General features: G+C 39.1%; 1 protein-coding gene across 2 annotated transcripts; it reads right to left on the bottom strand.

Annotated features, from left to right (window-relative positions):
• Positions 1–38,046: 38,046 nt before the first annotated feature.
• Positions 38,047–70,111, bottom strand: LOC149274870 (E3 ubiquitin-protein ligase listerin-like). Of its 2 annotated transcripts, XM_089505174.1 has the most exons (30): positions 70,070–70,111; positions 66,673–66,876; positions 66,465–66,563; positions 66,141–66,371; positions 64,774–64,826; positions 63,857–64,037; positions 63,271–63,444; positions 61,567–61,757; positions 60,648–60,795; positions 59,002–59,814; positions 57,968–58,009; positions 57,222–57,414; positions 56,658–56,897; positions 56,124–56,277; positions 55,565–55,715; positions 55,063–55,261; positions 54,010–54,172; positions 53,678–53,782; positions 51,477–51,619; positions 50,476–50,611; positions 50,080–50,224; positions 48,640–48,853; positions 47,764–47,998; positions 46,020–46,094; positions 43,102–43,288; positions 42,294–42,465; positions 41,773–41,993; positions 41,125–41,319; positions 40,463–40,630; positions 38,047–38,109 (listed from the first exon to the last, which is right to left on the bottom strand). In XM_089505174.1, the coding sequence occupies exons 1-30, from the start codon at positions 70,109–70,111 to the stop codon at positions 38,047–38,049; spliced, it is 5,337 nt and encodes a 1,778-aa protein (XP_089361300.1). The 2 variants fall into 2 exon arrangements, with proteins under 2 accessions (XP_089361300.1, XP_089361301.1); XM_089505175.1 differs by lacking the exon at positions 57,968–58,009.
• Between the last annotated feature and the right edge of the window lie 1,978 nt (positions 70,112–72,089).

Raw genomic sequence — 72,089 nt, 5'->3', positions numbered from 1 at the left:
AATTATAATTTTAGTGCCTGATCTGGTGAAAGAGCCATTAAAAGTTTAAAATAGCATTATTTATTTTTACCATATCAGCTGAGACTGGATGCCGAGTGCATGATCTTCTCACGTCTTCTGCTATGAAAAATGCTTGTTTTTTACTCAAAATCAGCAGAGGCAAAATGTCCTTCTGTCTACGCAAAACATTGTATTTCTCACTGCAAATAGACAGTGCCAGTCGTTCAGAAAAGACAGCCTGTAACTTTTCAAGTACAAAACTGCTTTCTCCAAATTATAAGTGCCTTTTAAAAATAACTCTGACTTCTTCAAATGTTTAGTGGCACTTTAAGGTTCATATAAAACTGTTAATGACTTATTATGACGCTGCCATATTGTTATCCATCCATGTGGTTAGAGAACAAAGAGACAGATGATTTACACAGATACACGATGTCTCTATGTACTATTGCTACTATTATGTTATTAAAAAAATCAAGTAAGAACTTATTTATTAGTGAATTTCTTTGTTTCTGTGCTGTTTTCCCCTGTCAACCCTCTCAAGCCACTTCACAGATTGGAAATAGTTTGGAAAGCAGTGGTTGACATAGTTTGGAACATTTTATTTGTGCACTGCCAATATATTGTTCTTGCTGAATATTTTGTGGTTAAAGGGTGCATGGCAGATCTATTCATTAACACACAAGCTGATTGTGATGAGGTAGGAGGTAGTTACTTGGGGTAGAGTAAGGAGTGATTGAATAAAAAATTTGGATTCCACCTATTCCATTACCTTCATCTCCAATCCTGTGTTCAGTGGGATGTAATTTGAAATTCCATGGGCAGCACAGAGTCCATCTATGCCCTCCACATGGGCTTAAGGGGTTAAAGTGAAATTAAGCCTTTGAAGAGGAACTTAGTCTTGAATCGGTGCCACTGGTCCCCTGCCCTACATGATGGCGGGGGGGGGGAGTAAGTGCTCCTAAAAAACCCAAAAAACACCTCGAAATAATTTAAACATTAACCCTCGCCTTCTAAAGTTTAGTTTGTCCAATGCAAAGAGAAAAAAAGCTTTAAAAACAGTCTGTGGTTGAAAAATGGCTCCCGGTTGCACTTGAGTGTGTTTTTACTCCATGCATCAGTTGGCCATGTTGTTAGAGGATTCTTTCTGGGCATGGGGTTGCGTTTGATGGGGGTATAGCAATTAACACGCATGACCTCAGTAAAGCTCGTGAGTTAGTTAACCATTAACTCAACCTGCCACTCAACTCCTAAGTGTATCGTGTAGACCAAAATGTATTGCGTTTGCATTTGCTACTTGAAAGTATGGCCGGTGGTGTACGATCTGGACTGTGATTTCACTTTTATTGTATTAGTTACAATTAAACAGTGTGTCCGTGACCAATCCATTACGTAAAGTCTTGAAACCCTGATGGCTCTTAGAATGTAGCTTGACCTTGAAGGTATGATAAAAAAAAGATAAGGGAACAATCACTCCATTTACTGTGTGTGTTCCTGTCTGTTTTAAAGGAGGTGAGGTATCCTGTATTTCAGTTAACCTGTCACCCAAGAGCCATTAGATCAGGCGTAAGGTTCTCTTTCTTTTGCTTTTGTTGTTTCCTTTTGGCTCCCTTTTTATGTTAAGTCTCTTCTCTCTTTTGCCCCTTGAGTGCACTTGGTATATTACATGTTAATATATAGTAATATGTGAATATTTGCCAAAATATATTCAGTAAAGTCTGGAATAGCCTCCTTTCATTAGCGGTAGAGGCTGATACAGTAGAGGAATTTAAACATGCATGACATTGGCATATGGCTCCCGAATCTAAGGTAAGACCAAGGAGCTGAGTAAGGTCTGAGTCCTTACATCAGGTAAAGTGGTCAGGCTAAATGGGCTGAATGGTTCCTATCTGCTGCCAAATCCTGGCTGGCAGTGAAGTAGAATTTACCAAGTTAACTTGTGTGACTTAGACCAAAATTTCTAGCTTGCAAATAAACTGGGCTAATGGTACATGGAATACTTCATAGCAACTCAAATCCATTTAGTAACTTTTTTTTTTCATTAGAGAGTCAGACAGCCTAATGATTGAAATTGGTCTAGAAGAAATTATTATTATTAATGATTATATTATTATTATTATTATTCATTAAACAGTGATGTTTACAGTCTCTTCTGTGTTTCTCTAGATTCCAAAGTGGATCAATCAGAAGTGTCCTGGTAAAATATTGTTTAAAAAATAATGTAATAATATTTCATGTTTTTACCGTAGCAAAATATCAATATCAGCGGGTTTCAACAGTTTCACCAGGAGTCCAATGATCACTGTCAATTAGACGATCAGGAGGATCTATCCGTAAGGGCCGGTGAGTGTAAAGCTATGAGAAGAGTAAGTTAGAAATAAATCTCTTACTACGGGATTAGAATATTGTAAGTAGGTCTTTGTTGGTGAACGCTTAGAACAGAGCAGGGGCGTAACTAGACGCCTCAGGGCCCGGGTGCGAGAATCTGTTAAGGGCCCCCCCACCCCCCCCAAAAAAACATGATTTTTACCCAACAATTTTTTTTCAACTAATTCAACAAATTCTATTTACATATTGAATCATAATCAAAGAAAAAGGGGCGCATGTACAAAGGGTATAATCCAGGGGTGTCCAAGTTTTTTCTGCAGTGGGCCACTTCATCAGAATTGTATACGTGCGCGGGCCGCACTCATTTTTCACTGTGACAAAAAATATGGCCTTTAATAAAATATGCAGATTAAAATAAAGTAAAATGACACAAAACCTTTACTCTTCCTCTCACTGATTTCTGGGCCTTGAAAGTTTTGCGACTACAAATTCAGGATTCCCTAGATTTATTCTAGGAATGAACTAAAATGAAAATTCTGGACCAAAACATTCAGGGTTCACTTAGCCAAAACCGAAAATGACCCCCACCTTTAAAAATAATAATAAAAACTCACATGTTTAATAAAAGTAGGTAACACGCAATTGGACAAAATTAGCAATATGACTTGGCATGATAGGAGTGTGATTGCTGTTAGCCTAGGCAACCAGTAAATGCTGGTACCTAGGCATGATGGGACTGTGCTCGCTGTGATTGCTGTTAGCAATCACACTCCTATCATGCCAAGTCAGCCAGTACATGCTGGTACAGGGTGGCTGTAAGTGATGTGCAGACCCCATACTGCTGGCAGCATCACTACACAAGGGGGGCAGCTAGCTAGGTTTCAGCATGTACTGGCTGACTTGGCATGATAGGAGTGTGATTGCTAACAGTAGTCACAGTCCCATCATGCCTAGGTTCCAGCACTTACACATCCATCCAGTAAATGCTGGAACCTAGGCATGATGGGACTCTGCTGTTAGCAATCACACTCCTATCATGCCAAGTCAGCCAATACACGCTGGTACAGGATGGCTGTAAGTGATGTGCAGACCCCATACTGCTGGCAGCATCAATACACAAGGGGGGCAGCTAGCCAGGTTTCAGCATGTACTGGCTGATTTGGCATGATAGGAGTGTGATTGCTAACAGCAATCACAGTCCCATCATGCCTAGGTTCCAGCACTTACACATCCATGCTATCACACACACACACACACACACACACACACTCATTTATTCATATAATCATTAATTCACAGATTCATTCCCTCAATCACACACACTCATTCAAACACACTCCCCACCCCCTTACCTGTACTGCAGCTCCCTCGATGCCGCTCACAGACTTCAGCAGGCGGCTAAAGCACAGAGGAAGTAGGATGTCACGTGAACTCCGCTTCCTCTGTGCAGTCCAGAAGACCCTCCCACAAGTAAGTAGCAGGGCTTGAGGTGCGGCTTGTGTAAGATCGGTTGCCCTGGCTGCCGATCTTACGCGGGCCGCACCTCGAGGCCGCATGTTGGACGCCCCTGCCTCATTTAAAAAAAAAACGTAAAAAAAAAAGATTTCGGGCGGCCCCTTGGCTTGGGCCCCCCTGCCGCCAGGGCCCGGTCGCAGTCGCGACCCCTGCGACCCCGGTAGATCCGCCACTGGAACAGAGCTTGCGCTTTAATCAGACTGGGACAGAAGGGTCCACAAGCTCTAGGTTTAGCGATTTAGGGAGGCTAAATGAAAAATTATACATAAGCGTGATTGTTAATGAACAAGATACATTACAGTCATATTAATTTAAGAGATTTCAGTGCCTTACCCTTCTCCTCTAATCTAAAGAGGCCCTTTAGATCAATGGAGACCATAAACAGCTGCTTAATCTTCCTAAATGGTAACACCACCCCCGTTATTTGTACCAAATGAACAATTTACATTACATTACTTTTTATTTATAGAGCTTCAGCTGATTCTGTAGCGTATATTGAAAAGGCTTAATTATTGTCGTACATATTCTGGGTATTAAACCATATCAGTAACGATCTTAATAGAACCAATCCATCTAAGAGGTGACATAATAAAAGTGGAGTGTGTCAAAACTTTAAAACACTGAAACTCCAAAGAGCTTTTTTACATCGATGACACGTTTAATTAATGACCATTTCCTAAGTAACCAGGTAAATATTTAGGTCTAAGAAGAAGATAACTAATGGTGGCAGCATGTTATCAGAGACTAGACCCAGCCATTCCCATGGTAATGGTGTTTAGAGGGTTAATGTTTTGTCTTTTAGATGACAAATAGACCGCCTGGACTGTCCAGCTATTATCCGTTGTCAAATGTTATGTTTCTATGTTCGCCAGTAGAACTCCCTTCAGTTTCAGCTTATTTCATTCTCTAAAAAATATACCGGGCAGTGAACCCAGTAATGATGTATTATCTCTGAATTGTTAAGTGACTCATTAATTGTACAGTAAAAGTCTCAAAAAAAACAGTCTAGTACAATTGTGATGTATTCCAGGCCAGTCAACCATCCAATTTATCCTGTAAATGTATCACATACAGTGTATTTGCTTAATACTTGGCAAAAAAAAAACCTAACTAGGTGTCTTTATCGGTCAAAAGGCAACTTTTGTTATTTTTGTTTTTCTTATCTTTTAATGGTATGGTTATAATACCCAATGTTATGGTACTAGCTTTATTTTTCTTTATACGTTGTTATCTTCAAATTCTTATACGTTTTAATTCTTATAATACTTTTAATGTAGTTTATTAATTAAGTTATCAGTGTATTTGCTGTGTGTAGCTCTGTATTGTATTGCCAGTTATGTGTGGCAGCCGGGAATCCGACACCGTAAATACATAGTGTCCTATCGACGGTGTCCTATATCCTGGATGCTGTCCGTGGTACCGCAACAGGGTGAATGACTGTCCAAAGTCAACAGATCCTTGTGAAAAAATAATTAATGCATGTTGTGATAGCCAATGGCTTGATCTTCAGCTGCTACAAAACCAAAAGTCTCATGATGTCCGTCTTTCTTTGGCCAGGTCGAATATCATGGCAACATGGGAGTTATGGTCAGATGAAGGCTGTAAAAGGGAGGCAGAGGCTTGGGGCACCATGTGAAGCTGTTTTAGTGTGTTTTACATGCAATTCCTGATGCGGCCACCAGGATGTTTAGAGTTATAATGACCTTTGACAGCTCTTTGTGTTTCTCTTCTGAGTTTCCATGGATTGCTGGAAATGTTTCTGCACCCATGCGGTACATGAGCAGAAAGTGCTCTCATTGCACTCCAACACTCTTGACCACCCTATTCTACTGCAGTCCCTTCATTCTTATGACATACTGTATGTGACACAGCACTCTCTCTTGGCTCAATTCCAGTACCATCTCTATCATGATGACATGCTAATTTGCCTCTCCTGACCTCCTGTCTTCTACTAATTGTTTCCTTGAAATCTTATCGTCGGTTGCATCCCATTATCTGAAGCTCAGAATCTCCAAGACTGAGCTTCTGGTTATTCCTGCATCTCCTTTATCCATAATTCCGGATATTTCCATCACTGTTGAGAATTACTCAATCTACACTGCCTTGGAGTCCCACTGGACTCCACTCTATCCTCGAATCCACCCCTTGTATCCATTCACTCACTAGATCATGTTGCCTATAAAAAATATCTCTTTAATTCATTTCCTTGTGATATTACATCTACTTATTAACTGGCCTCCCCTCTCCTGCGTTTCAACACCCCAATCCATTCTGAGAACTCCACACTAATTTTAATGCTACCCGCATCCTGAAAGAAACCATACATTCTCCCCATCTTCAAGATCTCCAGGCCATCACTACAATCAACCCACCTTCACCCAAGCAGTCCCTCTTTTTCTGTCTTATTCCCCCTCAAATTGTAAGCTTGCAAAAGCTGAACCTTATTCTCCTTCTGTACCAGTTTTTTTCTTATTGTGTTAGTATCATTGTCAGTTTTGTAAATTGTCCATTTTTTTTATGTTATCGTTAATTTGTACTCCTCCACCTATTATAATAGCTCTACTGGCGATCTATAGTTAAATGTAATATAAGTGGCTCCTATAGGTTTTTCAATAGTGTGAGCTAAAGATATAAAATAATAAGATGTAAAATAATAACAATGTAATATTTAAACGTCCTATAGAAATCAAATTACTAAAAAGCTGTATATTTCTATTCCAAGACCATAGATGAAAATTGGAAGTATTTTTTTGTTATAAAAAAAATATTGTGTACCTGCTTTTTCCCCATAAATATTATTACTTAATTAAACTTAATAAAAACAATAATAAAACATTAGGACGTCTTCAACCAAATGAAAATCCTTCACTTAGCTGCAATCATCTTCAGCTAAGTACCCAAGTAGTTTAATAAGGTTGTTTTGCTTGAAATACAAGAGCAACCAGCTAATAAATATTGATTATACTATGCAAATGGAAATTTCGCTGGAACACAAACAAACTCAATTGTACTTTTTTTTAATATTATGTGCCCTGTCGACGAAAGAATGAAAACAGAGTGAATGGTAGCCTGGGGTTTTCATTTTTCAAAGTTATTGTTTTCTTTCTGCCCACAATCTAGCTTGGCAGCAGGTATTCCAAAAATGTGCATAATGCCAATATAAGCATTTTCTCATAAGTGAAGGAACATGTGCTGTATGAAGATTGAAACCCCCCGAAGCATATTTCACATTCCAGATGATTTGCAGTTGACAACCAGAGGTAGTTCCAGGGTCGTGGCTACAACTCCTACTTAAGAAAAGTAGATACCTTGATAACAAAGCTATGAATTCTCACTTAGCGATTATTAGTCAGCTACAGAAGAATTGATTTCGCACTTTAATCTTCGAAGATTGCAAGCATTGCTCGGATACTTCGGATTCCGCTCTCATTCGAATGGTGTGTAATCTGCAGTAACGTAGGAACTTTCGGAGTTTTCTCCAACAGTTTGCCCGGGTTGAATGTTAAAGGGCAGCATGGGCTTTCTCTACGAAGCTGCTATGATCTACTGGGTTAATATTATTTCTCGGGACTCTTAAAGAGGTCAATAGAAACATTCAAGTGATGAATTGGTGCAGAGGTTACTACACCATGTCACGTGTCGGGAGCACCGTCACCAATGTCATAATACATTACTTTGTAACTTAATATTATTTTGTGACGGAAGAGAACCAAATGAAGTGGTTGACTTGAAGTGGTTGAACATGGAGTGTGACGTGGTGCATGTTCATATTTAAGAAAGTACCAAGAATTCCCCATCCACCAATTAACAACAGCTTCTATTACTTCAAATGGAAACTCAACTCAGAAGTGTTACATGAAGGAAAGTTTCACACTTTGCAGAAAAGTCCATAACTTTTCTATGGGATTTGCCAGGGTCGGAACTGTTGAGGGACCTCAGTGACCTTTCGCTTTAAGAAGGGTCAGTGAAAATAATAATCCGCAGGTTTCTGTCACGGCATTTGTGAACGGAAATGATTCAGATCTCCATCAAGCAAAAAACCAAAGCTCCACTGCTTAACAGTATTAGTGGCCCAAGAGCAGAGCATTCTATGGCGGGCTCCATCATTTTATTACAAGTTATGACATTGGGGGACATATTTTAGCTTTAATGTGTAACACAAATCAATTATGCTGAAACAATGAGCTCGTGTGATCCATAGAAACACAGTTAGTGTAAATTCAGTAAGGAATACCAGAATCCATCAAATTAAACAGAGGCCTTACAACCCTTTTTAAAAGAATGTAAAAACATGTGCACTAGCATTGAATGTTTGGGTCACTTAGGAATTTCCTTGTTTTTTGTTTTTTATTTTAGAAAAGCACATTTTGTCTATTTAAATGACATGAAATGGATCATGGATCCGCTAGATATTTCCTTGTTTACCCATGAAAACACCTAAGTGACCCCAAACTTTTGAATTTTAGTATATATTAAATAAAGTCTTGCCACAAAAGTATTCTGTTATGCTACTGAATATAATGTCACACATACAGTCGCTGCCACAGCTTTTAGCGTAATTACAAGTATTCATTAAAAATTCCGAGCTTGTTTTTTTTGAAGATGCTTATGTCATGAAAGTTGAGATCGCTGGCAGCCTGTGGCAGAGCCAGCATAATCTAATCAGTTTCCTGCCTTGAAGGCAGTTGTGAGGATGGGTTAAATCCCGTTGTTCTAGAGAAATTATATTTTGGTAGAAACTACACATTTTTAGTGTGAAAAACCTTTTACATCTCTGGTGCACCTGCTTTTGAGGGCTAGAACATTTTGGCTCTATGTGCAGTCAACAAGTAGTCATTGTTTTATTTAAAAGAAAGTTAAAATAAATGAATTTATATCATTAAATATATATATATATATATATATATATATATATATTTCTGTATGCTTGCCAGCTGACCAAATATTATACGGAGTGCAGTTTCAGTTATAGTATAAAGTGTAAGCAGGATTTTTTTCTAATTTACATGTTTATTCACATGACCTGTTAGGGGCAAATATCTATAGATAAAGTTATACATATTTTCTATCAAAATGTAATTTCAATGACTCCCTAACAGACACCCCACCGACATTTTCTTCATTCCATTAATGTTTTTATTGTAGGTAGACATGGAAACAAAATCGAGGAGTCTGCTTGGGGGAAAAAAAACACTCTTTTATAGGGAGTACAACCACCAATTAATCACGGGACGCATTTCACTGAGCAATCAAACAGGCAAAGAGCATGACATGTTTCTGTGTTTTTAATTGAAGTGTTCTTCTTTGATTTGGAGATCACTTACAAAGGAACCTGCCAAATCACGGAATCACAGGACAATGGAAAGAATGTTAATTGTTTTTTCCTGATGTGTTGCTGCGAGCTGGCCGAGATATCATTAAAATCTAATATTATTTCATAGAAGATGTTTTTGGGCTGTTACGCTAAGCCTTTGAAGTTGAATCTGTGATATGATGAGTTGCAGACAATACGCTGAAATTAAATCTCTGGAATTGAATTCAAAGACTAACAACTTTTATAAGCATGGTTATTTTTCACATATGTGCATTTAATGCAATTCAACATATCACATTGAAATTAACATATATTAAAATTAACATTTTTCTAATCAATTATGCTGAAACACTGAGCTCTTATAATCCATAAAAAACACTAAATTCAGTAAGGAATAGCAGAATCTATCAAATTACACAAAAGCCTTACAACCCTTTTCCAAAGAATGTGTAAATATGTAGTGTTTGAAAGTTTGGGCCACTTGGACATGTTCTTGTTTTTGAAAGAAAAGCACATTTTGTCCATTGAGATAACATGAAATGGATCAGAGATCCAGCGCAGACGGTGTTAATGATGTAAATGACTATTGTAGCTGGAAACGGCTGATTAAACATATCATCTTTAAACTAAGGGTGACTTTTTTATAATTTTTTTCTCATCCGATTTACGTTGTTGATACAGATACCCTTTTTTCGTTAGCTCAATGAACGCTCTACCTTTCAAGCTTTAAAACTGAAAGGAGGTAGGGAAAGAGTGGATTTGTCGAGGAAGATAAAAAAAGGAAACTCTTAGAGGAACTTTATGAACTTAAAGGGAGGATGGAAATTATGAGTTGGAAGAATAGTGTGGGAGAGAGGATGAATTGGTGGAATAAAAGACTAAGCGAAAGGGACAAAAGAAAAATGGAATAGGGATATAGAAAAAGAAGAGTTTGGATAGAGCAACCATGAAGAGAAAAAAAAAGAGAAAAGGAAAAGAGAAAAGAGAGAGTTAGGGAACAGAGAGGGTAGGGGAAAAGAAAATGAGAGTTAAAAAAAAAAAAAAAAAAAAAAAAAACAATTAAATTAAATTAAATAAATAAATAAAATATATCAATGGGGTCACATTCTAAAAAAATCCTCAGAATAGTTTTCCCCTAGGAATTAATTCAAATCTGGAGACCAAAATGTTCTCAATATACCATATTATATTTTATTCAGGATAAAGTTGATATTGTTTTGCAATGATTTCAATATACACAATTACATTTTTAGATAAATATAATCAAATTACAAAATCTGGCAAAATTCTGCAAGGCAGGGATTTTTCATAATGTTGCAAAACAATCCGTAACCATGCAATAGCAAACGTCTGGTTTGTATTTGCGGACTAATTGATTATACATCTTACGGGTGATGTGCCAAGTACTAAGGGAAGTAACGTTTACAGATACAGTAATTTAAATCGAAAAAGACAAACTGGTGTCGTTTTCCTACAACCAAGTATTCAGCACAGTAGAGGATGTTGATACATTATGATAAATTCAATCTCAAATTCTCAAATTGTCGTTGGCGTCATTGTTAATTCAAGCATGGACATGCGATCTATGATGAGAGCTCATTAGAATGAGTGGTGTTTACTTGGTTCTTTAAACAGTGGCTACAATGGAAGATGATCCAGAACGGGGTGGGGAAAAGAACCTTATAGTTGTGGTTATTTGTCAGGTGCAAAGTGAAACAAAATGTTTTTTCTGTCTTTAAGAACAAAAACATTTAGATTTTCAGTGACTTTTACTCTACCACAAAAACAACGTTTTGAGTTTTGACTTTGCTAGATCTTTCTCAAGCTTGGGTCAAAATGTTGCCATTTTTGTGCAGCTACAAGTGTGATGGTTCATGTGTGTTCCTGGTACTCAAGTTTCAGGACCTCACATTTGTGTCTGCGGAATCTGTCCCCCCCCCCCCCCGTGCACCATTTACCATTTTCTGTCTCGGGTGGACCCACCATGCATCTGTTCATGGATCCAACATATCTTTCTTGAATTGTGGGGATTAACAGAATTTATTTGCTTGGCCCTTAACCCCATACACTCTGTTTTTGGTTATGAGACAGAAATTCCGATACTAGAACTGCCGCGTGTATCATACATCTCCACTTTATTCTCCCCCCACATTTTTTCTCTAAAATGTTTGCTGTTATTGATTGAACTCTCGGTGCTAAAGTATCCAGAAACTGGTGCAGGAGCCAACACACCGCCAAGATCTTAAATCCCAGCATTTTTGTGGCCACCTGGCCTCAGATACGTAACCAACATGAAGGTTAACAAAAGGGCAAAAGCTACATAAAGTCAAGGGTTGGGACAGGTAAAGCCATGGAAGACTGGAACACACTAAAGATGTCTTTCCAGTTGCAAGGAAGCTTCTGAATTGTACATTTTACTCCTTAAAAGGTGCAAAATACCACCTGACCCCTACTCATACATTGTAAATCACACATCTCAGAACAATGATTCCCTGAGTGATAAACCGCCAGATCAGAGAGTTCAACCAGAAACGCCAGCAGAGACATAACGGATGTGAGGACAGCAACAACGTGTTGGAGATGCAACGGTGGAACTACAGCAGTGAACGTTTGATATTTATTTGTTCTTCATATGAATTTTCATTACTCTTTCTCTGTATTCTTTCTGCCTTTAATTATCCACATTTTGCCTTCCATCTCCCTGTTTGTTCCACACACTTCTCTCTCCTTACTTATATACACGGGTCCAGCTCCTTTTCTGATTATTCACCCTCGATGAGCACGCATTACCCATACTTTCCCTACTTAACATCAACCATGCTGACTATTTGTAGCACGGCTCTTGTCTGCTGAGGTTATGGGTTTTCAGGTTCTACATCACACTTTGATCCTAGAGACCACACTGGACAGCGGGACAGTGACCAAAAACCAGGACCGTCTTGGGAAAAACAGGACATGCAGGAGATATGCTTCAGATATATACAGAATTCTAGATAAGAACATTATGGCTGGTCCCCGTTCTATCTTAACCCCAAGAGGTTTTCCAAATTGGCTTGTATGGTGGGGCTACCCATGACATTTTTTTTATGGACTCCAGCATATGTTCACAAATCATCTCCTTTTCTTGGGTTTGGAAATCTTTTTCTAATCAAATTTTAAAGCCATTTTAAATCATGTTTATCTGTTTCAATGGCGAGAAACGCAAATAAATTGTGTTGCTCGTAAAAATGAGGTAATGACCCATGGAGTAACGCAAGCCTGCCAAATAAACATGAAATGATAGACCCAAAAAATATAAGAACGCTGTACTTTATGCTTAAAAACAATTTTGTTATGATGGGAGTAGTCAGATACCTAAAATATTTTGTAGCACTGGAAAATTGATAAGATCAACAATATAAAAAATACACATAAAAAAAAAAATTTGAAAAACATCATATTCTGGACATTAGCTAATCCCACCATGGTCCCGATATGTTGTCAACATGTTGATGAGAAATAGATCATTTTGGAATAAAGGTATGCAATTTTTAATGTAAACGTCATTACCCAGACACGGTGAGGAAATATTGAGTTAATTAGAGGTTCAAATTTAGTGTTGATGTTAGGTGGTTTTTATCCCACATGTCCTTGGCCCAGTTTTTCTGGCATTCTGTGGTTAATAAGATTGTAATCAATATTTGCAATCTTGTACAAATCTGCATGCGCAGTCTAGAACATTTCAACATTGGCATGATGTGTGAAAAGCTGCAATAGCATATCTATATGTCATATGCATGTATATATATATATCTATATATATATATATATAAATATATATATATATATATACACATGTCTTATGTATCAATGACATATAGACAGATATAGTAGCAAAAGTGGTTACTTCTTAAAAAAAGAAGGTCACTTGATGATGTCACTGAGGTGAAGAGAAAAGTGAATTAGCTGTACTGTAGAAGAAGCTGATTAACAGTAAACCTCGTAGGTGCGTGAGGTCATCATCGAGAGTCATACATCATCATGCCATATGGGAAGGACCTGTATGATAGTTGTCTTTCCCTCTCCTTCTACTTTATTTTGGAGGTCCTCTGTTGCTATCTTGCAATGAACTGTGGAATGCTTAGACATATAGAAGTTCACGTCTCTGCATAATCACAGCACAGCAAGTATTATTTGTTGTATTTTACTTAGTGAACCAGGTGAAGCTGTGATGGAGTCATTTTTGAGAACCTCTATGGAAGCACATAGAGAGGACCTCATCAAGCCATCGAGACATATTTATTCAGATTCCCTCTGCATTGTCAATAATGTGTTCAAAAGATATTTCTCTTTACCGTTCTATTTAAGGTTTATGCCAGGATTGGGGAACTTTTGAGTTTCCCCACTATTTCTGGATATTCTGTAAATAATTAAACTATTAATAATATAAATAGATTCTATATGGGAGCTGATGTTTGGTGCAAGTTTGGGGAGGCTAATCATTCTAAAATGAGATCTAAAAATCTGTGAAATATATTATTTTTAATGTTTTTATGATGTTTTTCTTTCGTGATATTCTAGAAACACGTAAAATAATTTCAAAAGTTGTAAATAGTCTGTTCACGGGGAATATCCCTTGAGTTCAAATATTGCATATGATCTATCCTCTGGATTCTTTATAAACGGTATTTAAAATATAAAAAAATAAGCAAAACTAAATCGAGGTCTAGGTCTCCTATGGACTCCTTCAACGTTTGTTGCCAGCTGACATTCCGACCCTTCCAGCCTTCACTTCAACAGCATAACACTTGTGTCTTGAAACGTTTTAGAGCATAGGGCAAAGGACAATGGCCTCATGTCTGGAAGCAGGCGCTATTAAATTAATAATACAACATGACATGGATTTTTCAAGCAGGGATCCTTGCGGAATAATTTGAGAGCCACAAGAAAGACAACAAAATCTTTTACCACTGTTTCGCAGATGCTTCTATGCCATCTTTTTGCCCACGTTGCCTCTGTAACCTGACCCCTTAAGTGCCTACCGTGGTATTTTATAAAGTCCTACTTGCGTTTTAAAATGGGAAAAAGTGGCAAAATATTGTAAAAATCTGCTAATGCTAAAGAGTTATTTTGCACATTTGTTTTTTTTTTTTAATAATCTGGCAATTAAAGTGCAGAGACCTAAAATAACATGATCCCCATTCCCCTTTGATTTCAGCTCAACTCATGAGATCTCAAAGAACACGGTCACATAATTAGATAATGCAGAAAAATATAATCTTGACAAAGGACCTTGAAAGGGAAAAAAATTCTAAAATGCATGGTTGTCATGTTGCATGTAGAAGTTAATATTTCAAAATCAAATTAAAATCTAATTTGGCTTTAAATACGTCTTAAAGCGGTATCATTTTTCCACTGGGCTATTGCTTTTTCTGTTCTAGTTTCTACAAGCAAATTACCAATTTTGCGCCTGTTAACCAACATGTTAATAAAACTTGGATACTACGCTTTATGTTCTTGTCTACATAAAATCTGTCCAAGGACTGATTAGGGTCTGAGTCTTTGCAGCAAGAAAAATTGGGGAACTAGTCAGGCCAAATGGTTCTTATCTGGCGTCAGGTTCTCTGTTTCTATCCTATTCACAAAAAAAAAAAAAACAGACGGTTTTTGGAATGCGATTTCTTTGTTGCGCAATTCCTGAGTTACACAAGAAATAGGATAGCAATAGCTAGGATAAGATAGCAAGCGATCTGATAGAATATTTCAAAATATATCACACTGTTCTTTGCGTCTGAAAAATAACCAATAAATATATATATATATTTTTATTTATTTATTTATTTACTTTTTTATTTTTTTTTTATATTTCCTTTGAATCGTTACACTTCCGAAGACTTGTTTTTCTGAACCTGAAACACCAGACCGGAGCTGCATGTACTATCCAAGATGTCTTACATAAACCGGCACCTCAGCTGGTGTTGTTTAAAAAAAAAACTAAAAAAAAAACCCTGAATTTTTAATAGCCAAAATTCTTTTTGATAATTAGCATATGTCAGAATTAATTGCCATTTTCTTGGAAGTCGAGAAGCTTTTTCCAATATAATGTACCATGGCACAGAAACGAATACAGCCCTTTTCGTATTGTTCTAAGCTCCATCGTGTTCTTGCAAATTATATTTAATATCACCAAACGTCTAAAGGCTAAGGAACTCAAAACAAACCTGATGTCCCGTAGTTCTGATAAGGTCGTATCCTATGTTTTTCAAATAAATGCCTGCAGCAAAATTCCACCTCTTGCCATCTGCACTCACATGAAAAAAACAAAAAAAAAACATCAGTTTCCGAACAAACAAAATTCTTTGTTGTTCATTACCAAAATGAAGCCGCATGACGAGCCAATTGGTGTTCCAAAGCGTTGTGTAGTTTCCCCAAGCTATCAGTACAAATAATTATAATGTATTCTGGCAAATGTCAAGAACTGACTGGACTGCATATGTGTGTAATAATTGTATAGTTTCTCCTAACAGCTGCAAGAAATTCTTTTCCCCTAAAATATTTTCCTTATGTAAAAACATGTTTTTCTTGGACTTCGAACATATACACGTTTTCTTGTTTTGTTTTTGTTTTGTTTTTTTATTTAGTGTAGATGGTAAAATAAAAAAAAGTCAAGAATCAGAGTGTCTAAAAGTGTCTTACAGGCAACTTATTTCTCTGTCTTCCATAACTCTATGAAACTTGGCATTTGCTCCAAAACAATAAGGCTAAACGTCTTATGGAATGGGCAGAACATGGGCAAAAAAATTTGGGATTATGTGAAGATCAAGAACAATGTCAACATGCCTCCTAAAAACTCATCATTCTAGGAAGGTGCTTGGTCTGTCTTATGTGAACTCTACCCCTTCTTTAAAATTAAACTGTAGATCTACATAACGTGGGTGACAGTTCCGAAGAATGTTGTTGAGTAAATTTGCAGAATTCCAGGTTGCTCTTACTGAACATTGGGTTTCTCTGCCTTCAAGATCTCAGAACCCAGCAATTTCCTTTTTTTCTTTCAATGGAAAGTAGACAGACTTAAGAACACGGTACTGAGCAAAGAGAGAGGAGCCATTTAACAGAAAGAAATGACTTTACTAAGCTACACAAATAAACACGAACTCGGCTTTGTGAAAATTGTTGCTATACACAAACATATATTTTGCCATTCATTGGTATTTATGATCTACAGTGAAATCTGTTACAGTCAGTGATTGATGTATCTTTACATTTTGAAATCACATTTGAGATAGTAAGAAAGAACAAATGGTTTTATTGACGGCTAAATGACATAAATGTATCAGGTGTTTTGCAGCAAAGGCTATTTTTATCGTTATAAATGGTTCTCCCTACTATCTTTGGGGGGGGGTTCACATTATACAGTATTTTGACATTAAATTGACTATTTATGCAACTTTCTCCCATAAGAAGGTATTAACCCTGCCTGGAAAACCAGTTACTAAACAGTTAGCATATATAGATAATAAAATGTATGTCAGAAGGATTACATATAGAACACACATACTGTACATACATACCAAAAAAACCAGCCAATCAGTCATTAAAGTCAAAGGAATCTCTCCATATGCATAAGGGGGGGTCTTGTTAGGCTGAAGGGGGTAAATGCATATGGGGTATTCTGAAGAATTAAAGGGACCACTCAGCTATTATATGCATTAAAGTACATATGACAGCTGAACTGCCTCTATAAGATACGGAATCTGATGTAATGAGGAAGAGTAGAAAGTTAAAGGTTGGCGGAGAGTGCTGATGGCTACAGATAAAATCTATGCGCTTTGATCCTCTTACGTATGCATGGATGGTGGGAGAAGTCTTGGAGTCATGGATTCCTCAATCAAAACAGTAATGTATCCCTCCTTAACCGACCTTCCTCTATCTTATAGCTCAGTTTAAATCTGTTGATGTTGCTGAGCATCTATGGTAACACGTGTATGTGTACGCATTAAGATGGGCTTGATGAAGTGGTTTTAACCTTCACAGGTCATCAAAGGTTGTAACAATAACCGACGGATTGTTTAGGCTTCTATAGAAATAAACACATTTAGAAACGTTATCACATCACGTAAAGTAGGCTGATGAATGAGGACAGAAATAGCGCACAAGGATAGTTTTACGGATATGATTAGGATTATCTCACCGGATAATAGAAGCTGTTCCCATTAACCCCACGAATCATTGATCTGTATATTTTAGAAGAATACATCGCATTGCTTTTATCTTTACTTAAACAAGGAGCACCACTGGACGTCATATAAAAACACTGTCAATAATCTTTGGACTTCAGTCATAAGGAAGTGACTAAGATGTATATTGTTCTACTTCCAGATGAGTAATTAGTATTAGTATACTGCTCCCTATATAATATTACTGGTATAATTATATGGGGTACAGCATGGACTTTGAAGAGTGGGCCCACTAGAAGTTCTCTCAATGACCCTTGACCTTACTCTCAGTGTGTCGCAGGAGGGAGCCTCCGCTGATACAAGGACTAGAATGGAGGTGCCAAGAAGGACAGATAGGAGCATTCTGTGTTTTGTTTTTCTTTTTTGCAATATCATAGAGGCCTAAACTTGAACTAATAATTCATATGTTTGCATAATTTGCTAAGATGTCAGACTGTTATGCTTTGGTATATCATATATGTATGTTGCCAGTAAGCAGACTGAAGCTGAGAAATAGAGAAAGGTATATAGGAGAAATATTATTACTGATTAATTTATTTTTATAGCATCTTCGTATTTAGCAGCACTGTATAGAGGTATACATTATTAACAACATCTCCAAGTATGTAACTGAGCAGAGAGATACATTTAGAAGGATAATGTATAGATCAATGTTTGAAAGGTTGAATGTAGGATGACTAAGATTTATAAATAAGATAATAATTCTAGGCGAGACTAAAGAGCTAAATGAGTAACTTGTGTTTTCATCCACATACAAACTACTACGTCACATGCAAAGGGAGATGGCGAAAGGACCAGAGTCCTACCATTGAGTTATTACAATCAACACCAGAATAGGTAATGAGACCCAGAGAAATAATATAGAATGGGATGACCCTTCCATTGTTTTCATTCATCGTATAGGGACTCTTCTCATTCTAGATATCTAAAGTGGCAACTTTTTCTTTGTATTTGCTCAGAAATCAGAAATGACGCTAAAAGCAAGATCAGTTGTGTTGTTTAGATGTAGACTGATCAGAAGAAATATTCCATTCAGGGATATAATCTTTAATTTTGGGGAAACAGTTTATTGATCCAAGGAATAATCTGACATTTTGGGGTCAGGAAGGATTTTTTTCCCTGGTAAGTGCAAGATTGGAAAGAGCCGAACTGGGGTCAACAGCAACAAATTAACAGATATAGGAAAGGCTGAACTTGATGGACGCATTTCTTTTTTCAGCCTATATAACTATGTAACTATGTAACTAATTGTGCTTACTAATGATGTGAAGTTTCTTCTGGAAGCGCACACTTTCATAAGCACTTTAGGGTGTTTTCACGGCGTTGATGTGTCACCGTACACAGGGTTATCTGTTTTTGTGTAGTCGTATTTTTATGTCTGTCCATCATGGGACCAATTGTGACGTCATGAAGTCTCGCCAAATGCAATTATCCTGGCCAACCTAGTACCTTGAGTACGTGATTGTCCGCTTCAAAAAACATAGATACATTTCCCAGACTTTTCTTCATGATTCCTATCTGTACTCGGCCAAAATTCCCACCATAGCCTCTCAAACTAGAGAACTTTGACAGGTTTTAAGTCACAAAAACCAGACAAATTATGCTTTTATTTCCATCCCTGAAGGCAAATTACCAGGAGAGGAGGAGGAGGAGGAAAGCAACGCCAATGCACGTTTCAATTCTTATGTACAAGATTCGGAGCATAATGACCGGTAACGAACAAAATGTTCTCACCAATATTTTTCTCATTATGGAAAATGTGTCAGAATAACTTAAATTTAGCAAAGTACCGTTATGTATACATTTCAAATGTTTCCTAAAAAACAACCGCAAGAAATGCCTAAGGAGCTCGTGAATCACGTATGGTTGTATTCCAAAATAACATCTCGCCGGCCAGTGTTTTCTATGAAGGTTCATCAGATAACGAAATCAAGAGATACTTTATCTTGTTGGTTTTTATATGGACTGTTTTGCACTTATATTTACACAATATGTATTATATATTATATATTATATATGTTATATATTATACATTATAGATTGTTTTTTATTGGAGTCTATAAAATGATTGACATTAAGTTTTTGGAGTTATTATTATCATTATTCTTTATATTATTATTATATTATTATTATTATTATTTATATTCTATATATCATTATATAATCATACTATCCTTTATTTATTAAGCGATAACATATTCTGCAGCACTAAAGGATAACAAATGTCCAATGTGGCCTCGGGGCCACATTAATACTACGTGAGTAGTATTAAATTACTAATGAATATTATCTTTTTATGGTGATTTCTGGGAGAAGACACAACAAAGCTAGAAAGAATCCAAAAAGAGCAAGAGAAAAAAAAAAAGATCTTCCCTTTGTTGTAGTCACAGCAACAAAACTTCCGGAACAGGAATTTCCAATCCATAAATCTCGACAGGACAAAAAATAGAGATATGTTTGTGTCTGACCATGGAGATATTTTTTTTAAACAAGGGAAAAACAATCCAGCACCTTCCGTGATCTATCATAAGAATGACACTATTTACCAGAACTTGTTACCACAGCCATTGCGAAAAATAAAAAATAACCTCAAGGAACGGGTATTAACTAACTTATTAAAGGTGAAGGAAACGATATCATTTTTGAAAGGTTTAAGGTTTTTTGTTTTTTTTTAAATAAAATAAAAATATGGTTTACAACCAAAAATAATATTTCTATGCATTTGCACCCAGTTTATTACAAAATTATTATTCTATCAGTCATCATTTTGCTTTCTGAACTTAATTATGAGGGTCAACTCTGGAGAAAAATAGCACAGTTACATAATTTTTTGGTAATATATTTATTTTTTCCACTTGGAAAATCTTAAATTATTTACTCATTATATTTTTAACCACTACATTGATCGCAAGCCATGTAATACAGAGTGTTCTACAAAAATATTACTTTCAAGTAATTATAGATTAGAAAACGGCTGGGAGGTATTTTTTTCTGCATTCCCAAATGATAAATCATTTAAAGAAAAACAAAGGTGCTTCACACTTGAGTGGCGCTCAAACCACACTCAAATTAAATAAGATGGATGTACCATCGTGAATTGGCTTCCATCAGGTTTTTTGAACTAGGATACTAACATATGATATTTTTGTGGCCATGCTCTGTATCTAAAGTCCCTCGGTTCCTTGGCATCTAAATGTTCCTCAACATCGCAGGTTTTTCGGTTTATTGTCACATGAGTACAAGAAGAATTTCTGAAAGATAAAATTGATTGACCCACTTGTTCTAAATACCTGTACATTATATTTCAGAACCAACTTGGGAGAATTCTATCCACCATTCATCATGATACATCGTTCTGTACTATCAGGGAGTTTATAATGATGAATGCTTGGGATGCATGATTGGTCTCTTCCATTCAATGTATATGTTTTGCCTCCAGACTAAAACAGACACACTGAATTGGAGTAGGGTGATTGAAGTAGAGGGTTAGGGATCGTGAAGAGAGATCATTGGAAAACTTTCCATTAGGAGAGAAATATTATAAAGGCAATGGGCTGGTTCACTTGTAAAAATGAAGGCAGGGAACCAATAAATAACATAGGATCACAGACAAAACAATACTAGCATCTGATTTGATGTAAACTGTTAAATGTCTGTACAGCTATGACAAGAGAAAACAGATATGCAATTTAATAAAGGATTTGCATAACCCTGGCAAATGTGTAGATCCCAATAAGAAGAAAATATTGTACATACATATATTGCCAAAACAGTTGCACACAGAGGTGTAGTTCTACCCACAATGAAAAGGCAACACTTATTGCATGACAAAGTTCCTTTAAGAATCCAAAAGAAATTCAAATTAAATGAGCTCTGCAACTACAATTCATTCTGAGACTTCTGTCTCATTTTCCTCCTCCCCTTTACCGCCTCTATGAAAGCAGGAAGTGTACTTCAGTACGCTTCCTGCCAATTCTCAATAGTAGAGCCATTTAAGTCAAAGGGATGTGAGCAACCAATCACATGTATGCTACCAGAATTCTGTGATTGGCTGTAGTCACCCCCATTATATAATTAGGCTTCCTGCTTTTAGTAGTGGCAAACACGGAGAGGAAAGGCATGTGGCATCCCTCTTATAGGATATATTTTCTATTTTAAACTCCTAATAACAACCTATCTTTAAAGAAATGTAAGATGAAAAGCTGTAATTTAAGGGAGTTAAGGGTTTTGACAAAAATATTTTCATCTAGATGATTTATTAAGTTAATGCCTTTGAAAGCAAATACTTTAAAATATGTATTTTATGCATTTATGACATCATACCCTGTTGCAAAACGTATGGCTTAAATAATACTATTAGTTATAGAACTTATTTGCATCATATGTTAGTATATACAGCCTAAAAAATGCCCATGCATTATGTTTCTAGCACATATGTGAGTTTGTTTTGGTGCAAAGCCAAGACAAAGAGTTCTGTAATCGAATTCTGCTCTCTGTTTATATATAGCATCCCCTATAAGCACCGCTCCAAGGGCAATATTCCACAGCTCAGCAAGAAAGCAAAAGGAGACGGTAGTAAAAACATATATTTATTTTACCATAATGGCACAGAATATGAATATGAATATGTAAGTCCTCAATCGCCACCAATAATCAAAAAATGCTGCGTCTCCTATCCACAACGCGTTTCGCCTCCTGCGAGGCTTTATCAAGTGCTCCTCTCCTGCTGGATCACCTTCATTTTAAATGTAATTACAGTTGCAATCTTGGATTATAGTTTTTTATATATTACCGGTAATACAGCTCGATAAATTCAGTAAAGTTAAATATTTCACAGAGCTCATTATGTGGGCTGATTTAATCTCAAACACGCACTTGCAGGTATTAACAAAAAACACTGACTGATATAAAGACCCATAATCCTTCTAAAAACGATATACTCTTTAGCAAATCATTTAATTGTTATACACATAAGGCTATTACATTTCCTAGACAGCAAAAGGGATTAACTACGCAGAAAATTATGGAGATTAAGATCCTTCAGGGGCCCCTAGGCATGTATCCCCACGCACTCAGCCATATAACATGACTCTGATGAGTGCCTACCTCCCAGTGCATTAGTGTATTGGGCCCCCCAGGACCCTGTCTATTTGAAGCATCAGTTTAAACCCCCATAAACACAAAATATTAGAACTTAGTGCTATTCTTTGCTTATAGAACCTATTTACCTTTTTTTTTTTTTAGTTTAGTGACCCCTATAACTCTACTGCCTATTGTCTCTACTGCCTATTGAATCAGAATGACCTTAGAATGTTCAAACCCTGTTGTGCCCCCAACATTCTGATACCCTCAATTTATCAGGTCTATACCAAGACAGAAAGACATAGGGAGAGTATTTACCTATAGATAGCAGGAGCACAAACAGCATTACACACACACATTGCACAAGCTCACACACACACATATTTACTTAGTAATATGCAAATGACGATAGTGAATGAATTATGTGATCCATCTGCATAAGCGAGAACAAGACGTTTGCAGGTCATTACACTATGAATGGCATTAAAGGGATAATAAGACGTAGTGTATAGAACTATATATTGGAAATTGTGCTTTAAATGTCATTCATAGTGTGAGACTATGCAGAAATGACCCGTTCTAGTTTGTACAGGTGGAATACATAATCCACCCATTATCTTCCCTGCCACATTTATACGTTTGTTTTGGTATCGAGCCAAGTAAAAGATTTGTATCCATGTTAAACTAAGAATGTCAAATTCTGCCAGAAAAGGGACATTCAAGACGTAATTTATCATGTTTCAGGAAATTGCAGATTATTGCGAGTTTTCTCATTCTTACGTCTGACATAAGACGTTTACAAAGTATTTATTTTGCCACACGATGCCTGTTCAGCAGAAAATGCTATTTATTTTACCATTTACATCATTTTCTTTGTGCTTTATTCTCTACACCACGCATACCAAAATGAGTGCTTAAAGTCTTAAAACTATGTACTAGAATTATATATGCCTTATTTTTAAAAAGCATAACAAAGGGTGGTTAAAATAAGTAGCAGTAAAATATATTTTGCTGTGTATGTCTATGAATGCAACTGTATTCAAGCTACATTAAATGACCAGAAGTATGTGGACATCCCCCTTAATTATTTAGTTACGTGGTTCAGCCACATTTATTGCTGACAGGTGTAAGATCAAGCACATAGGCAGCCATCTCTGTAGACAGACATTGACAGTAGAATGGGTCGTACTGAAGTACTTTAAACATCATGTATGTTTATGTAACATCACTCAGTACAGAGCTTCATGAGATGAGGGTCCATGGCGGTCCCTATGCACAATGCCAAGTATCGGCTGGAGTGGTGTAAAGCACATCGCCACTGGACTCTGGAGCAGTGGAAAGGTAGTCTTTGTAGTGATGAATCTGAGTCTCATAGACGAATCCAGGTTTGGGGCATGCCAGGAAAACGCTGCGGAATGCATAGGGCCTAAAGTCAAGTTTGGTGGAGGAAGGATATTGGGCTCGGGCTGTTTTTCAGGGTTTGGGCCCCATAGTTCCAGTGAAAGGTAATGTTAATGCTGCAGCCTACAAAGACATTTTAGAGAATTGTTTACTTCCAACTTCATGGGAACAGTTTGGGGAAGGCCCTTTTTCTGTTCCAGCATGACCGTGCCCCACTGCACAAAGCTAGGCCCATAAGGACATGGTTGTATGAGTTTGGTGTGGAAGAACTTGACCGGCCGCACAGAGCCCTGACCTCAACCCCATCGATCACCTTTGGGATGAACTGGAATGGAGATTGAGAGCCAAACATCTAACATTAGTGTCTGACCTCACAAAATACTCTTTTGGCTGAATGGGCAAAAATTCCCACAAGATACACTCCAAAATTTTGTGGAAAGCCTTCCACGAAGAATGGAAGTTGTTATGGGGGGGGGAGTAACTCCATATTAATGTCCATTGTTTCGGAATGGCATGTCCAACAAGCTTATATAGCTGTGATGGTCAGGCGTCCACATTACTTTATCATATTATATTTGGTCATATAGTTTATCTTTGACCTTTAAGCCTAAATAGCCTTTTGGTTAATACAATGGTCCAGCTTCTCAAGTTTTAACAAGTGTATATTAAAGGACCCAAAATTATTATTTTATTATTTATTTTAATTATTAAATAATTTTTTGCCCTAGCCAATTAGTCATTATACCTCTGAAAGAAAAATGTAAGCGTATCAGTGAAGTAGCATACAAATTATTAATGACGGCGTGACTGAATATTAAATTCCCAGATCCTTAAAGTCTTGGTATCCATAAATGAAAAACATAATCAAAGCATGGATGAGCAAAATAAGCAAACAAAACATGTACCAAATACTCAGAGAATTCTTTCCCAGACTGTGGAGAGCTAAACTAGTCATCTGAAGCACAACTCCCTGAACTATCACTCAAAGTTATTACCTAAACTATATAATTGAGATTGCGACAACAACAAAAGAAAGTTCCCAAAGTTGAGCTTCAGCATTTAAGTTGGCACAAAAGACCCTTCAAGCATCTTAACACCTAATATTTCATTTTCTAATAAGTAGCTGATGTATCCTTTTGAAGCAATTTAACAAAATATGTTTTTTTCATTTTCAATTAATTTAATTAATTTAATTTTGAACATTCCAATAATGTGTTTATGATAGGTTTAGTTAAAAATGATTTTGTAAAATTAAAATAACTGTACGTAACTATCATTTATGTTGTGCATATTGGGTATTCTTTATAATCTGAGAGTTTTCTGAGGCCTCCAAAATGCCGAGAAGTACAGGCAGATACGTATCCATCATACAATACCAGCAGGGAGGCATCTGATTGCCCCCGAATTTATTCTGCAGCATTACAATGGGTACGAACATACAACCAAAGTCATTAAGAACTATCTTCTGTCTAGAGTCCTGATCTCGACATCATCGAGTCTGGGATTACATGAAGAGAGAGAAGCAACCTAGGCTGCCTAAATCCACAGAAGAATTCGTTCTCCAAGATATTTGGAGCAAGCTGCCTGCTGAATTCCTTAAACAACTGCGTGCAAGTGCACCTAGAAGAACTGATTCTGTTTATTCATTTGATTTACCTTTTTCTTCTGTTCACTCACTTAGCATTTTTATAAATGATCAAAATAAACTGTGAGCATGTATATTTTTGAAAGCATTCTAGGAATACTTCACAGCATTTTTTCACACCTGTCTAAAATGTTTGCAGAGTATATACCGTATTTGCTCGATTATAAGCAAAAGCAAATGCTCTGAAAAATACCCCTCGTCTTATAATCGGGGTCGTCTTATAATCAGACCTTAAATAGGTCTGACTATGAGACGACTAAGATCCAGATCCCCCGCAGCTGCAGGGGACCTGGATCCACTTAACGGTACTTCTGAGTCCCCGGTGTGTAGCTGGGGCAGCGTGTAGATGTCTACGCGATTCACGTATTCGCGTAGACAACTTACGCTGCAGCAGGAAGGAGGTGTGGCTAGCAGCGGGGTTGTCTGCGTCCATCGCGCAGACCTTCCCTGACTGTCAGAGATCAGAGTTCCGGTGCGGGGAACTACGATCTCTGACAGTCAGGGAAGGTCTGCGCGATGGACGCAGACAACCCCTGCTGCTAGCCACGCCTCCTTCCGGCTGCAGCGTAAGTGCGTGGGATCTACACGCTGCCCCGGCTATATGACAGGGAAGTCAGAAGCACCGGTAAGCAGTGTTCCCTCTAAGCTGTGAGCTTGTGCGCGCGCACATAGCTTTTTTAGAGAGCGCACATGTCCAAAAATTGTGCGCGCAACAGTTCCCCCCCCAAAAAAAAAATAAAAAAAAATTTGAAACTTTATGCGCGCGGATATTGTGCGCACAGAATTTTAGCTCTGTGAAACTTTTTGCACAAGAGAAATTTTCTGCGCACGCCAACTAAGAAAAATTAGATGGAACATTGCCGGTAAGTTGGGGGGGGCGGGGGAGTTATAAATGGGGGGCATAAGGCAATTCTGGAGGCAGAGTGCTCTGTGAAATGCTTTTTAACCCCCTTAATGCCACTCTGCCTCCACAAATGCCTTTTTAACCCTCTATATGCCACTCTGCCTCCTGAATGCCTTAAACCTCCCTATATGCCACTCTTCCCCATAATATGCCTTTTAACCCTCTAAATGCCAGAGTGGCATATAGGGGTATAAGGCATTTCTGGAGGCAGAGTGGCACATAGGGGGTCAAAAGGCATATCATGGGGTACAGTGGCATATAGGGTTAAAAGGCATATCATGGGGCACAGTGGCATATAGGGTTAAAAGGCATATTATGGGTCACAGTGACATTTAGAGGGTTAAAAGGCATACTGTTGAATACTGTTGTGTGGGTCGGTTAATGGCTTCTTGTTTTTTTTCTAAAACCCGTATGAAGGCCAAGCCATAAAAACAAAATGCTCAGGAAGAAACTTTACAAGAATAAGGGCTACATATCACAGATGTCTCTCTAGGCCACTTGATGTTGAACATAGAGATAAACAAGCTCGTGGTAGTGGTCCAAGATGTTCAAATTAGAGGAAGCCTAGGGGCTATTGCCCTCCTGCACCCCTTCCCAGGCTCTCACCGGGACTTTGGAGTGGTGAGGCAGTCTCAACTTGAGCCAGGCTCAAAAAAACATGGAGGCATTTGCTTTGGGGTCCCAAGCTGTGGAAGCCACTGGTGCTTTAATTGATAATTCATCAGCATAGCAGCAGTGTAATGTGGTTTTTTTTGGCGTATGGGGGGGGTAAATGCTATTGCCCTTTGGGCCCTGCAGGTTCTTAATCCGTTACTTCTTACATGGCTCACCCACCTCTATCTAGGACCATGACAAAAAAAATGAATTCTATTTTCCATGGAATCCTCATTGTCTTCATATTGTTTATATTGTTGCTATATAGTTCCACGACACATTTACCTCCCAAAATAGATTTCCTATTTTTTTTTCCATTTTTAGAGATATGGTGAAAGTGTTTTGTTTTTTTTTCCCCCTCTGAGTCTCTTTTTCCCCTGCAGGCAGGGAATATGAAATAAACACATTTGGAAATCCATCCTTAAAATACTTAAAGTCTTTATGAAGTGTTTTGGTTTCTAAGACCAAAAACCCATATGGGAAATTATATTTGGCAAGTAAGCATTTTATTAAATGTGTGAAAAATATTCCTAATTTAATTTTGATCCCATATCAATAGTTATTTTATTTTTTTTAATTACATAACCACATCTTTACTCACAGATGTGTGGTCTCATTCGCTAAATCTGAAAGCTATTGTGAGACATCTAATCAGAAAGAAAGACCTCCGGTGGAATCGTGTGTCTCTGTGTTCCGTATTCAAGGCTGTCTCACTAAGTACGGATATATATGTATAATCTATAGCAAATACTAACGAAACCGCTACATATCTCCTTCTTTAACAGGTTTAACAAGATGATTACACTAATCTTGGCTGTAAGGTCGTGAGAGCAGAGGTTTCAACCGCATACTTCCCAACAGTTCCGGTTTTCGTGGGACAGTCCTGATTTCTGGGCACTGTCCCACCTTTTGTGGGAAGTGGGGATCATGGGCCAGATTTGAAGATCCTCTGATCTCCATTAATGGGGTTCCATTCAATAGTGGAGTGCATCCTATAGTGGAGGGCTCCTCTGTGTGCCAACTTTAGAGGTCTCTGCCTAACCAGCACAACCCGCCCTGGGTCAGGGGTAGATGAGCATCCAGCCTAAATTCACCACTGATGCCAATACTGAAGAACTTAAAGAGCTGAACTTGGGAACCCTTTCATAACCCATAACATGTATTGAATTGTTAATGATAGTAACCATTACCAACTGATTTTCATAATGGTTCATATGGCCAACAGGTAAAGAATTTTCTGAATTAAGCCACCTATTTTCAAGCAGGAATTTATCATTTTGAAAAGCACCAGCTGGGATGTTGGGCCATAATATGGAGTCATCTCTAGACTGTTTGACTCCAAGAACCTGCCCATTCGCCCTGCTCACGTTGCTTATGTGTATCAACAAGACGTTTTTCATAGTTGGAAAGTTCGGTGAACAAATGACATCAAGAGGGGAAAGGATTATTATTATATACATTATCATGTATCCATATCGTATACATAAGGTTAGGTAGGCTGCGTTCTCAAGCTTTCATAACAGCATTTAAATTCCGGTTCCCCCTGTATCTGAATGATTATTCTTTAATAATGAAGTTATCCTTTACTTAATGTTACATTACTGATTGTTGTCGATTGGTTCAAGCAGCCTTTAAGGTTGGTGAGGAGAACTTAGGGGGGGAAGTTAGGACAACTGGATTAGATAATATTGGTTCTACCACCGGCTGCCACCAATCTCAGCTTGCATGAGGTCACCAACTAAAATTCACAAGCTGTAGATAATTTCGCTAAAAGGATAAATGAAAACGCAATAGTATATTTCACACACAGTAAATTTCATTTAGGTCTATTTAAACTTCTGACCCTGTCCTACATAGCCCTTAGCAACTCAGCAGTCCCTATATCTCTACCCTCCTATCCAAATACACCCCTAACCACCATCTTTGTTCCTCTCATGACCTGCGTCTCTCTTCTACTGTCATCCCTCATACACGACTTTCAAAAGCTCTCTGAAAACCAACCTTTTTCGAGAAGCGTACAACTTTTCCTCCTTACTCTCTCGGCCATCATCCTCATCAAGCCATCTGAACCATGAACAACTTCAACAGATCATCCAAACACGATCAACTCATCCCCATCCAACTGTCCTCTTCTACTGTTTCACTTCCCCCTCAACCACCGATTAGATTGTAAGCTCACAAGGGCAGGACCCTCTTCTCCTCTTGTGCCAGTTTGTTATTGTGTGTGACTTTAAATGATTCCACTGATTCTAAATAAATGCAATGTAATGTAATTTAGGGGGCCACAAATCCAGTCTGTGATGGCCACAAAAAGTCCAGGAATTCTGTGTAACCTTCCCTGAAGTTTAAATGGATTAGGCACCTTGGCATGTTTGCAGCCCTCGAGGACAGGAGTCGTGCGGCCCTGGTGAAACTTCTATATCAGAGACATCTGTGGACTTAAAGAAGCTCGTTTTATTTTAATTGCATTGTTTTGATCAAACACAATCATTGAAACGTACAACAGTTTCCTTAGCGACTAATCTTGGAACGGTGAAACATGTTACCAGAGCCAGCCGTGGTTTCTCCCCAAGAGCCAGACATGATGTATTCTTATCTGAGGATTTTCAAGGTCTACTTTCAAGCCAAATACTTTACTTAAGTTTTTCCATCTGTCCTTTTTTACCAATAGAATACAATGTAGACGTGTAGGTAATTTGACTTAAAGGAAAACTCATCAATAAGGAATTAGATCTATTAGTCAAAGGAAGAAGCATGACGACAATTGTCTTACACTACAATATATGGCTGTACGGGAATTAAATCAGATATAGTCCAAGCAGCATTAGCGAAGTGTGGTTATTTCATGTTTAAATTGATCTAACATTTTACATTATTTACATTAGACATGACACGTTACCAGCATTGTTATAACTAAAGTATCTTTTTCTTTTTATCTGGGACTTTCTTGTCCCTACGTAGGAAGGAAATAAATTAGCGATCGCCCTGTTCAGACGCCGCCTGCCAGAACTTCCTCTTGAATAGTAAGTTGTCAGGTGAAGCATTCTCTCCTTGAGGAATATTTTCTTAGGAATTCAAGTTCCCCCAATGTGGCAAGACTACACATAATTGTAAAATCTAGAACTTTAGTGATGTCCTGTGTTATAGGTTCCAAAGGTGAGCCAAACTTTATTGTGGCATGAAAGGTCATCTCAGTTATACCTGGACCTCCAAAGCGAAAATAGAACTTTAATGGAAATAATGGTCACTTTGAACCATTTTTTTTGTATTTTTAAAGTTTTGATTGTTTTAGATGTATACGTGATGTGGTCTCTTCCAACCTTTTACAAATGAACTTATGCCTAGTGGTGCACTAAACTGATTTTTTATTATTAATGACTTTAAATGTTAAATGCCAAGTCTGTGGACAAAATACCCCAATTGCCTAGGAATTGCCTCGAGAAGATCTGGTTTCTTGGTTGTTTAATCTCTTCATTAGTATCAAGATAGACACTGCTAACGTCTCAGCTTTTTTTTTTTTTGATTGGTTATTTCCATCGAGCTTTGAAATTTATCTCTCAATCTTTTGCTAAGATTTTGGAAGTTTTAGCGGATCAGTTTGAACGAAGTATTTTCATCTGTGACTATACCTAGCGATTACAGTTATGGATCCTGAATGGAAAGAAAATGCGATGTTTGAAACAAGGAGTTACTGCACAAATTCTGCATATGGGCCTTTATACTGTGATGATGATCAACCTTTTAGAGAACATTCTTTGATTTAGATATTTGGTTGGTGGTTGAAAACTTTACAACAGACCAAAGACCGTAAAGTTTCCGTAGTGTGTCAAAACAAGCATATCTTCGTAGCGCTAGTATGCTTTCTGGGAAAGAACCCGTAGACCAAAAATGAGGACTAACAATACTTTGTAGGAGCTGAAAAAGATCATGAAAAGATCATGAACTGATCAGTGAAAAGGTTTTCACTAGAAAAGACCAGTCCTTAAGGGACAAAAATCTTAGGGGACACATTTTTCTGGTACATGCCTTGAAGTAAGCTTACTGTAAAGGTTTGAAAGCCTACACTTACAAAGGTCTCTCTAAACAAGGTACCTTCTGACCTGTTTCTGAACATACCTAAGGTATCCGTCAAAAGGAGATGGGGAACTTTAGGTACCTAAAGACTCAGTAAGCTTAGCAAGAAGCAGACATAACCCTTTTGTCATTTATGAACAGGCCCAGATGTCATCACAGCTCAGAATTGGTTTGTTCTGCTAGTCACTCTGTGTGTTGTATATCTTGAGTATTTCCATAAAGTGAATGTGAAAAAGATGTGCTGAATTGGCTTTTTAGAGAAACTTTATTTACGTTAGGTAATGCTTCCAGCATTCCAGGACCCTGGACGGTGGCATTTCACACCCCATGAAATATTTAGAAATTATAGACTTAGGAAATGTGTCTTACTACTCAGTCCAGCTTGGCACGAGACGCTAATTCTGTCAGTTTGGATGATGCTAACATTAAGCAGATGATTAAACGTATTTCCATTCTTAAAATATTCCGATACAGATAAGCAATATGTTAACACTGCTCATATATTGGCTTTGCTGATAATAGCAACATGTAAACTATTGTGCGGTTAGTGTTTTAGACAAGTAATTGCCCCCGCTGCAGTCATTACATGGAACAAAGATATTTCATCGATAACGTTTATTATGTTCTATTTAGTGAAAAATTTGGTGAATGGTTCCCCAATGTATAAAGACTGGAAAAAAAAAGTGAACATACTACAGCGACAATAGAAACCCATCTCTTAACGCTATGTATCAATATTTCCTGAGAAGGAACAATGTGTGTGTTTACTTTCTGGGTGGATCTTACACAATGGGGTACAGTGTCCGAGCATCTGGAGATAATTGAATGTGTGTGAGTGAGCATAGATGTGTAATTGTGTGTGTGTGTGAGCATGAATGTCTAGGTGTTTGTGTGTAAGCATGGAATGTGCGTTAGCATGAATGCATATGTGTGCGTTAGTGAGTTATGAGCAAGTGTTTGTGATTTGTGTAAGTGTGTTTACATATGTGTGTCAGTTTGTATGTTGTAAGGGGGTGGAGAAGGGGCAAGGAAGGCACAGAAAAGTTGTATGGGGGCAATGATGTCACAGGCCAGCTGTGAAGTTGGGGGGCCCCCGGGCAATTTTTGCACCAGCACCCTCTGATTTCTAGTTACGCCCCTGGTACATAGGCTTTTTACACCTAAGCCCCCATTCTTACACTCGCACGCTTAACATCCCAGACACGGAGAGTTGTGTATGGCGTGTCTACGGCGTGTGTATGGCTCCGTATACACACATGATGTTTCTCCAACTTGACTAAGCCTTAATTGTTGTAAATTTGTGCGTACTCCCTTTTTCTAATGATCCCTCGCCTGCAGACAACATTCACAGTGTCAACTTTGCCCCCTTGGTCCCATTAATGTTGTCCCTTTAACTATGTTTTATTTGCATATTGATCCTATTAATTAGCAGTTATTACCAACAACCAATTGATTAGATCCAACGAGCAAGAAAACATCCCATTACACAGAACCTTATCAATGTTACAAACGTTTGGGGGAGCGCATTATAGAAAATATGTTCACATTCTGATCAAAGACATATTATGTATGCACTGAAACTCGCTGTCCGCAAATCTACGCACGAATCCGCGGGAAAATACATGATGGGAAAAAAACCAGTTTGGTCTAAAAACATTGGTGCGTTAAGATTTGTTTAATGCCACATTCCATTTTAAATCTTTTCTTTAGTACCTTCACAGCATGTTTTTGTTTTTTTATGAAAAATATCCTATTAAAATGTATTAGACAAAAGGACATAATGATTGACAGTGGAAACGAAAACCACCTTGAACAATTCTTCCCCAGACCGCAATTTTTTTTTACGCTCAGAATTTAATTGGGTTGGAATACTGTGTTTATGCATAAGACATGGCTGAAAGCTTAGAGGCCTGGCATAAACATGAAAAGATAATAACCCAAAATGTTTGTTTTTATGTATAATGGGTGTTTTAAATCTCCTTTATATCAAATTCTATTTGAAACCCCATCAAAAATGCATTTAATGTTCCTTAATTGTATAAAATTCTTCAAGGACTGGAATGGACAACGTTACTCATTATGATTCCATGAAATGTGAAATTTCAGAATTTTGAGAATTCAGGGTCGCTCGATGTAATTCTTAGAAAAAAACAACATATTCATGTTTTAAGTTTTACCCGTGCTGGCCGGGTGCAGGTCAACGCCAGCCAAGAGGGAAAAAAAACTTTCCTGTGAAATCCACAATGGCTCAGATCAGGCAATGGATGAGACAAATATCTCAAAATCTTAGATATAGCATAGAAAAAATAGGGGCCAGATAATTTAGAACCAAATATAAGCTGGATATTAACCCCTTATTTACTAAGGGTATAACATTCCTTAAAACCCAGAGCTGCTGGGGGGTCTGGGGCAGCCCCCAGCCTAAAAACAAGTTGTGTAGTTTAGCATGGAATCCAGTAACATGATATGATTTCCTTCAGTGCTTCTAGTTGAAACATGTCACCCAACTCGCTGTTCTTCTTCTCCTCACTTGGTCCAGTTTCCTATTCCCCATATAGCTTTGACATCACGTGCCTAACTATTGTTTCCAGAAGGAAGGGGGCTTCATTGGTTTCCTTGTATGACAATAGATCTGACCCTCCCCACGATGCCACCATGATTGAAGCCCAAACCATCCACCCCCTTTTTTTATACATTCATGGCCATGAAACACATTCTCACGTCAACCATCGAAGGACATTGTTGAGTTGAGTTGAGTTGTTTTTCTTTATGCAACGGTAATTAAAAGCATATCTCTGAACATCTCAACTAATTTCGAGCAGAAGTAAGAATGTTTATGTTCTGTAGATGAATTCAATTCTTTTAAATTAAATATAATATTCTGTTCATTTTCCATTGTGTTGGTGCTAACGTTCTAGAGGGAGAAGGAGGCCAGCTCTAACGTTTAAGTGCCGACACCAATGAGAACAATGCATCCCTTTCCAGCTTTGTGGAATTTATTCAACCCGGGTGTAATTTGTAAAGGAACGGCTGAGTGTTTGCCATAGGTGCGCCCACACAATACAGTAAATTATACGGTTTTATGATATGTGTTTCTTAGGCAATTCTAAAGAAGACACAACATCACATCATGACAAGGCGAACATTAAAATGTCAATACTAACTTTACAATCACTTTAAAAAATATAAATGGAATCTGATTTGGCAAAAATAGATCTATTCTGCCCCAAGGAAAACAATTCATTATATCGGAGCTGTGCTAAAGCGATTAAAATAAATGTTGCAAAACATTTATTCAGGAGATTTATAAGTTAAAAAATGAATCATAATTAGTTAGGCTTGAGACTGCACGTAAAGGCCAAGACTAACAGTAAAGACAGCTGAAGAAGGTGAAGTCATTTCTTGAGTGAGAGTCAATAGCATGACCACCTGTAGAGATAAAAACAGGATGAAAAATTCCTTTTTTCCAGTTATGGGTGGAGTGTGACCTTCCCCTGGATAGAAATGTTCCACTTCGAGTTCCACAGATTCCAATAGCGCAATATTTAGAATCTCATGCTTTATTTTTTGGTAAACAAGTCCTTTGCAACACGCAGTATGCTATATGGCTGGGATAAAAAGAAAAATTGTATTCTGTTATGTGTATGGCTGTTTTGTGATCTGAAACGTACATCACATCTCTGCAATTAGCAGAGGATAGTAGTGCTGGGGGAACTACCCCAGGTGGGTCTTTGGTATGATCACAGCCTAAAAAGGGGTTTATTTAGTATAGAAAACCCCAGCCATCCTCTTCTTGCTTGACCCATTTTTTAGTTTCCCAACCTGTCCCCATCTTGCTTTGACATCACTTGCTTTCTTCTCCACTGTCTTCTCCCAGACGTATTGTCTTCTCCAGAAGGGAAGATACCTCACCAGCAGTAGTCTACTGGTGCAACTGAATCTCTGCGCCCTCATGGTGCCACCATGATTGACAACTCAAATACTCAGCTCTTCCTTCATATTTTTTATGGTGAGGGCAATAAAAAAAGTCTGAAGCCATGAACAGTCTAAGGATGTTGCTGCTTTTGTACAAGGCCTTCTTCTTCAAACAGGGCGATCAAAAACCTATTCCTGAACATCTCAACTAATTTCTAATCCAGGTAAGGATGGAGTGTAATCTGTATAGAAATGTTCCACATCAATTTCCATGGAATATTAAGAATGTCATGGTTTATGGACTTATTTAGTGACACTTTCCTCTTTGGGGAAACCCTTGCAGAAAAAAAATAGTTGTTATACCATATTTCAAGAATCGGCCTTTGATGCCTTTGGTGAGGGAGAAGACGGTGCCAAATAGCGACATAGGTATCACATCATATATGGTACACATATGAAAGCACGTCTTCCATGTCGCCAAAGCCTCCTAGTTCAGGTCCTAAAAGGAATATTTAAGTGGTATCCACTTACAGAGATTTACGTAGATTAAATAATAAAAAAAACGAAAATAACATTTAAAAAAAAAAAAAAGCCATGTTGAAATTATGGTCGTATTTCGACCAGTGTTTTTTGTGTTTTTCGATGGGCCAAGCTGGTGTTTGGTATTGTGACCTGTAGTATATTCTACACGAAATATAATCTCACGCTGAAGACCACCATGGCATACATTTTCCCCCATTATTTTACATATTTTTCATCGGCAAGCTTCTTTCCTGTTTCTAGTGACCCGTTTAAAGATTCCGTTCCATCGGGGCGAACTCCTTGTGCTTCCCCACTTCCAACATATTTACACTTTATGTTAATTAACATGTCTACTTGGCACTGCTTTTAAAAAAAGAAACATATTTTGGGCCCCACGCCAACATTCCCTCGCATTGACCATGAAATATTACATAATTGACAGATTCAATGGAAATTTTTATATTTTTAACAATCAGAACTAACATTTTTGCTAACTTAAGACTGCTGCACTAAGCAAACCATAATCTTCTGCTGGCAAGATATTTCTTTCCAGCTGTAAGATAGAGGGAGGCCAATAATCAAATCAATAATAAATTAAAATACAGAAAAGAAAAATAGAATTTGATAACCCTATTGATATCATCAAAGTCAATGTATTACGTAATATTGAAACGTCGCATAATAGAATGAGGTTTAGTAGACATTGGCTCCATCAGCCAGATCCAACCATTGTTATGAGATACGGCGAGGCTTTTTTTGTTCTTCCCTTATAACAAGTACAGATGTGAGCTGGACGCACCATGAGCAAAAGGACTTTTGGGGGATCTAAAAAGAAAAATGAGATGTTAAAAATACCCTCTCGTATAAGTTACTATTATTGTTTCATATATTTTATTTGGCAAAAATATTTTCTGTTCTGAGAGTCTGGGATGAGATCATTTTATTTCTCCCCAATAAATCTTAGGTTTCAGGAAGGTGAAGGGACTGAATACATATTTAAAATTCTCGCTAGTGATGGTACTGACAGAAACAATTAAGAATGCAATAATCGGTAAAATAATAAGTAGAAAAAGCCTAGCTTTTTAAATTTGTGTTTGAAAAATAGAATTCTGCATACAATGCATAATATGAAAGCAATAATGAGCTCAATCACATTGGGGTGCAAATGGATTGTTACCAATGCATTATAAAATTGTTTTCTAAACTTGCATTTACAGGGGAACTGTATTATCCGATCAAAGTCCTGTTCTTGCCTCTTTTAGCCCCCCCCTCGCCACCCTTACAGGGGCTGATTGAACCAACTTTACAATAGGACAGAGGTAGCTCAATGGGAAGGGGGTCATTCTTATTTAATGTAAGAAATGTATAATCTAATATCTGTGGAAAATTGACAGATGTGCTTTAAAATGTATGTTAAAAGCTTGACTACTTTTGTAAACTCCAATATACATTTTTTGCACTACATTCGCTTACAACAAATCCTCAATCCCGCCTCCTAGACGATCATAGCACATTCCCAGAACAGTAACCGGCACAGCTTCGAGGATGATGTCATTTAGTCCTCCCAAAACTAAGTAAAAGCCTAAAAAAATATGAACGCGCAGTGGTGTGTGTCCCTTTAAGAACATTACATTCATGCGCATGCGCTGTGTTGTGTTATACCCATGACACAGTGGAACACTTTGGCTAAGCACTTTTATTCCAATGACAAAATAGTTTTTTTGTTTTGTTTCAGACGATTCATTAGAAAATAAAATTTCTCTGGTTTAATCCACGCACTGAATTGTATACCAGCATTTTAAAAGAATATTTACTTAACAAGACGCTAGGGAATTAAATATATAAAATATATTAAATATTTGAACAAGGAAGGTACAGTTCAGGCAGGATATTTCTGGCTCTGTGTATCTATATAAGAAGAACACCTCTTGTGCGTGAACTCCATGTACTTTCCTTAATATGTCACTAAGAAGCACTGAGGGGGGTTTCGCCACTTTAAGGAAGAATCAATACAAATACATCTCTCCTTGACGTCCACATTTTGTAGGCCTATTTCTTTTTAATGTTGGGACCGATAATGGAATCAGCAAACTTTACAGGACATGTGCGGTCAGTTTTCCTAGATGAAGAATGCCTTTGAGGAGTTTTCACTCCAGATTCCCTGTAAGTGGTGGCAACGGCAGGACATGCTGTTTTGTCATGAAGATGGAATTTAATTGGTAAAACTAACCGGTGATGGGCTTGACGCCAATCAAAATACAATTATCATACGTTAACGCCATTGTTGCCTAAGCAGTAGTTATGCTTTGGGATATTACAATATCAGACAGCACCCTCCCCCCAAACAGGGGCGCAAAGATTGTCCATGAAGAAGAGTAGATGATCATTCAAGGTTGTATTGTCATGTGGACACTGGTGCAATTCCAAGATCTTCGTGAACAAAAAGCTTATTTGAAACCAGTTTTAGTGGTTTATTTTAAAAAAAGGTCTCTCTGCAAAGAGGGCACGTGGACTTGTTGCTGGATGTGAACCACTTGTACTGAAAGAGAAGAACACGGATTAGAGATGGTGCTCAATATATATTTAGTTACATATATTATATATAACGTCTGAGTTGCTGAGAGGTCATTCCATGTACTCACCACCCCTTCAGTGCAGTAATTACATATCTAACCCTTGTACCCTCTAGTCATAAGATATGCCCAGTTCTAAGCAGGGAGAAATATATTGTGTATGTAAAAAAAATTCTAATTGTGGAGATACCGGGCCAGCTCCTTCCCGCGGTGATATATAGTTATCAATAAGATAAAAGGCTTCAAAGGCTGAGTCTTCACGAAAATATGTTTGCTTCCATGCTGTGGCTTATTTCAGCATTGGGCTTGAAGCTTGTCTCATGGAACAGTGAATGATATCTTAATTTTAAAGCTGGGGTGTTAAACTCTAGACATTAATCGCCATAAACAGATGAGGATTTGGGGCTATCTTGACTACAAGCAGTTCCACCATAAATAACGAAATGGATATAAAGAACTTCTAGTCTGAAGCCCCTGACGCGTGAGGAACAACATCCCTGATTTAGAACAAGCGTCTTGTAGGGTAAATGATCATATGCAAAGCATACAAAGTTCCATACTGTAAGAACCATCGGGCCATGGCGACTATCTCATCAGCACTTGTGTTTCCAACTTGTGGAGCAAAATTGGAGAGGAAAAAAACAGCGTGGACCCCTCAGCACCTCAGAACTCCTGCACATTGAATACGAAGTACGCTAAAAGCTTTCCTATGCAGACCTCACTTGAAGAAACTTGGCGATATTCTACAAATACTAATTTACCAACCACTCGTAACACGGGGCCTTGAGGTGCCAATGACGATTAGCAGCGCTGCGGAGCACTTCAGTCTACGCAACGACGTCACGCAAGAGCTTCCGCGTGTAAACAAAGAGTAGGATTTCATGGAATGGTTCCTTTATGCCACATTTAAATACCAAGGACCAAATCTCTTTCTCTCTTACTTGCTAAGATGTATTAAGGCCGAGTCTTTCCGTGGAAATGTCTAAAGCGCTTCCTAATTCTTTCTCCAACTATGAGAAGCATTGAAGAGCGTTCCAGCCGCAGCTTGTCCTCGACTTCCACGAGTCCGGACATTTGAGTCGAGTGCTGCGAATCCCCGGAGGTTAAACACCTGCTATCATTTAGATTTTAGTCCGACTTCCTAGAACGCCAGATGCTTTCCTGCGATGCTGACTTGAAGGCGCTGTACTGAAACGCACTGAATCCAGAATGACTGAATGCGATGTGATTGACCTTCACTTGCATGGAAGTCACCACTCAAATGCTACATTGCCATTTTTTGTTGTCTAGCAAACGTCCGGCTACTGCTCTATCAGGATTAACGCTTTGTGGCACATAGCGTACTAGATATTAAGCATCAATGGGTTTATTCCCTTTAACTGGAAACAATATGTTGCAACACCAGAAAAAAGATTTGAAAATATAGATAATAATGGATCTTATTAAATGTTCTGAATTTCAGCAGAATGGAGGTGAATTTAGAGAATCCCAAAGTAAAGTCAATGTTTTATGACCACAAGCGGTTCTGACTCATCCCAATACGGATGATTACAGCACGCCGGTTCTTAAAGAGACGGTACAGCGTCTTAGTAAACCAGCTGCTAAAGCCCTTAAACCACAGGGAACAACTATATTCTATAAAAAGTAAATCATGAATCCACCGTTTCTTAATTTTCATGCCTTGCAATTCTCACAAAGTTATGTTTATACATCTCCCATGTGTCCCTACATAAGAGAAGCAGTCCCTCTTGAAGACCCAAATCCCCCTTTTCTGCTTGCTTCCCCTGATGCTCCTCTTTTCTAGGAGCGCAGAATGTTAGCTGGGTGTCACAGTGTAGAAAATACAGTAAGCATGTTTAGGAATGACATGTGCCAGACCCCCTTTTTGGCTATTTGAAAGGTTGGTTAGTATTCGATCGTACAGCTTGCCTTTTTATTGACCGGGGACCATCGCTCACAAATAACGGGGCATAGAACACGCATCGGGAATGTGCATAGCCGTAGCTACATGCATGAAACATTGTAGGGCTGCGAACAGCACATTGTGGATGTCGCCTGACCAGCAGATGGAAATAAAATCAGTAAATCCAAGACGCTTTAAAACATTGTCTGCCTGCGAACCTGAAGATCTAAAGATTTTAAAAATAGGACTACAAGAGAGCAGTATGCCGCAGCTCTTGATCTGCAGCTTCTCCTAAACTTAATTATTTTATCTATTACATTTTCTAGGAGGTACATTATGAACATTTAAAGGACATTGGTGGGATTATAGCGTACAATAGCCCGTCCCTTAACAAAGGCTTATTGATTGTCACTAACCAGGCACTCGGAGTGGAATTTCTTCTTACAGGTCCTGCACGCTTTCTTTGGTAGAGAGTAATTGGAACCATGAATTACTGAGAAGCAAATCATACAGTCTTCAACACCTTCAAAGCGTTTGTCCACGTTGTTCTTCCACAGGGAAAGGCCCTCCATTATACTTCCATTCTACTCAACACAAAGAAAGAGTCACAGTGTCAGTCACACGACACAAAAACAATGTGAAATACGGTCATTCTAACTACATTCCGAGACCACCTTCTAAACAATATATAAGAAGGGACTGCAAGGAAAGTCTTTAAAATCCAATTGTGTGGACGGATCTCAACTACTGGTCACCCGTCACCACCAACATCATAGGGAACGCCATCATTGTTGACTGAACAACAATAATAGGTATTCCAAGTGACCTAGGCAGACACTCAAAAGGTGAAAGGTTTAAAGATACTTCACGGACCAAAAGAACCACCAAGACAATCATTCTAAGCTCAATCGCAGGTAGCACGAGCCAAGGCGAAGAAGGCGAGATGATGGCGAGAGCAGAAAAGGTTATAATGAGGGAGGAACCTTATTGCATGGTGAGGACACCTAGGTCAGGGTCAGAATAGGAAAATTGCAGAAGCACGATTGAAAATGAAGATAATATCTTGAATAAAACCCACTTGATGTGTGAGGTAAGTATTAAGCTGTAACATCCAATTGCGCCACTGCTGTACAGCCACCCCGACTCGCCGGCCGCTCTCCACCACGATGGATCCCAGGGGGTAATTTTGTGGAAGTTGTATGATGAGTTCTATGCAAATGTCATCAACAGAATAATTTGCTACCACCTCCCGAGTTGCAGGGCGAGCTTTCACCTAAAGAAACAAACAAGAAAAGAAATGGTGCCACCATTTTATTGTACATGAATAGAGCAAGCTAAACAATGTCTACTAAAAGATGACAAAAAAAGTAATTTTTTCTTCATGAGTAGAGTCTGGAAAACTCTTTATCAACATTTTAGAATGTATTTATTTATTTATTTTATTCACAAGAGCTTCATGGGAAAGTAAACTTCTGCTGGGAGGCTGTTCCACTTATCCACCACCCTCTCATTAAAGTAAAACCTCTTTACATTACATCTAAGCCCCTGACCCTCTAGTTTTAGATTATGACCTCTTCATCTAACATCTCTCCTCCTTTGAAATGAGCTTCACTCCTTTACTTGGTTAAATATGTGTATTTAGAAGTTTCTTTCGTTACAATCGCAACTAAAACAAATTGCTCGGAATAAATAGAAAGTTTAAGGGGGGGCGCTGAAATGAACTTACGGTCATGCCATCAAAGACTTGTGTGCTGGACTGGACAGACATGATCTCCTGTGTGGACAGCACCCCGCTGACATATCTGGTAGTGAATTTGTCAACAACACCGAAAATCCTCTTTTCACAGCCGTTCCACCAAAGCCTGACCATGGCCGGCAAGTCCTTCAGGGTCATGCGATAAACACAGCAAGCCAGGTGCAGGATCTCATACTGTAAGTTTGTAGACCCTGATAGGGGATTAAAGTGTGCAGAGGAAAAGCATTAGAAGAGCGAATGGTTACATTCCAATTAAAGCTGCTCAGGATCCTTATAGAAGGATATGCGAGTGGAGAAAAAAAGGCAATCTAAGATCGGGGGCATGTCATCCCACCAGCACCCCAAAACTATACCCGTATATATAAATATATTCTTATCTACGCGTTTGCTGGTTAAACGTACGGCAGAAAAGTTCTGCTTCTCCAGCTGCCGGGTTCACTGGGAAATCCCGGCTGGAGAGAAGTCCCCCCTTCCATTGCAGCTTCACTCACCCTTCACTGTTAAGCACAGGTCTTCGGTGAAGAAGGTCTTCAAGTCTTTATTGGGGGTGTCAGACGCCTGCCCGGGAAGCACCGGGGTGTGAGGCATCAGCTTGAACAGGTTGTAGAGCAGTTTGTTTAAGTTCTTTGTTTTCCGGAGGTACTGAGAGTACAGGGCGCGTAGCTGAGTGAGAAAACGATAGGTCTGTTACGCAATGTTTGGACATTAGTAGTCATTAAATGATAAATAGAGGTCGTTTGCCCAAAAGGGGGCTGTTTTGTAAACTGCGTGCTGCCACTGCACCAGGAGACATGGAAACTTGGGCAAATAGCTGCTTGGTAAAGAGATTGAAATAAAATAAAAAAAAATATTCATTAATGCAGAAAAGTTACAAGCAGGAGGTATAAAGGCTGATTCCAAACGACAAATCAGGGTTCCTAATGCAATTGTTTTCTTGGAAATGAGCCCAGAAACACCGTTAATAATAAGATTGGTCGTGTAAAATCTATAATCTGGGTTTTCCTATTTCTAGGGGCGATCTGCTTAATATAAAGGCGACATGCCATTGTGCATTGAGCAATGTTAGCAAAACGTTTAAGAGATGTATACGTTAAAAGGTATTCTGAGCTGTGTAATGGGATCCGGCTCATATAATTATGACAATCCATTCAGAGAAGTGTAACCTAATATAACACTCATATGGATAAGACATCATCCCTGGAAATCAATCCCTGGTAAAAACCTGTAACGGTTCTGTAACTTGGGAACACCTAGCGATAGATTGTAACAGACACAAAAACACAATACATCTGCACTTACTTGTGATGACGAAGCCTTGAAGAAAGTGAGTATTAATTTCCAAGTGAGAAGGTAACCGAGAACAAAACAGAATTCATCCTTCGAAGGCTCGATTATGACAAATTCACCTACGGGGATGTCTTGAAGAATACTTTCCACTAAATCTTCCAGAACGGCCAAAACAGACATGAGAGCAGCAGGAGGAGACCTAAACAGATCACAAGGCGATTACACATGGATCAGTTTCATTTTGGATGGAGATATTACATGACTGATACACCCAGATACCGCACCCATGCAAGAGAACATCACAAACTGCAATCGCATGGAAACAGCCAAGTTCTTTACCAACAATTATTGTACAGTTTGGTGGAATCCATTATATATATATATATATATATATATATATATATATATATATATATATATATATATACACACGATGTAAAAAAAATCGAGTATTGCAGAGTATGCGGTGATACCTTTTTATTGGACTAACATAATATAAAAAGACAAGCTTTCGAGAGTTATCCTCCCTTCATCAGGTCCAAAGCAATACTAATCAACATGATAGAGGTTACAACTTAAAACAAGTGATGGTATAAGGGGGGGGGGGTTGAGTGGGGTGTCGTAAATAATAGGTCTGGAAGAAAAATATTGCACCCCGGTAGGACATCATTTCACACAGAACAATCACTCCATCCAAAACCTAAAAATTAAAGTACTCAAAGGAAATTTCTGAGACTCTCAGGAAAGAAAAACATTTGAGATGAAAATGAAACAGATTTTAACACCATAAAAGAGGGACTTAATGTGGATTCTGGTTTCCTTACACACTACCAGAACTTCATATGAACTTCATCTAGTCATCCAATGTCTAATTGCTGTTATTATCTTTGATGTTTTACTGTGGTTATTGGTTCCCTAAGTTTATTTGTTCTGTCCCTGGGTTATCTCTCTACCTGTCTGCATTTCTCACCTCCAGACCTATTATTTAGGACACCCCACTCAACCCCCCCCCCTTATACCATCACTTGTTTTAAGTTGTAACCTCTATCATGTTGATTAGTATTGCTTTGGACCTGATGAAGGGAGGATAATTCTCGAAAGCTTGTCTTTTTAATATTATGTTAGTCCAATAAAAAAGGTATCACCGAATACTCTATTTTTTGACATCGTGTCTACTGGACTAATACGGCTTCACCCTTTTACATATACATATACATATATATATATATATATATATATATATATATATATATATATATATATATATATATATATATATATATATATATTAGTGGTAATTCAGCATCTCAACACAAGCTCTTCAAACAACTCACATCCCCCTAGAGAATAAGTTAATAAAGCATTAAGAATTAACAGAACTAACCTGCACACTCAGTAATGGTTTCAGAGAGATGGCATAACACAGTACACCACTTGCTAACGTAAGATTGGCTGAGCCGGCATACGCATGGTTAATGTGTGAAGATTTCTTGAAAGTCTGTAGTGGGACTTGCCCTTAAAACGCACAGCAAAGGCGGCGAGGTGAAATATTTAAACCCCCCTACAAGGTTATTGTTTGGGTAATAAATCCTTACGTTACCATGAGATATTACTACTGCCCATTTCGACCCCTCATGTTCACAGTGAGTTAAGAAGGGTCATCGTGGGCAAGCATCTCCTGCCTGAAGGGCTTTGTCTCTCTGAGTTAATTATGTATTTGGCAGAGGAAGCCCGGCCCGTCACACAGAAGACGCTCGCTGGGGTATATCGATAGAGATCAATATTCAGTAGCCCTATATATTGGCCGCTAACATTCTTAGAGGCCGTGGCTTCCCATTCCAAGCATTCATGAAAACAGAGTATGAGCGGAAGATAAGAAGCATCCGGCCCATCTAGACAGCCGTTACATCAGCTGTAACCTCCTCGGCATAGTTATAGCAGCTACTGCGCTTGATGGCCCTCTGCTTGCGCACCCCTTCCATGTATAAATGATAACGGAAGCACATTACATTGGGGTGCCTCGCAGAGCTATTCATAATTGGAATCTCGTTAAGGAAAAATAAAACGCAAAGCATTGGTAAATCCTATGGTCGCTGTGTGAACGTAAGGGTGGAAAGAAGGGAAAACTGGAACTTGCACAGAGATGACCGAGAAATTCTGTAATTTGGGACACACTGGGTATAGGACCGCTTGGGAACAAATTCATTTACGGAACCCAAACTAAAGTATTTATTGCACTCTCCATTATTATTATTATTATTATTATTATTTCTTTTCTGGGGCTCATATACTCTTTCCCCTGCTATACGAACACTGCTGTTTCACATCACAGCGGTGCCAGGATATTTTTATGAGTCAAGTCTTCATTTGGGATCTTCGCTAAGAAATTAAATACGTTGTAACTTGAAGGAATAAACTCATCGGGGTGTCCAGTCCAAATATTTCACCTCAAAAGGGAAGTCCCATGGAAAGAAGAGGCAAGAGTTGGAAAGAAAGGAAAAAGTTTGGGATTTTTTTTTTTATTTTAACATTGAGGACAGTGGAAGAAAATAGGTTAAAAAGCACAAAGCTGAGCATTTTGTTATTTTAAATGCCGCAAGAGCTGATATCAATATTTCCTCCCTAGGTAAGCAATCCATGGAAACGGTTAAAAGGAGAATTATTTTTCTTATAAATGATGCAATAATCCCTGTGCTTCTGTGCATTGAGATCAGCATTGGGCTATGTAAATTTGCTTACTCAGCTGAAAAATTGCCATTGCTTTTTTGTATTTGTTGCACTAATCGCAAAATTAAAAAATAAATAAAAATCAAATGAAAATAGGTTATACGGTGTTGTGAATTACGGGGGCGCTGGAAGAGATGTAGACACACAAAGAATGGACCACACTTCGCGGAGAAGCACCCAGGGCCTACTAGTGAATAACTTACAAGGAAGGCTCTTCATCTTCATCGCCGTAGGATTTCAGATCTTCATCATCAAACGCAGGCAGGTCAGCCATTATTCTACAAACGGATATAACAAATGTTAGATTCCGGATCTAACTTTATTCTGGAACAACTAGGACACAGACGGCAGGAACACATAACAGAGTTCTGTCCAACGAGGGCTAATGAAGATTAGTATTGACTTTATTCGACTTGATGTAACCTAACCTTGCAGAAATCCAAAAGGGACAAGGAATTAACTCAGCGACATTTTCCAGACTGAATTTTTTTTCCAAAAAATTAAAAATGAATAACGCATGAGTCCTTTGGCTGTTTAATCATCTCTGCAAGAGGCATAGAGGGGAAGAAACTGGCAGTCTCTTAGGAAAAAAGACAATGGTGCTGTCTGAATGCTAAACACATATTTAGTGTCCCCGAGACGGCAGCAAACCCCCCGGTACTTTGTGTGTCAAATTCTTCGGTGCTCTCGGCTTCCCACCGTGGGACACGACGGCTGCCAGTCGGCTGCAGCTGCTGGCGATTTCTACATTTCTGTCAACAACCAAATTAGTTCCGTTGGAGCTAAATATATTTCATGTCTGTACGGTAATACCATCAGAAATTCCATTAGAAGTATATTAGCTATTGAAATAAAATTACCCAGGGGATCATGTTGGCCTATATATGCTTTACAGTAACATCTAAGGGCTTCATTGATCAAGGGCTCTTGTTTATTAAGATACACATACGGGCCTACTTACTCACTACCAAATATATGTAGATAAATGACAGCATGCTTGACTACAACCCACATAACAAGGTGGTCGGGCAGATACCAGATGTCAGGGTCCTTGCCATGTCCGTCTGGCATGTTTGGTCTGAATACATGGTATAGAATGTGCTTGGGGAAAACTCAGAGGGGTTTGGTCCCATTGTTGACGGATTCAGGGCAACAGGTCCTTTAGTGAATAACCCAGAGGCTGGAGCAGGAGACATTGGAAGTGAAGAGAACAGCAAGACAGCTGTAAGTCCATCGTAACGGAACAAGGAAGGGCTTTATCTCCAACGTCACAAAGTAGATCAATGCTTTCAACATCAACAGGGTCAGATTTAAATCAAAGGTCCTCTATGAGGCCAGACTGCTTGATTGACGCATTTGAGAAGGACAGATGGGGCTGAAGATTTTTCTAGAGGAAACGTCAAGGCTAGGAAGGAGTTCATGAAATGGAGGGGATTTATTTATTTTTTTTTTAGATTACTTTGGTCCTATGTACAGCAAATGTGCTCAGCGGGTAAAAATGTTCTAAGTTTACAGAAAGAGGGTATGTTCTGCAAAGATGTCTATAGGGGGTAGATAAACAGCCCTGATCCCACTGCAGCTATTTACTGTGAAAAGGATGCCCCGGGTGCGGACAACGTGGCCACAACGGACCAGCGCTTAAATCAGAAAGCTGAGCAGCTTGTTACGCTGTAGTCTTATTTGACATCACCAGAAGTCCAGCGCGCACGTTGACAGCCAACAGCATTTGCATCGGGTAAGAGGAGCCTATAATGCTTTTGAATTCTTGTTTACTTAAAAAAAAAAAAACAATTACTTTGGACTCGTCTGGGCGGCTGTAAGTCGCGGCCTGAATATGTGCTCGATAAGGAGGATTCGGAGTGCTAAAAAGCAATTAGCGAAAGGCATGGCAACCAACTAAACAAACAGAGGGGGAAAAAGACGAAGAGGAATACATTCTGTTCTTACTTATCCAGCATATGGTGAACGGTGATCTGTACGGATCTCGCTCTATACAGCAGGAGCGGGGCCAGCGTGTTTAGCAGGCTTTGCATGCTGTCAGAGAGGTTCGTCTTCTGTCCAGCGACGAACTTGGCTGGAAGTTTGTGGTTCAGCAGCTGGCCCTTTGAAATGTAACAGAGGGCTTCACCCAACGAGTTCAGCACGGGCTGCAGATGTGGCGCGTCGGACGCCTTGCACTCCCCTGCGCCGGGCAAAATAGGAAAAAAAAAAGGAAAACGTGTAAAATTATTTAGGGTAGGAATAACCCTGGCAGGGACAGAACACATTCCTTTAGAGCCAGGAGACCTAAAAACATTATTTAAGTCTGTCGGCGGTTCTTTAATGGAATAGGCTGTATTTCACGTCTGCGTGGGTTTGTTCTGTCCGCCAGCGGGAGGACATTATAATCACAATCACGTTATTCTGTTTGTTAATGTTCAGCCCTCCAGATAATGCTGTGTTACCCTCAGGACATCCACAGCCAAGTCAAACAGCCACAAACGCATATACAGGCATCCTTATGCGCATAACACCCAGAGGCAGTGTTTGCGAGGCAAGTGGGGTACTGCCCAAATTATAGCCATTATATATATATATATATATATATAATTTATTCAAATTTTGAAGCAAACAGAAGTGAGCACCCAGCTTTATAGACGTAGAATCACTGCTTGCAGCCAGGGTGGCATTCAGTTTGTAACGTTCTGCGCTGCTCCTGCGGTACAGTATATTATCCAATTCGACTACCAGTATATGGTAGAGTCACAGGGGGGCTTGGGATTCGGGGTCTGGGTGCCGCAGCTCCAATCACCAATACAGAGCCTGCTAAGTTGCTTGCGTTACCTGTTATTTTTACCAGCATGGGTAAGAGTAGGCTGTGGATCCCCTCCGAAAAGAACTCGTCCCATTCCGAGATAAGGGTCGCTGGCACATTGTCTGGTTTGGTTGAAGCGACAGTTTGGAAGTAGCTGGAAAGATCCGATGCCAGGTTGCAGCTTGTACAGGCAAACAGGCGAACAAGCGGAGTATGGTTCAGGGTCACGCTTTCACAAGCCGTCTGACAACAGAAAAAAAGCAGAAAGACACAGAACACAGTGAAGCAGATCTTTTCAAACATATCACAATCTGCACAAAACAGCAATATTTTGTCCTAAATAGTCTTTATCGTGCATATTTACAGATAAAAACATATATAAGGGTTAGGTTCGGATGCATTATTATGTTTAAGGAGTTTAGCCAAACATAAACCTTTCTCTGCCGGTCCATAGAGCTTAGAGATTTCTTAGCAGAATTAAAAGATCATTTTTGTCCATCACCCACCTTTGGACTACTAAAAGAAAATAGTATTCGTAAAGCGGCATTCAATGTGGATAGATTAGAGGTGTTTAATGTGTTTAAATGTTTTGCGCCTTTAACGCAGGGAAAAATGGGCAGACTAGATGGGGCCGAATGGTTCTTATCTGCCGGGAATTTTATGTTTAACTGTTAATATAATCCACACAAACCCTAGAAAGTGACTTCGCTGAGGGCTAGGAGCAGATGTAAGCCTTGTTTTATATTGATAAACAATGTTAAAGTGACAAGTTCCTTTCCAGCTGAACTAAACAGATTTCATAACACAGACAGGCGCGTGGACCGTTCCTGCGCGGTTAATCCAACGGGGCCGTCTTTGGACTGTTGAGAGTTTACTGAAGGTAAACAGCGCCCCCAAGTGGTGTTTTACATTATCGGCAACGCAGTAAAACCTACACAACTGTTTGGGGGCCGACGTAAACAAAAACAACACATATAGTAATTGTGAAAATGGCGCACACACTGGTGTAAAGGGGTCTGAGCAGCGTTAGCAGCTGCTGTGCTGTTACAATACTATCGGCGAAAGGAAACCTATGAAATGGAATGTTACCAACGTAAAATATTTGCTGAAGATGATGGATGGCGTTTAATCTATTACAGAAACATATTATATACGTTGTGTATATTTTTTTGTTTCTATATTTCATTTATACTGCCAAGAGATTTATACGCCAAATGAGAAAAGTCTGAATGTCAAAAATACGCTCAAAAAGGAAAATATAATTCTTGGCTGGCTTTTCTTTTTTTAAAAGGAAAATGTATCTTGCCATGTAAGCTTCTTCCCTTGCTTTACAGTTCTGTACGCATGTATGTATGTATATATATATATATATATATATATATATATATATATATATATATATAAAGAATATTATACTGCACCATGAAAAAGCACACGGTTACTGTATGTTCACCACTTTAATCACTTACCTCTAGCCAGGCCAGCATGGAACACATTAAGAAGTCCCACTCGGTGTCGCTCAAAGCCAATGGTAAGTGCGCCAGAAGTAGAGAAAGGAACCTGATGATTTCTACATTGAGACCTATAAGTTGTGAGCTGGCATCCTGTAAATTACTGCGGACGACAAACAACAGACCTTACGATCTCATCCCCTCCGACGTTCCATATCATGAAAGAGAAAAAAAGGATAGAATATACGGGGCCAAAAATCATTTTTCTTTCTTTCTCGTGGTATTTTGTACTTCCAGAGTTAGTTTGGGCAAAGGCCAATCAGATTCAGGAGGATCCCTAGTGTTTGGGGGATCCCTGCTACAAATGCTACTGAAGCTGCATGACCGTGTAGAAAAAAACAACGCTTTACTCACCAGCTAAACAAAAAGCTATCCTCAAGATCATTCTTCCAAGATAAAATGACTTTTAATACGCCGAGGAGTATTTCAGGGGAAGGAATGCTTTCTGAGTCCAGACAGGAATTGATCATTGCGAGGTATCCAAATCCACCTAAGAAGGAACGAGGCACATAACTACATTTATATCGCAGCAACTAAAAGAACATTACAGGTACATAGCGATGACATTAAGCTTTCTTTTACGAGGCGCAGACCGGCACTGTATTTAATTATTCCCCCATGTTTAATGCCCTGCAACTCTCCAGGCAGCCGGTTCACACAGGGGCCCACATGTATTAAACATAACAAAAAATAATAAACGGTGATTGATCTATCATCTTTTCTCAATTCACAAACATACTAGATGTCCACAGGGCTTCCCATCTGTTTACAAGCTGCCTCTGGGTAGATCGGTGCCGTCACTGGAGGGTCTTCCCCTGCAGTCATCACACAGAACTCTCGCGCAAACAAGCCCTCCGTGATGTAACACATCACCCAAGCGTCATCGAGGACATTTACTTTATTAAAGTTATTCGCTATTGGATTATTTTTGGATTTATCAGACAGCGAGGGAAAAAGCTTTGCGACCAGCTCAGGCGTAATGCTGTCCGATATACTTACAGCAGACTACGTATTTATTCCATTGTTTAATATGAATGTCTCAAGCAGAAGTGAATTACGTGAATTACCGCATACGGTTAAAGTTTGAATGGCAGAAAGTTCATCAAAGTGTATATTCAACTATCCGGTATTCTAACTATTCAATGTGTTCTATTTACATACTACTTGTTATGTCCTGTCCACCCATTGTACAGCGCTACGGAATTTGATGGCGCTATATAAAACAATAAATAATAATAATACAGATGATGACAATAATCCGGATCATTAACATTTCTATTAATAGGGAAAAAAAAAAAATAGATATTCTTGTAAATAATAAACAGATGCTTTAGACATATTGGAATAATACTGACCATCTATACAGGACACAGCTGTCGGCGGGCCGGTCATGAGCCTGGCGGTGCAATGCGCCACGAGCTCTTCCTTTTCCTCCTTGCGTAAGAACGGAGACAAGCTCTGGATGGTGTGCAGGTTTCCTTGTGTCACCGGGAAATAACTATTCACAGAGAGAAGAAAGCATAACATTAAAACAATGGCGGATTTAAATGCATAGATTTAAAGGGAGGCGCTATCCTAGACGTATTGAAGGGTTGGTACATGGGTACGGATGCATCCACGAGGTCGGGGTACGGCTAGGGCCACTAAACCCAGGGGCACCACGCATCAGCTTGGATACCGAGGACAAAGCATTGGATTCCTTCTCCGTGGTACTTATAGAAATTAATTCAAATATTTAAGGCAGGGCTGACTCTGATTCGCAAAGCATTCAATGAAACGGACCAATCAGAAGCAGTATCTTGTTACTGGTCCTTATGGTGGGCCACGAGGACCACCTTTTAAAATTTTTTAAGAAATTACATTTTAAATATTTATTTGTATCGTGTATCTCAGTCCCCTTCAAGCTATTGATTTTATGAAGCTACTTTATAGAAGCTAACCTATAAACCGGAACTGAGATGCAGATTTCAACAGACAGGGAAGGCTGGCCAGATTCTTTTTTAAAGCATAAAATATAAACAAAATAAATAAAAAAAAGCCATGTTTTTTCCCCCCGATACAAACACTTTGCTTGATGGCACATAAGGTCAAAGTGTTGTGTGCGGTTCTGGCACTTATAAAGCGTGCCGAACAAGGAGATGCTGTGACTTCAAAGAAGTCCTAAATCAGGAGAAAACACTGAACTCGGAGAAATAGTAGCGTGTGTGTTCTGAGTTTTCTCAAAAGAACTTACGTCAAGATCAACAAGGCATTTCACAAGTGCCAACATTTTTACAGCGGTAATAGATTTCAGTAAAGAAAATAAGAAAACAGCCGGAATAAATCAAAAAAACGCTACGGCCCTCCTTATGTAAATACTTAGCCTGTTAACATGATAAAAATAGCTGGTGTGCAATTCATTGTATTGATTTCGGAATCACTATGGAGTACGTTGAATCCTATGCGACAAAGCATATTATAATTGCTTTTTATCAATGACGAAAAGGTGTACAAATAGTGGGATCCGACCCTTTTATCTCCGTTGACTAAATCGAATTACAAGTCAAGGGGTTAAAAAAAAGTCAGAAAATTAATTTTTTTGGATTTTTTTCCCCCCCAAATTCTGAATGGGATATAAGACCCAGATTCCTTTAAAGTAAATATTTTCTCACGACACAATCTTGATATAACAGGACCGGTGAAAAAGAAACGTCTTCTGCACCCGCCGGTGACATGGAACCTTATACACAGGGCTATTAAGATTGTAAGCTTGCGAGCCGGGCTCTCTCCACCTAATGTATCGGTTTGTGTTAGTCTGTCAATTCTCGTCTTGTCAGACCTCTTGAATATATGTATTGTATTAAGCGCTGCGTAAATTGTTGGTGCTATATATATATATATAAATGCTATATATATTATGCCAGTATATGGGTAAGAGGTGGACCCAAAGACGCTCCTCTTAGAAATAACACCAAGTCAACATCAGACTCCCATTCCTATGGAGAATAATGTGCGAGTTTCTTTACATGCGCTTCATGCACCCAACATTGGAACATGTGTAAGGACACATGTGTTTTATTTCTTAACCCTTTATACAGCCCAGATCCAATGGAATTTAATAGTTAGACTCCAATGCCTAATTTGTGAGAAGGAAAGCATAGACTTGTTTGCTATTGTTGCACTGAAACTCCCATCAGCCACAAGAAGTATTTTAAGAGCCCGGCAGCATTTACTTGCTAAGGTAGGAGCTGGCAGGAGAGCTGACGGAATACACCATGCATAAGGAAGGGTCAACCTTGACAAATTAGTTCTGCAATAAGGCTTTATCTGGCCCTGCAGGATGCATAGTTCAAGAAATCTCACTCATTTACTTATACACTATACAGGACCAATCAAGCTCTTCCTATACAAGAAGCTTGGTGGGATTGGTTAATAATAATCATATATATATATATATAGTGACGTTGGAGTTGGAGAGTTAAAACTTCTTTGTTTTCAAAATCCAACATATAAATGCATCAAGATGAGTTATTTGCTAGTCTGGAACATCTGGTGAGAATAAAAATAGATGACCTACTCTTCCGTGTTTTTGATCAGTAGCTGAAGCTCATCGTGTCCAGCATTCTTCAGACAAATTAATTTGTTAGCAACCAAAGACCAAATCGCACCACTTTCCTTCGACCTAAAACACAATGGGGGGGGGGGGATCATAGATGGAAATAGTTGACGGTTAGAGTGACTACTGAACAGACTGAACATAATTACACAAGTGGCTGCTAAAATACAGGCAAAATCTGCTTAAAACATGGGGCTGAATTCGTTATTTAGAAGTGATAGATATTAAGTGCTCATGAGAGACACATGGGGGAGTTACTGGCCACGGCGCTGGCACTTACAGGGTTAACTCACCTTTCAAAAAGTAACTGGAGAAGTTTCGGAGAACGGGCGCTAAAGTCTTTTATTTTTTCGTGGGATATGTCCATCAAGTGAAGCATTTGGCAGCATTCGGTAATGATGGGGGGCGATCTCTCCAGCTCCTCGCAACACTGCAGAGAATAGAGCATTTCTGCAACTGAGAAAACGACGGCGGGTAATTATCAATCACACTTACACACAACAAGTATTTTAAATAGCTTCTTCTTATTGTGCCATGATCAAAAATATTGTTATTATTGCCTGAAAAAATTTCTTATGGGAGCCCTAAAATGACCCTGACCCAATAACCGCCATTATAAAATAAACAATTTAAGACGAATAACCCAATATTTTTTTATATTTTTTTTTATTTATTTCATTTATTATCAAATATGCAGTACACAATAAATATTTGCGCCTATTAAAGTATTTCGTTCTGTGTTCCCTTCTTTCTGGTTTAGATTTCATTGAAGATGAAAGGGAAATCATTGCATTCCTTCTTGCAGCCCTCAAATAATACATCATCACAACCAAAATTATGTCACAAGGTCAGGCTGTGTCTGCTCGCAAACATGTCTGCTGAGTGTTCGGGAACAGAGAAAACTGCTGATCTCGGTCTGTTCATTCCTAGTACGATTCTACAACTGTGTGACCTTCATACGCTAACAATCCATACTTTGAAACTGCATTACATCCACTAACCAGATGGGAACTATGTTGATTGGAAAGCTTTTTTAGCTAGCGCGTGGGTGAAACAATCCACAATGTTCCCGGGTCGTTCCAGCTGGCCAATTAATTGACACTAATTGGCTTTAATCTAAACATAAGTTGTTCTCTCCTAGCATTGAGATGAAGTTTTGGCAGCCCCCTACGCTGACGAAAGGGAATTCCAAGAGGGAAAAAGAGAAAATAAAAATAGGAAAAAAAGTATAGGAGACAAGAGGGCTCCCAGCCAAGAGAATATGGAACAGTTTCACGTGAGGAACTTATTAACGGTGATATACGAAGAAAGATAAACTACGCATCATTCCACTTAAGAACGCTTACCAATAATGTTTACTTTTGGTGCAATGTCCTGGTCTTTAAAAAGTAAATTGTGCTCCAGTGTTCGAAAAGCCATTTTGCTCAAAAGGGAGGCAGTACAGAGATGGTTTGGAAGCCAATTTTTAGGCAACGGTTTAAGATCTATCCCAGATGTTTCCGAATTCATGCTTAGCCGTCCTTCCAAGAGTGGCTTGCTCAACCACTGTAATAGAACACAAATGTCACAATAAAGGAACTGCACACGTCCCACACCTCGTTTATCTTAATCAGACTGCAACCCGGTATCTCTGCTGTAAATACGACGGCCGTTGAACGCGGGCTGCAGTATAAGAGGCTGAAAGCATGTAGTCTTCTAGATGTTCCATAACCTGTTTTACTTACTCCTTAGGGACAGACTTGGTAAGTCCCTTACAATGGCTCCATCCAGCATTATGAGAATAACCCAAATTTATGACTCAAGGAGACCTACTTTACATGTGTGTCTGTAGAACGAATTGTACCACACCTGCATAGAGATATGTTGGCGCATCTTCAGCCATTCCTCATCATCTGGTGTCATTAAGGTCATATGCTCCGCTAGAAGGTGAACAGCTGACGGACTAGATTCCAATATCTTGTTGTGTAGATGATCCACAGCAGTTATTAAAGACTGGAGGCTGTAGAACGAAACAAATAGACCATGATGCATGCAACAACCTGAAGAACCAACAATTTTACTACCGATAACACAGTACAGCATAACATGTGCCAGTCGCCAGTGTGTATATTATATATATATATATATATATATATATATATATATATACACGATGTGTAACTTCATAATTACAGACTAAGGCAGTAAGATTTTAGGGCCAGAGTTGTCATTTCAGTGAAAAGCAGGTGTGAAATGATGTGGACCCATAAAGGTGAATTCTTAAACCGGCACTTAATGACAACTGGTACATAAAACGAGGACTGTTAAGAGTACCAGCGGCCCAGAACATTGGGAAGACGGTATCCTTTCATTAAACATAATTTCCACGTCGAAGCCCTAGAACAAGAGAACCTGATGGCTGTGTTACCTCTGAACATTGAGCTGCGATGCCTGGATCTGATTCTTGATCCACTGCGCAGACCTACTCAAGAATGTGCTTTCTTGGCGTCTGCTGTTCAAGTGGCAGATGAGTGATTTTATACCAGCCGGCCAAGTGTGTTGCAACTTAACCATCAGGGACACTAGTGTAAAAATACAAAACATTTGCTATTAATTCTCTGGAATAGTACAAGAATATAGAATACACCACAAACTGTTACAGCCAGGCACACGTACGTGTAAATAACAAACCTCGAAACTCAACGGAAAAGCACTGTACAATCAGGTCTTACGAGTCAGCTATTTATGATGGCCACCTCAACATTGCTTTAAACAGGGACTCTTATGGACAAACTAGACTGCAAAGGATAGTTCAAGTAGAAAGTAGTAACTATGTAACTATATATAGGTCTAAAAACTATGTTTGGAAATTGTGGAATGTGAAGGTTCCTCTTTATAAAATAATATCAGAAAGAATATAAGGCTGGCTGGGGTCATGTAATAAAATCATCGGTAGTCGTACCTGACAAGCGGGTGGTTTCTGGTGCCTGAGCACAAAGCTGGAAAATGGTCAGGAGCAGATCTTCTGCTGAAGGCATCTGCAAACAGCCCTTCACAGAACTGAAAAAGTTAGAGGCAACATCACATATGAACGAAACAGATTGTTCGATGCCTCCGGCTTCAGAAAGGTCCCTGGCTTTAGTCAGAGCACAGTGGAGCTCATCAATGATCCTTTCCACGTAAGCCTCGCCGATCAAAGACTCTATACAGGGGGGGAAAAAACAAGATATGGGTAGGAGAACAGTCAAAGAAAAACACAAGTAAGCTTCTCATATAGTTCCCAACGTGACCGTGTTTATCTAGACACTTATACATCACACTTGCTGGCAGATTTTATATGTGCAGACAGGACCTCTGTGTGGCTTCTGATGATGCAAAACCTTGAGAAAGTTAAGCAGTTTTCTATGACATGACATGACCGGGTATCCTCACATGCAAAGCACATGCCTCCAGCACACGTCAATTCAATGCATATACTGCATGACTGTGTAGCAACCAAAAGAGAAGAGCATTCTTATTAACTTACCATTTTTAACGTGTTCTGACAACACCAAGCTCAATAGAGACCACTTATCTGAACAGTATGACTCAGATTGTGAAGCTTTGTCCATCAGGCCGCTGGTACAAAGATCATTCGCCAGAGAGATCAGCTTGTTACCTAGAACGTCACCCTTCAACCAATCACAAACCAGGGAATGTTTAACGGAATCAGAGCATGCCTGAGAGAGGGGATACAAAGCCAAGTTTAAAACCTCATCATAAAAGTGTTTGTAATAATCTGTTACTATATTCAGTCATCATTAATGTGAGACCCTTCGCCAACGTATATGAAGTGTGACTTTAGACTGACTAGTCAAACACTCCAGTGCTCCAGATGGTGGCTGTCGCAACACAACCCCCGTGAGAAACAGCAGCAGCAAATCCTGAGTTTCACTAAAAGATCCTCCTGTAGGTTTTTTTTTCCCTTTAAACCAAATGATAGTGCTGAGGAAAGCCTCTTATGCTCCCCAAAAGAAAAGCAAAAGAAGAATGGATTCCACATCAGCAAATGAGTCCTTACTGTGCACATTTACTGAATAGTTCCATAATAAACACACTAGCCATAGAGGTCTCACCGGGGCAGAGGAGCTACCCCTCCATCTTTTCAAACTATATATTTCACAGGCTACAGTAAAACAATGGCATTAAAGGAAAATCCAATAAACTGTACTGATATATATATATATATATATATATATATACACACACACACGCATATAACCATATCATTACCTTTTGAATGATGTGAAGAAAAACACTCCAGTTGAACTCCATCTAAAAAAGAAAACAACAAAATAAAGAGAGTCAGAGATTTAAGTTTTATTTTTTTGGTGACCTCTCGAGTGCTGTCCACATGGCTCACTTTTTCACCGGGTTGGAAATATTTTTTAAGACTTTGCATGCAGGCGCGCCAGACCTTATTAAAATAACGATGTAGAAGTATAAAAGGTAATAAAGCTGCTGGACAGCCTGGGGACCACACAAACACTTATTATTCCGAATCACACAAAGTTTGGGGAAAGCAATGACAAAAAAAAAAAAGATGAACAGCAAGCTGAGCTTTTATTATTACTGGGATAAAACATTTTTCTGGGAAGGGTTAATTTATACATCTGATAAATTTTATTGGACTTTATTGCCCATTAGTGTCCCACAAAGAGCTCAGATCTAGGCCCCAGGTCTTCTCCGTCCACACGTGCTCTCCTCAGATCTCTTAGCGCTCTTCCGGCTGCCACCTAAATGTGATTTACAACTCTTCTCATCTGCCACACTTAACCGATGGACTACCCCAGTCTGAACGGTTCTCCCTCCCATTCCCAACTAAACGTTCTTTGAAAAGCCATTTAGAAATGGTTATCGACTCCTATAATTCAGCCGCTCGTGTTCTTGAAGCTGCTAAGTAGAAGCGGCAGTGGAAACTGGTTCACATCGCTCTCATTCATTTCTTGGTTGGACTGTCTCTATCCCAGAAAAAAAATGCTCTATCATTCCCTACCTACTTGCAAAGATCCTGAACACCATTTGCACCACTAAGTATTTTAAACCTTGTGTTTTGTGGACACTACCTGCGCATTACTACACTTACAGAACACCTTTGGGATATACAGGTGCTTTACACGGGCATACGTAGCCATGAACTACGATGAAGATTATCTTCCTGCTCTTGGACAATCATGATGGTGTATGGTTTTAAATAACAAAACCTCACTAATTACGTTTTACAAGGAAAAAATGAGTTTAAAGAAAACAGAAGGTTAAAGCCTTACCTTTGTCATGTCATCCAGGATAGTTTTTCTGTCCACTGGGTCAGCGCAGCAGTACAGGACACTGTATAAAATGTCCACCAAGAATTCAGCGTCTTTGTTGCTTCCTTCCTTAAACCAGCCGGTTAGTGTCTGATACAGGAATTGCACTGCCGGGTTATCGCTTTGGGGCTCGATTCCCATCTCTAGATATTTTGCATATGAGGGGTCTCCACCGCTGCTTTGTTCCAAAAGGACCTGGAAGACCCTGACAGAGGGGAACGTCCTGAGCAGAGCAGCAAGGAACTTCAAGTGGCGTCTTGATCTCTGCTCTGAAATATACACCAGGCTGAGCTCGGCCAACTTGCACACCAATTCCTCAAGGCTTTCTTGCCTCAAGCTGCTGGTGGTCGGCTCTCTTTCCTTTGTGATGCTGGACTCATGCCGTACTATGGGTACAGCTTCACTATCCTCGGGAGACGGTACCGGTTTAACATCGTCTCTAGCACTGTCGTCTTCATCTGCAAACCGGATCTTGGCTTTTTTCTTTTTCTTTGTCTTTATTGAGTTGCTTGGCATTCGAAGAATATGCAGAAGTCCAGAAACACCAGCAAGATCCTTTTCTCCAGCCTCAATCACATCAACATTAGCTACGCACACGTGAGACAGACTCTCCCAAAATCCAGACAGTATGGAGGCGTGTATCCGACAAACGTTCTCTCCGAGACTTTTCTCTGTTTTTGTCTCCCAGGAATATACCGTCTCTTCCACTTGGGCAAAAAACGGACTGTTCTGAAGCTTGGGGTCTTTTAATGAAGCATCAATAAGTGGAATTAGCTAAAGAAGAAAAAAGGAGTTTCAGAATGTATGTAACATATCCAAGGTAACACATTAAACCAATTATTAAATAAAAACAAGCCAGTAAAAGCATTATAATGGGCATCGGGTGGATATTGGGTTTACTTATAATTTACTTGTATTTGAAAGGGGGTTTTTTGGGTTTTTTTTTTATAATTTTCAAGTCTCAAGATTGAAAAGAAAGAAAGAACAAAATGACCCACATCTGGCAGCCCAACAGAAGTGCGTGTATTCGGCTCACAGTGTGTAGTCTGCCTGTCCTAAATGTTTAAACCCAGTTTCAAACCCAGGAGATCTGTGGTTTTGACTCTCACTTCATTATTCATTATGAAGGCCCAAGGCTTCCATCAACGTATTATTTATAGTAACAGTTATTTTGCTCTATATGATTTGTATTCAGAGTGTAACTCAGAATGTACATTTTTGGCATTTTTGCTTGTTTCACCAGTATAGTTTTTGCCATTAGAAAAATATAGCTGGCATTTAAGTGCATTAAAGCTATTGCACGCAAATCCCATACAACTCATGCACAAGTATTTGTTTCGTATCAATCAGCTAAAATAAAGCTGTTCCGAAGATTGATGAAGTTCTTGAGAAAAATATATCTTTTCTTTAATGGCTGTAATGGGCTGTTTCTCCACAGTTACTCAATATTCCATTAAAGGTTTATACACAGTTTTGACAGTTCACAAACAGACTGTGTAAATTCACTACTCAGCTGGCGTTTGAGGAACTATATGAAATTACTAGCACTTCATAACTAATTATCCAAACTCTTGGAACGGATATCAGATGGAATCAGTTTTCCGTACTTGGTCAGTGATGAGCATCTGGCGGATTTTTCCCTGTTCCTCCGCTTCTCCCACATTTTCCTGCATGGCAAACCGCAGGCACTCCATGTACGCGGTCACAATGGCAGAGCATTCGGTAGGGCTTACAACGGCACGCTCGCTGGAAAAGCTGTTAAAGTTTGTAAAAAGGTCATTATGATCAGATTTCTTACTGCGGTTCACATCTGATATCCACTAAAACATTATAAACTGCAGAATGGAGATTATTATTATTAATCATCATCATCATCCACTGAATAACACCACCCCACCAATCCACGAAGAACAGTAATGGAACGAAGCAAAGCCTGGGAGCTCTCCAATTTTAAAGGGACCTGCTATCCTCCATGGTTGTATGTTAATCTCTGTAGTAATGGTGGGGGGCTGGCCTTCTTGGGAACCCCAACTTCCTAGCCTCACTGGAGGAGTATAGTAATCTTTCCTTGTATGAACAATAAATCATTGCTGCATTTTCCTTACCACATAAAAACCGCAGCCCGAGGAGGTCTTTTACATTTACAGATCTTGTAACATTGTTATTAAAAATGGTTAATAAGGCCGGGGCGAGAAAAAACAGTTACAGCTCATGGATGGAATCGGGAAGAAAGCATTTGGTTCCTTTGGTCCCCTTAAATATTTTCCTCGGGGCTCCAATGAACTCACTTCTCTCCATTATCACATGATGAAGAGACAATAAAGTAAGCGAGGGCTACATTTGGAAGTCAGGCTCAATCATTCGTAGTAAAGCAATGTGGTTTCAGGAAAGATTGCTTACCTAAACAGTTGGGGTACTGTTACAATAGTCTGTAATCATACTATTAGATGATTAGACACATCACCATCACCATGTTAAAAGAAAACGCACATAGCATTTGGATCTTCATTTCATAAAAAAACATACCCTTGAACCAGAGAGTCAAAAAAAATGCTGTAAAACTCCACGCGAGGGTCTGCGATTCCTTGTGGGACTTTGCTAATAAACGGTAGTAGATTGGGGAATATTACAGTCGCCAGCCCTCGACCTCCTTCTCTGAGGACAGCCCACAGCTTTGGCAAAACTCCTTTCTTTGCATTCACATGATCCCAACAATCCTGCCAAACAAATAAAAAATAGAAAATTCCAGAATGAATTTTTAATTGTGTTTTCAATAAAAAAGATAAATCAAATGAAAGTCTTTATTTACCTAAAACGAGCTGATATTGGGGCAAAACGTGACAGCTTTAATTTCAAGTCCAGATGTGAACGGCAGAGCGACATTAAGTAATTAATAGACAAGATCTCGGCTCCTTTGAGGTTTTTATCAGTCTGTTTATTCACATTAGGAACTCTCCGTTCGAGGAGCCAGCCTTTGTTCTTTATAAGACTGGGTCTAAGGTCTGTTTCTGTGCAATGTGTCCTGAATCATATGTTCCTCCAGGACTAACTTATAGACACTGTGTTCGCTATGATGGGATTGTTTGTTCCTTTTTAAAAACATTTGCAGTGTTACTTAATTTATAACTGAGGGAATAAATAGGTGAACCTTGCTTTACAGGAACTGCCTTGCGCCTTTGTCAATTATTTAAAAGGATTGGGAAATTTTTGTTGCTTTGTGCTTTTTTATTCGCTCTATTTGTTTAGTTTCCTAATTTTTTCTTTTGCGTGCATCTGAAGGGTAGACGTAGTCCTTTTGGACGTGGAATCATTAGAGTCATTCACAACCTTTAGAAAATGCAAGTTTCAATAGAACAAATGGAACTTTCTACAGAATCTTCCTACATCCAACATCTACTTTCCACGACCCCCAGCTATTTGCCGTGCAGGAGATGTGTTCGTACTCATCTTTCGATACGCGAAATACTTACCGCCAGCCAGCTTCATCACACCCACAGAAAGGGATCCTATTTATTTCATTGGGAGCGCTTTCCTGCCACTGACTGGCTGCTGCAAGCAGCCAATCATTGGTGCAAATGGTGGGAGGAGACAGAGAGCTGCAGCTTCTTCCTAAAGTGTTTTATTTATTGATTTAGATTTAACATTTAAAAGAATGTACATTAAAGGACTAACAAACTACTTTAATATACATTCTTTTTTCATGCGGACGTCTCGAATGTCCCTTTAACTCGTGTCAACTAGAGCACTGTGAGTCTTCAGTATCGGTGCTCTTAAGGTTAGTCATTTACCTTGCCGTGACAAGTTGAAGCCGTTTGGAGAAAGATTAATTAACAGAGTATAGAACAGGCTAAAAACCTTTGTATGATAGAGGTTTAAACCCCTTACATCAGGAAAATGGGCAGAACAGTTCTTATCTGGTTTTATGACTTTTAAAGCCTATGTTATCAATTGGTCTAAAACATGATTATTTATGAAGAAGTATAACAAAAATGCCCGTTTGGGGGTATATCAAACAATTGTTTTAGTTATTTATTTAGTTACCAATAGTTAATTATTCAACTATTGGTTTTAGGGGTGAGCACCCTAAACTTACATGCATGCCCTAAAATGGCAAGGTTTAAACACTCTGGCCAGCAGAGAAGGTACTGCCCTGTCACATATAAACTGTCTCTTAAAAAGACCAACAGAAAAACAGTAATTGTTCTTTAACGCATTGGCACACTCACAAACCTCGATAGTTGTTATGGTATAAAGGACAGCTTCCCAAAGAGCAGGACACACAACGGCATCACTGTCATCAATGCTGAGGAGGACTGCAGGACACACGCGGGACGCTTCCGATTTTATTACAGCGGGTAGATGCTGGCACAGGGAGGACAGCAATTCAAAGAAGGCTGAGCGAACCTACGGAAGAAATAAAGCCAAATAAAGTCAATATTTTTTTTAACTAAGACACTGAGAAGATCACAGATAGGGCGCTTTTTATTTTATGCATCGCCTTGTTTTAATCTGTCAATTCTAGTCATACCTTTTGAATATATGTAGACACAAATTGTTGGTGCTATAAATAAAAGATAATATTATGGGGTATATTTACTGAATAAATCGGGAGCACTGACCCTGGTAAAATTGGAGATACTGCCTCAGATACAAGGCCAAGAACACAAACCGGTGGTTTATTTTTTTTTTATAAATTGGCCTATTTTAAAAATATATAGGATAATGACAACAGGGTCCCTTTAAATAGAAGTAACATATGTCCATTGCTTTTGTATGTAATGTTTTTTTGGTTAAAGGAAGAATGTTGGAAACTCACATTAGGTGTTTTGTGTTTGCTGTACTTCCAGAATTTGTTTTGTGACAGAAGAAACGCAATCCTCTCGCACAGGGAACTCTTCTCCCCGTCTGGCAGCGTACACACTAGTCTCTTCAAAGCCAAGAGTGAACAGGTCAGGACCCGGAAGTACTTGGATTCCCTTTCTTCAGCTGGAACAGTCCTTTAGAAACGGATGGAATTTCAGAAGGAAGAACTTAATACATGCAGACTATATAGCAATCCCTTAGCTTGGGTCACATAATGATGCAGAATATATTATTATTATTATTATTATATAATAATCATAATAATAATAACATTAAAATAAGCTTTTCCCAATATATATATATATATATATATATATATATATATATATGAATCAGGACATTTTGTACACACTGAAGGCATATTTATGAGACTTGTTTAGGCAATAGTCTAGTAATGGTATTTGCAATGTATAATTTAGTTCTAAAAGTCCAGCAGAGTAGGCAGAACATTACCTTTATTTAGGAAGAACACCAACATTGAGGATCATTTATCTCAGGACTCAATATTAACAGTTCAATAAATTTACAACATTCCTAGGATTTGACATCAATCGTAGCTTTGTCGTGAAGGCTATCAACACTATTTACTCATATTCTATGTTTTATGTTTTCCATTATCAAAAGGGCTATTTCATTTGCATATATGTTAGTTTGGTTAACCAATTATGAATATATAATAAATAAGTTCTATACATTCTTATATACTGCAATAAAGGAAACATTTGACAGTAAAAATCTGATATCAATAATGTGAAAGTACAATGTTTTGTAGTTTTTACTAATTCTGGTACGGCCTACTACACTGATGTAGGCTGGTATAACACTAACTACTAAGCACAGATAACAGGGTTTGAGGAACGCACTACATACTGGGGATCGCTCAAGGTGTCCGCTGATTCCTTCAGCAGGTGATCAAGTAAAACCTACATAGAGAAAAAAAACCAATATATATGAAATCATAATTACACATCGCCTTAAATACACAAAGCAAATATAAATACAGAAAGAAAATCACTTCCTGCTTCAACTGGATTAAACTAGATTTATTAAATGAGATAAAATCTTAGTCCAACACATGAGAGAAAATAAATGTATGTGTATATATATATATAAATATTTTTATATGAGAAGACGTGTCAAGATGTTCCAGAACATAACATACTCTGACCCAGAAAAATCAAACAAGACCTCACCGAGAAGAACTTCCTGACAAGACCTCCAAAGTCCACAAAGAGCAGTGTTCCAAACAATAGTACAGAGTGTTATAACAGACAACTTCAGACCTATCCCATCATAAACACATTGTAAAAATATAAAATCTCTACGAGCCACGAATGAGGATTTCTTAACATTTTGCAAAATAGCAGCATTGTTTCACGATTAACCCACTGGACCTGCACGCTACTCAGAACAAAAAGGGTTAAGGTGCTACGAGCGTTTGCTAAGGATCGCCAAACCGCACCAGATGTTGGGATCATAACCTTTATGCAACCGCTCATTTTAAGGAGAATAGATCCAAGCCAAGACAAACCCCTTCTGTGGAATATTACAGCTCGGTCTGAGACCTCTCTACCTATTGTGTGCACCTCTTCAATGTGTATCGTCCTAGCTGACATGACGAAAACTATATAGATGTATACCCACCCTGTTCACATGGCTCTCAATGCACTCTACAACAGCAGGAGATATGTATGCTTTGGAAACATGGAAATTCAATAAAGCTGTAGTATATAACCAAGTACTTTGTTAGATTAATATATTTCATTAGAAAGTTCAGCAAGCTAAATGTTTTCAATGACCAGGGAAAAAAACTGTTCGTTTTACTCATCCCATGTCATGAAATAATTCCTGGTGCCTTCTGCACGCATGCACAGGCTTTGGCACGCCATCACATTAGAAGCAACTCAAGATTGTAAGCTTGGGAGCCGGGCTCTCTCCACCTAACGTATCGGTTTGTCTTAATCTGTCAATTTTCGTCTTGTCAGACCCCTTGAATATATGTATTGTATTAAGCGCTGCGTAAATTGTTGGCGCTATATAAATAAAAGATAATAATAATAATAATAATAATAATAAATTAGGGCATAGATAGTCTGCACTTTTTTTCTTTCTTATTACAATATTACAACTTCTAGGCACTGGGCACTCTCGGAAATCACGATGGTTTTGAAGGTTGTTGACAGTAAATACAGAGTGCCATCGATGCATCCATTCTGTATAGGCATGAACATACTCACATTCAGAATCTCATCTTTGCAAAACGCCAAAGCTTCCGGCTGTTTGTGAGAAGGGAAAGCAGCTTCGAACGCCACTCTGGCAGCGCTAGCGGCCGGCGAATACGTGTCACACTGAGCAAGAAGCCAGAAACCCATCACATTTTTCAGGTGAGGAGCCAGATATTTCTTCACTTTCAAGATCAGCTGCTCAAAGGATTGCTGCGTCGCTTCTCGCACCCTGCGGTCAAGATCCTGAGAAGTAACAATATATATATCGGATAAGGCATGTCAGGACAAAGAAGAGGCGACAGTCTTTTGCTTATTGGTAGACCATAAATAACATACCAGGGAGATCTTGCAGTAGATCCTGGGCCAATACGGCAGAACACCCCGCACAGTTTCCATTTCTCTTTCCCTGCACATTGTACCGAACTCTTGCATGGCCTGTAAGGGTAATCATAGATTTACTGCACACATCTTACGCTGTGATATCTCTAAGTGCCTGTATGCCAAGCATGACAACTAATTCAATGAGACTTCAATAAGCTCTTACTTTTAGTTTCGTAGTGACATCTCTCTTGGACAGTTTACGTAGCACCATCCGGAAGTCGGCATCGACAAGGCTGTCGATCTCTTCCGCGCCTTGGATCGCAGGGACATAGCCATGTTCTCCCTGCGATGAGCCGAACCCGATGAAACCAGGGACCGTCCCACTTTCTTTGGCGAGGAGCTCCGCTGCTCTTCCGCTGCTTGAAGGCTGCAATCCAGAATCAATGTTGATTAACATCCACAGTTCTATTTTTTTTTATGCAAAGTGGTCTTATTCCCTTGGCAACAATAGAATGCCCCTGTTGACTGGAGAATTCTATTGGTTGCTATGGTGATAAGACCACTTTCTAAAACAGAATATTTTTAAAAAATACATACCTATACTTATGTTTGGCGATGATTAATGTTTTTAGTATATTTTTTAATGGCTTATATATATACCGTATTTGCTCGATTATAAGACGACCCTGATTATAAGACGACCCCCCAAAATCTGAATATTAACTTAGGAAAAAAAGAAAAAGCCTGAATATAAGACGACCCTAAAGGAAAAAAGTTTTACCAGTAAATGTTAATTCATGTAAACTATTTTTTTTAATAAAAGCTATGATTGAGAAAAATATTTTTTTTGTTTTTATTTCTTGTATTTTCCAACCTGTCCCCCAGTTACGCACATCTGCCCCCAGGCTTGCCACTCCAATATGGCACTGTGGCCCATGATATGCCTTTTAACCCTCTATAAGCCACTGTGCCCCATGGTATGCCTTTTGACCCCCTATGTGCCACTCTGCCTCCAGAAATGCCTTATACCCCTATATGCCACTCTGCCTCCAGAAATGCCTTATACCCCTATATCCCATTCTGGCATTTAGGGGGTTAAAATGCATATTATGGGGCAGAGTGGCATATAGGGAGGTATAAGGCATTTCAGGAGGCAGAGTGGCATTAAGGGAGTTAAAAGGCATTGTATAGAGCACTCTGCCTCCAGAAATGCCTTATACCCCTATATGCCACTCTGGCATTTAGGGGGTTAAAATGCATATTATGGGGCAGAGTGGCATATAGGGAGGTATAAGGCATTTCAGGAGGCAGAGTGGCATTAAGGGAGTTAAAAGGCATTGTATAGAGCACTCTGCCTCCAGAAATGCCTTATACCCCTATATGCCACTCTGGCATTTAGGGGGTTAAAATGCATATTATGGGGCAGAGTGGCATATAGGTGTATAAGGCATTTCAGGAGGCAGAGTGCTCTATTAAATGCCCCCTTAACGCCACTCCAGAAATGCCCTATGCCCCCATTTAACACACACACACACACACACCCTATACCCCCATTTAACTAACACACACACACACACACACTCTCCCCTCCCCTCTCAGCCCTCTCTTACCGGTGCTTCCAGCCGGGGCAGCGGGTTGACGTCGCCTTCTGCTGCAGCCGGAAGGAGGTGGAGTTGGCAGCGGGGGTTTGTATCCGTCCGTCGCGTATACTTTCCCCGGCTGTCAGAGATCAGAGTTCCCCGCACCGGTGCGGGGAACTCTGATCTCTGACAGTCGGGGAAGGTTTGCGCGACGGACGCAGACAACCCCCGCTGCCAACTCCACCTCCTTCCGGCTGCAGCGGACGTTGTCTACGCGGATCGCGTAGACGTCAACCCGCTGCCCCGGCAATACAGCAGGAAGCACCGGTAAGTGTGTATGATGGGGGGGGGGGGGTGAGACAGGAGGATCCAGGTCCCCTGCAGCGGTGCGGGGGATCTGGATCTTAGTCTCCTAATCAGACCTCTATTTGAGGTCTGATTAGAAGACGACCCCGATTAGAAGACGAGGGGTATTTTTCAGAGCATTTGCTCTGAAAAAAACCTCGTCTTATAATCGAGCAAATACGGTATATACATATAAATACTACTAGTTGCAGGTGGATTAAGAAACTGGTCTCCATCTGCGAGGTATATTCACTAAAATGCAAGCTGGGAGCGAAGACTCTGGGATGGCCACATCAACCAAGACACAACATATTTCACACGTAGCTGGGAGACACATTTAAAGTGCAGCCCTGCAATATGTGGAACGTATATATAACTCACAGAAGGGAATCAGATACTCAGTTACACATCCCACTTAATGTTGGGGCATGTACCGCTCAACAATACTATCATTATTATTGATTTATATAGCCCCAACATATTCTGCAGAGCTGTACAAAGAGGCAAACAAGTAGCGCTTCACAGAACAATTTACAGTCCCTGACTTATGTGAGTGAATCGCTCTGCATCTCTATACATAGGTTGAGTTTTCAGTACCCCGGAGACTTGTTTTATTATATACGGTACCTCAGGGGTCGACACATTTGGTTGGATCTAGGAGCCAACTTTTTTTCTTCCCAAATCATGTTTTTATTTCCATTTATTACCCCCTGATCTGTAGTTAAAGGATGTTTATTGGGACAATATGACATAAAACACACTTTTCTTCCGTGCTGCACTGCAATTAACCCCTTCATTACAAGGGGTATTTTACACCATAAAGACTTAAGTTAGTACATTTAATTATTACTTACACAAACTAACACTATACAGTGACAGACACACACGCTAATGTCTTATGGTCATAAACACTTACATTCTACACTCATGTACACACACACTAACACCATACACACATTATATGCTGACGTACACACTCATGCTAATGCCAAACTGCAACATACACACACACACATTCACACACTATCCAACATAAGTTGCCCAGTGGGGTCACGTAATGCACGTCGTTCCCTGCAGGAAAGAGTAGGGTGCCGGCTTCACAATGGTAGCTCTCCGCGATTTTTACCCCCTTTCCTAGCAAAACTTTGGGCGCCAGGAAGTGGTTTGAAGTCGCCGTGGCGACATGGCGCCAAGGGTTTGTCGAGCCCTGACGTACCTTACATTACCAGTTTGTTGTTACATAAGTTGTGGTCTGTCTTTAAACATTGGCCAGCGGGTGCTCTCCATCCCGAACCCCCACACAGATCATACTGAAGTATAAACCATTTCCACTCACTACCTGACTTTATCACTCATCATTTAGTGAATATACCATACTTAGGTGTAAAGAAACCCTCCATGTTGTGGGAAATCAGCTGTCCTATTACGTAACGTGAACCAGGAAGATCCCAGAACACGTGTACAATGATGTCATATTTACTTTGGAGCGCTGCCATAGTATAAAGTACCCCGAAGCATTTGACTAGTGGACTAGTCAGTATAAAGACATGTGTTTACTCCAGAGGCCTTGTCATTGTGCACCCCCTTCCGTTAATGACCGGGGTCACCTCACGTTATTTCCACACTCAGTATCTCAACCACCAGACAGAAGCCCCGTGTAAAGGGACACCCGAGAACGTTCGCCTCCGCGCTTACCCGGACATTCCCCTTTGTTCTTTGTTTGTTCTTGCCCCCCATTTTCCTTCCGACACTTCAACTTTCTGCCTCGGCCAACCACCTATGCACCGAGCTCGATCAGCTCGGCGATTGATTATAGCTCCCACAACCACGCGATAGCGTCATCAGAGCTCCGATCAGAGTGCTGTTTGCATCGATGGCATCGGCGCTCGGCTTGCAGTACTGAAGAGGCCGTTCTCAGTCAGAATCGTTCGAGCGGTCTGTGTGTGAGGGCCGTACAGTGCGTTGTTAGTGATAATTAAGGGGTTTATCTTGTGTTGGTCCGGAGTGATCTTGTTCCAATAGCACTAATACGTTTGGGCTTTAAGCCTTAGGAATGACTCGATCGAGCTCCCTATGTAATATCGGTTACGGTTCTAATATGCAGTAGAGGGATGGCTCCTACTAGCCCGGGGGGCAAGTAAAGCCAAGAGACCCCATGGGCTCCAGAACCCCACCCCTGGTAACTCATATAAGCATGTGCATACATGCTAACACACATATGTACACATGCTGATGCACATACTTATATACTTATGTTAACACATACTCTCGCACACACTCATGCTAACACACAAACACTTGTACATACACTGTCACTTTAACATACGTACGGTTATACATACATACTGCCTCCAGTCTCTCATTCACTCACTCGTTGCTTGCACATGTCCTCGCTTTTACGCATGATCACGTAACACTGCATTACGTGACCCCGTAGCGGTTTACTTACTAGATTTGTTCAAGTTGCTATCTATGTATATATGCGAGCCGGGCTCTCTCCACCTAATGTATCGCTTTGTCTTAGCCTTTGAATATATGTGTTGTAAGAAGCGCTGCGTAAATATTTGGCGCTATATAAATAAGATATAATTATATATATTTACATGCATACGTATACGTATATATTTCTCCTTTCGTTTAAATAGTTTGGATCTTTACATAGATTAAAGCACTCGCCCACATTCAGGTACGTTTATAACAGTAAATAGACAGTATAGGCACAAATACTGTCTAAATACTGTAATGGATGCTGGCATTTTTGGTAGATTATTGGGACTTTATCTCTATATTAAACTAACATTTTATGTTTTCGTATTTACGTGTTTTAAGAATGACTCGCTGTCTAGTCCCGTAACACAGGAGTGGACATAAATGTTATAGACGTCAATGTAACTCTTTCTGTAACATAAAAACAATGCTTTGATATAAGTGATTCTACTTTATTTATATCACTTTTCCTAATGTATCAATCCATTTTTTATTAAAGAAATGATCATATGCATAAAAAATGATTGTATGTGTGTTAATTTATCATAATGCCAGAATCATGCAGATGTATATATACATCCAGAAGCCTGATGCTACGTGTTTTTTTCCTCCGTTTTCTTCTATTATTTTTCTTCGTCTTCTTGTCTCCCTCTTAGAAAGGGCTGGATGGTCACAATCACTAGTCACCTGTGAAGAAAATATAATGGCAAAACGCAGCATCTATTATCCCTAATACTGATATACGATATTTGACCCTTTTAATCATCAGTATTTGATATGATCTTGTTTACATGTGTATAACTAAGTGTATTCAATATTTAAGATTTTTTTCTCTCTATTACCCTGTCCTCTTCCTCACTCTAGCGCCCACACCACACTATTACCAGAAGCTGCCTTTACTTTATTCATTCTTTTTAATAATAATAAGTCCACACTTATAACTTACCCAGCACTGGACCTGGATTTTGTGTAGCGCTGCCGGCTAAGGGAGTATTGCTTGTCAAATCATATACAAATATATAAAAATCATATATTTATTTGGGGCAAATTTAGCACCTTTTTCTAAAGCCATGATTTTCTTGGTACCATCCGAATCAGTTTGATGCTGAGAATGCTGTGAAGAATAGACATGAGATGTGACGCTTACTGCATGAGATGAGATCAGATTATGTATTTGGACAAGCATTTTTTGAATTTATAAGACCCAATTTTAAGTAGGAAACATTTT

Source organism: Sceloporus occidentalis, unplaced genomic scaffold, assembly GCF_023333645.1.
Source record: "Sceloporus occidentalis isolate IW3139 unplaced genomic scaffold, rSceOcc1.0.p SCAF_314, whole genome shotgun sequence".
In the NCBI taxonomy this organism is placed as follows: domain Eukaryota; kingdom Metazoa; phylum Chordata; class Lepidosauria; order Squamata; family Phrynosomatidae; genus Sceloporus; species Sceloporus occidentalis.
This window is presented reverse-complemented; position numbering and strand designations above follow the sequence as displayed.

What these genes read in the sequence shown, in the direction of transcription:
- LOC149274870 (XM_089505174.1), bottom strand. Translation starts at nt 70,111, where the DNA reads ATGGGGGGCAAGAACAAACAAAGAACAAAGGGGAATGTCCGG. An exon ending in CTCCAGTTACTTTTTGAAAG is followed by an intron (nt 53,783 to 54,009) that starts GTGAGTTAACCC and finishes ATTGTGTTTTAG; the next exon opens with GTCGAAGGAAAGTGGTGCGA. An exon ending in GTTCACCATATGCTGGATAA is followed by an intron (nt 46,095 to 47,763) that starts GTAAGAACAGAA and finishes ATCCGTTTGTAG; the next exon opens with AATAATGGCTGACCTGCCTG.